The 62,595-nt window shown below is 32.1% G+C and overlaps 5 protein-coding genes across 7 annotated transcripts in view; 2 read left to right on the forward strand and 3 right to left on the reverse strand.

The window, feature by feature from the left end:
• LOC134252435 (cytochrome P450 3A9-like) overlaps window positions 1–200 on the reverse strand; it is a 16,915-nt gene extending 16,715 nt beyond the window's left edge. The window contains exon 1 of the mRNA XM_062734919.1: window positions 74–200. Within this exon, the coding sequence (XP_062590903.1) occupies window positions 74–190 (117 nt within the window). The 5' untranslated portion in view covers window positions 191–200. The remainder of the gene's footprint in view (window positions 1–73) is intronic.
• A 3,767-nt stretch (window positions 201–3,967) lies between these two features.
• On the forward strand, window positions 3,968–13,594 carry LOC134252399 (transmembrane protease serine 11G-like). The gene is made up of 11 exons (XM_062734870.1): window positions 3,968–4,108; window positions 4,727–4,848; window positions 5,115–5,203; window positions 5,813–6,108; window positions 6,570–6,718; window positions 7,166–7,223; window positions 7,343–7,475; window positions 11,880–12,142; window positions 12,296–12,444; window positions 12,659–12,713; window positions 13,220–13,594. The coding sequence occupies exons 1-11, from the start codon at window positions 4,024–4,026 to the stop codon at window positions 13,318–13,320; spliced, it is 1,500 nt and encodes a 499-aa protein (XP_062590854.1). The 5' UTR covers window positions 3,968–4,023; the 3' UTR covers window positions 13,321–13,594.
• A 1,793-nt stretch (window positions 13,595–15,387) lies between these two features.
• On the reverse strand, window positions 15,388–28,806 carry LOC134252432 (uncharacterized). Of its 2 annotated transcripts, XM_062734917.1 has the most exons (18): window positions 28,569–28,806; window positions 27,959–28,001; window positions 26,428–26,528; window positions 24,397–24,521; window positions 24,086–24,166; window positions 20,930–21,035; window positions 20,682–20,729; window positions 20,549–20,588; window positions 20,206–20,371; window positions 17,767–17,868; window positions 17,594–17,670; window positions 17,178–17,292; window positions 17,010–17,051; window positions 16,730–16,796; window positions 16,428–16,535; window positions 16,119–16,183; window positions 15,821–15,910; window positions 15,388–15,677 (listed from the first exon to the last, which is right to left on the reverse strand). In XM_062734917.1, exons 3-18 carry the CDS (start codon window positions 26,493–26,495, stop codon window positions 15,406–15,408), a joined length of 1,572 nt encoding a protein of 523 aa, XP_062590901.1. In that variant the 5' UTR covers window positions 26,496–26,528; window positions 27,959–28,001; window positions 28,569–28,806; the 3' UTR covers window positions 15,388–15,405. The 2 variants fall into 2 exon arrangements, with proteins under 2 accessions (XP_062590901.1, XP_062590900.1); XM_062734916.1 differs by lacking the exon at window positions 27,959–28,001 and having other exon boundaries at window positions 28,569–28,805.
• A 5,733-nt stretch (window positions 28,807–34,539) lies between these two features.
• Window positions 34,540–38,250, reverse strand: LOC134252429 (cleavage and polyadenylation specificity factor subunit 4-like). The gene is made up of 7 exons (XM_062734910.1): window positions 38,048–38,250; window positions 37,100–37,303; window positions 36,754–36,849; window positions 36,385–36,478; window positions 35,933–36,068; window positions 34,971–35,108; window positions 34,540–34,805 (listed from the first exon to the last, which is right to left on the reverse strand). Exons 1-7 carry the CDS (start codon window positions 38,148–38,150, stop codon window positions 34,728–34,730), a joined length of 849 nt encoding a protein of 282 aa, XP_062590894.1. The 5' UTR covers window positions 38,151–38,250; the 3' UTR covers window positions 34,540–34,727.
• A 108-nt stretch (window positions 38,251–38,358) lies between these two features.
• On the forward strand, window positions 38,359–53,621 carry LOC134252428 (arrestin domain-containing protein A-like). 2 transcript variants are annotated; one of them, XM_062734908.1, is made up of 12 exons: window positions 38,359–38,527; window positions 43,478–43,551; window positions 43,684–43,785; window positions 43,939–44,007; window positions 44,548–44,645; window positions 44,912–45,045; window positions 46,177–46,273; window positions 46,594–46,769; window positions 47,144–47,225; window positions 50,013–50,111; window positions 51,667–51,754; window positions 53,123–53,621. In XM_062734908.1, the coding sequence occupies exons 1-12, from the start codon at window positions 38,466–38,468 to the stop codon at window positions 53,179–53,181; spliced, it is 1,140 nt and encodes a 379-aa protein (XP_062590892.1). In that variant the 5' UTR covers window positions 38,359–38,465; the 3' UTR covers window positions 53,182–53,621. The 2 variants fall into 2 exon arrangements, with proteins under 2 accessions (XP_062590892.1, XP_062590893.1); XM_062734909.1 differs by lacking the exon at window positions 47,144–47,225 and adding an exon at window positions 47,285–47,366.
• The last annotated feature ends 8,974 nt before the right edge of the window (window positions 53,622–62,595 follow it).

Here is a 62,595-nt window from a genome sequence, read left to right on the forward strand (position 1 = left end):
CATCATGCACAAAACAATTGCAAAATAAAGTATAGAAATTAAATGATAAATTAAAAATATAACATTTGCAAACCTTTCTTAGTGGAGAAAACAATGGAGCTAAGAACAGTTTGTACATGTACCACAAAACCAAAAACAGCACACCGACCAACAGTGTTTCTCTCAGAAGTGACCACATTGTGTGATACATCGAGGACACCATCTATAACAGTCCAAAGGAAAAAGAATTCAGCAATTTATCATAATATTTTTATTAATTTTAATCATACTTTAATTTCACAAACACATCAATACATTTTGGCGAATATACATCCATTTATCAGTTTATCTTACCTTCTTTTGTCTATTTTACGAGTAACAAAAAAGTAAATAGTTTTTTTTTAATATGCACGATGCACTTTACCTATTTACATTATGTTCAGTGTTCACACACATTACTTCAAAAGGTCACATTTATATGGAACATGGTATTCATACTACAATATCATACTTTATAAACATTATATACATAAAATGTACATAAAAATCTTACTTTTTATTAATTGCTCTAAATTCACAATTATTACAACCTGTTCATCAAAACATTTGATTTACTACTCTGTGACACAACTTCTGCTCGCCTCTCGCCTCTTTCTTGTTTACATCTGTAAAGGTCAAGGCCGACTTAAAAAGATTGCACTTGCCGCGAAAATACAAACCATGAAATCGTAAAAATAATGTAAGTGTAATTTTTTGGTGGTATTACTATAAATTAAATAATGTGTACATATGCATTATATACATAATTAGGTTATTAATATAATTATTTGGGAAACAGCATGAATAAACCAATATGAATATTCATAAGGGTAAATCAAACTTTCAAAGGTGGAGTAGATTCTCTCTCTCTCTCTCTCTCTCTCTCTCTCTCTCTCTCTCTCTCTCTCTCTCTCTCTCTCTCTCTCTCTCTCTATAACAACGGCTCGAGTGAACTTATGCAAACATGTATCCTCTATATTCGATAAATATAAAATAGACTGGAACTGGAGTGATGATAAAATGTTGAATCAACACTAGTACTGTGACTTCGAAAAGTTATTCCCCTGACCGCAATTTCGGTGGAAAAATCACGGGACTCCGCTGGCGAACTCCTGTGGAAAAATTAAGGCCTTAATTTGCAATGCATGTACTTTTTTAAAATCATAATTGATCAAGTGAAGCTGTAAACTGTTTCTTTGTATAAAGCACATGACATGTCGAAGTTTGCAAATTTGAACTTTTCCATTTATATTGTTAAATTTTCCATTTGTATTCTATAATTTCATTTGAAGTCTTTAATTTTCCGTTTTTGTCGTAATTAATGTTTCATTTGTAGATTTATAAATTTATAAGGTTTGCACCAGTTTCCATTTGCATTCGATCTCTATTTTGCTTTAATTTTTGCATTCTATAAATATAACGATTTACATTCTATAACCATTTGTATTGTTCATGTCAATTTTCAATGCTTCGTATAAATTTCAATTTGTTATGTATTTTTTTTATTCAAATTGTATTCTGTATTTTTTTTTCTTGGATAGCTGACTCGGTCTGTTTATTTTATTGCGCAAAAGTTGCATTCGTTTTAAAAGTAGACATTCCGTGCATATTAATATATATTATATTTACAAAAAAAAAAAAAAAAAAAAATGTATGAAATATACTAAAATTATTTTTCCTGAATTTCCTCTTTACAAGTGTACCCTACCTTTAAATTAAAAAAGCAAAGTTACACGATTGATCAGGCGCTGTTGTTAAGGACAGACGAGACGTTCCTAAATAACAGATAAAATTTTCCAAGAGTTTGTCATTGAAGTATTGCTACTTAAACATGTTTACTCACAAAAAATTGATGTACCTTACCAGGCATTTCTGCAAGATACCAGGGGCAGTTTTTCTTATATAATCCTTTTAGGAAGAAAAATAATTTTCTAATTTGATATGTTTAAGTGTCTGGATTTATAAAAGACATTTAGAAACTGGTTTAGAAAGCAGAATGTGATTAAAATTTCGAATATTTTTCATATATTACAAAGATATACAAAACAGATATTGAGGAACGTCTCGTCTGACCTTAACTTCAGTTTTTTCAACCATTCATACATGTACAAAAATCCAAATCATGTTCATCATTCAGTTTTAAGCTGAAGAAACACCTTAATTCCACTTTTTTAGCCTATTCATTGAATTAACCTTATATATGCCATTGTACATATACATACGTAATATAATGTGATATGATTGTGCAAAACATTACCAAAACAATTAAACAAACAAAAACATTACATTTTCAGCTAGACTCTGGACTGCCTATCGAACAAAGCAGAGAAAGGGACTTTGCTTTTTGACAATTAATTTTCAGCTCACTGTAATGGCAAAAGATTGAATATGGCAAATATTTATAAGCTTCTATTAAATACACATTTGTGCATTCTTTACAATTGAAAACAAACGTGCATTTCTTTTCTTTCTTTCTTTTTTGTCGTTGAGTTGGGGACATACGAGGGTTGTCCCAAAAAATCGTAGACAGGTAAAACAGTTTTGTTTCTCTTTGCTTTATTAAATTTCTTCCCTCGTCATTGCAAAGAGTAACATTTTATGATTATGCACTTCAAGTTTCATGATGATATCACATCTTATAAGAAAATTATGAAAAAATAAAGAAAGAATATAAGTGTACACCGGCGCACGAAAGCAAGCGTAAATTACGCCTCTTATAACGTCATGAACTCGATTGCTGCTTCACTAGTGGGTAATAACATTTAAAAATTTTTTAAGTGATTAGACCACGCTTGATTAACGGGCATATTTAAATCCACCGCTGTCCGTTTGTGTTTTTACTTGTTTTTTAACCAGATTCAAAACTCAGTCGAAATTTAGTCGAAGATCGCCTTACATTGTAGGCAGCAGAGAAAACAAATTGTTTGACGTCGTTCGCTGTCCAGATTGTCCCCAATTGTCTGCGTTTAACAAACAGCACTCTACTTTTTACATGCTGTAATAAACTATTTTCGATACAGAAGAAAAACTCTTATTGAATATCGTGCAATTTAAAAATAACTTTTTTATTAAAATCTGGTGTGTAATGTCACTTCTGTACTCTTTTTTCCCGTCTCCGATGTATATTAACCATATCCAACACAATTTATTACATCTCCGTGCGCCGACTACGCGTTCGACGACGTCATTTTCATCAAACTCAATTTCAACGATACTATGAAAATCATGACACCAATCGTCTGTTTTTAATGATATATATATGAAATTTTGACATAATATTAAAATTTTTATTCTGGTTTCAGTGGTTTAAATTTGAGTTCAAAGTATGATATAGTATGAAAGAAATGAAAGCAATTGTAATAGTTATATGCGTAAATTATTCCGAATTTTGTCCGTGCGCCGACAGGCCTTATCGGCCTTCATATAAATCGTCCTAATATTATTAATATGAAAGATATGAATATAAAAATTCACAATTTTAAAGAACATTGAATATATTATGTCTTTGCAAAATTTGGTAAGTATTAGTTGCATGATTAAAAAATTATAAAGATTGTCTACGACTTTTTGGGACAACCCTCGTATAGCATTTAGTTTTAATACCCTCCCAATTTTATGTCAAAACGAAGGCCTATTAATACATGATGTACTTTAATAGTCTTTCTACTTTTCGTGGTTATTATTTCTCAAGGTGAAATTCCGTCCAAGAGAGAGTATCTTCTTGTCAAGGTCAATTTAGCGTATAGGTTTTGATTCTCTAACAAATGTTTATAATTTTCAGTTAATAACACATACAAAACTATCATATAAAGACAATCATATTTTTGTTCTAACATTTAAAAAATTATCAATGTTTTATCTGAATACAAATGTAATAATAAAACAATATCTAGATAAGTTTTATATAAATATTTACAACGCAAATTCCTACAAGTATATGTAGAGTATATATAGAGTTCTAATAAAAGGCCACCTTGTTCTTATCTATGCTTTCGTGACCCATTCATGGGGAAAGGGAACCGGAAATCACGAAAGGCAATGATTTTCCTCATGCGTTGGTTGTTGTGTTGTTTTGTGCTTCTTCATCAAGGTATGATCCAAATCAAAAACATTTTTTTTTCTGAAATACTGTGCAAGTTTTACTAGTTCAATTATTTTTAAATCATTAATTTAAACGCACCCCCTCTTTCAATTGCATAACGAAAGCATTTGCAAATTTATATAAAGTATTTGGTTTGGTCTTTTAAGTTTTTTTTTCAAACTATTTAGCAAAATGGAGATCTCGATCAATAAATATCAATATTTCGAATTTTAATCACCGGTGTTATCATTTTCAGTTATTCATTCTGCTCCAGTTTAGCTTTTAATATTTCAACATGTAAATTTTGTATCTTTTGTTTTTGTTGTATGAGTGCAGATATCATCTTGGAGTAAGTGTAAAAATAGGTATATGCAGATCAAAACATGCAGGTCTGATACAAAAATATAACGTGCTTCAAAATTGGAACATAAAGTATTTAAAGTTCTTCCACTGTTTTCGACTTGATCTGGCCCTCTTTCATAAAAGAGGGATATATATTTTTTTAAAAAAATAAATCAAGTTTATTCATGTTATTGACGTTGTGCATTTCACAGGCTTGCATGTATTATTCAGAAAAACATTAATGTTACATATTAAATTTTATGAAACTTATCCAATGTTTTACAGCGGATCCAACATACTGCGTCCCCTGTGGCCGCCCTTATAGACCTCCCAAACAGCACCATAACAACCACATCAACCGAGTGATTGGGGGAGAGGAGGCTCTGATAGGAACATTACCATGGATGGTCAGTAACTAAAATAAATTAATGTTAAAAACTCTATATATTGCTTAAATAACTCTAGAATCTTTGTAATTTTGCAAAATAAAAGACATATATGTATAAATCGATTTCAGACAATAAACATGGCATTAAACAAAGATTTTTTGTTCATATACATGCATCGATTTCACACAATAAAAATGATATTTTAAAACAGAATATTTTTGATAATTGAAATTTGACCTTGAAATAAAACATTTAACATCTATTAAGACTGTGTAATTTTTAAGGTGATGCTGACAGAGAATGGTGCTCAAGTGTGTGGAGGATCGATCATTTCAGACAAACTTGTTCTTACGGCAGCCCATTGCTTCGAAGAGTATGATTTTATTAAAGTTTTTGAAGTGAAATATTGAGATTTCGAAAACAGTAAACAAGCTCATATATATAGGTCCATTGAAACAATACAAATCAGGAGCAGAGCCAACATTGACCTCCAAAAATATAAGAGGTGGGATCAGGGGCCACGGAGGAGTAAGCTTCCTTAGTGCATTGGTCAATCCGCTAGTGCACATTGCCATGATCGGGCAAACGTAAAAATCTGTTGACAATTCGGTGTGTAAATAAAGGCCTAAAAGTTGGTATGATAACGGCAGTCAGTATTCATCCAATGGCGTATTATATTTGCTGACAGGTCATTGCATCGACATAAAAAATTGCGAAATGGTGACTTTAAGTTTAATCGAGGCTGTTGATTTACCTGTTTCATCACCTTGTTTCTCAATAGCTTACCTCGTTTCAGAAATTGTTCGTTCGTAAATAAGTGAAATTTCTTGAGGGAATGCAACTGTGTATTCTTAAAAGCTTAGCAAACAGAAATGAAAATTCTAGAAAAAATAAAAATAAAATACACATCTTAAAAAAATTCTTCATTCTAGACATTTAACTACAATTCTTTTTTTATTCAATTTTTGTGTTCCTTCTTAAGTCATGGGAGTTTGGATCCTAAGAGATGGCGTGCAATTGTTGGAAAGCACCATCTTTTATACACAGACTTAACTCAGCAAACTCACACTATTAATCGAATCATTATGCATGAAGGATACGACAATCACACGGTGAGGAATGACATTGCCATACTCGTATTAGACAATCACGTGATGTTCAATAGTTACGTCATGCCAGTATGTCTGCCAGGAGCTCCCTTGAGTAGCTTCCCCTCGCATCACTCTCATTCACATACTAGTATTGTTGGTATTGTTGCGGGCTGGGGAGAAACGCACGGTAACTGATTTGAGCATCTTTTGCTTAACTTTGTAAACATTAGATATTTAGAGTTAAGCATATTATTATATATTTGATTGAATATATTTGACTTTCTTGATCGTCTTTCATCTTTGAAAAAAAATGATTTAAATTTTTCACATCTATGAGAAGTGTTCTCTTTAACTGTGTATATTATTTATGAAGTGATAGGATTTTCTTTTGTACACTGCCACTTATGCAGTAAAAAAAACTAATTTATGATAATAAATATAAAGTACTTGTACATATGATCAGATTTGTTAAAGATTTTAATGTCACGAAACATGAACCCGTTAGGTTAAAATTTAATTATCTAACCATGTAAATTTGCTAGTCATAATTATGTACATGTCCAACAATCATGTATTCTGAATCCGGTTGTTCTTCAAGTATATGTATTTAAAAGCTATCAAAAATGAAATGTACTCACTGAAATGTAGAGCCTAATCCAAAGTATGTGCTGAACCAAGTATCCATACCCATTCTGAGTGATCGTGTCTGTGGTGCACACACGTGGTATGGGAGTGCCTTCCTACCCCAAACTACTTTCTGTGCTGGGTATGAACAAGGAGGCAAGGATGCATGTATTGTAAGTTTGTAAACGTTATTGTTAAACCAATTGTTATAGAGACATGTATATTTGACACATTCATGAACGAGACAAATGAAATAGAAATGAGGATTTTTGCATAGCTTATAATCATTTTGTCACATTCATTAAAGTATAAGGTTTCAAAAATTGCAGTTTCAGAGACAAAAATATAACTTCATGTATGCTTTTTTTAAAAAAATTTTTTATTTTAAAGACAGGTTTAAAAATCAAAGTTATAATACCATTACTTCAAATTCCTCTCTAATTGTACGCGTGGGCAAAAATATGAAACAGATTATTAGTGTAATGAAGACGGAAGATTTTGACAATTTTTTTTTCAAAATATTTTTCTCCTCCAATGAATTATATTTTTACATGTCAAGGTAATACTTAATTTTCTGCATGTAACTTTGAGTGAGCACTTCCTACATGTATATTTTCTAGGGCGACAGTGGGGGTCCGTTTATTATACAGGATCATAATGGATATTGGGTACAAGTTGGTAAGAATTTTCAAACGTACTTAATGGTATAAATTATGTAAAAAGAAAAATATGGTGTATCAAAAATATCAAAACATTTTAAAAGATAAGTAATTATTTTTCTCTGTTTTAAATTCTAGGTATCACAAGCTGGGGTTATGGATGTGGACATCCCCGCTCTCCTGGAATATACACTGACGTCACCATATATCTCACATGGATCAAAGAGAAGGCAGAAATGTACAAGACATATTTTCCGTATTTTGGAACTTAGTATCACATCTTTATATCACTATTCACTGCTAATTCAAACAGAATATCTGAATCTGTCTCTCTTGGATTTTTTTCCCTTTTTGAAATTGATATTCAGTATTATCTGTTCTAGGTCTTTTTAAAGGCAAAATAACACAGTATACTTAAGATAGATATTATTTTCACTGAATTTGAAGATACTGAGGGATTTTGACAGGGTGAGAATTTAAATACATGTAATAAAATCTATATTTATGTTTTTCATATTGAAAGTATTGTAAGCAATTGTGCTCTTTCTACTTTTGTTGAACATTCTGTTGATAATTAAAAAAGTTATTTTTATAAAAAGTTTGTTATTCATGTCATTAATTTCAAAGACAAGAAGGGGAATCGGTTTTATTTTGTGTAATATATAGACTAACACTCAATATTCATTCAATGCTAACGAATAAAAAGTTCAAAAGAACCATAACTTGAGTATATGTATCAGATGCATGTTAAACCTCGCATTAGGCGATTGAGGGGAAAAATGAAAACCAAGTATCCCTCTGTGTTCATTAATTCAGAAGAAAAATAATAAGATAGAATACACTCACTATGTACTGTTCTCTGCTAACAGAACAGGTTACAACATTGTCTTTGTTTATTTAAATTATATTTTAGAGGAACTGGGATTTAATTCTACTTGTGGTAATCCAACTTATACCCATAGCTGCCTTTCTAAGAAGGAAATTCTTCAAAATCACTTGTCAGTTTTGAATATTATTAATATTCCTATAACAACCAGAATGAATTTGAATTACCACATCTATACTGGATTCCAAAACTTCATACAAATCTTTTTTTTTAAAAAAAAAGATACATAACGGGTTCCAGTAAATGTTCTACCAAACCACTTTCTTTACTCCTCATTGAAATATTAACAGTAGTCAAGGAGAAATTTCAGGAGTACTGTGCAACAATATATTCTAAGTCAGATGTGGATACATAAAAACTTACGACTTTTCAATTCTTATACAACCTTTACCCACGATAAATAAAAGTCCAGGGCTTCTGACATTATTGACAGGTATTTTTTTCAAAATGGGACTCGTAAATTTACTTACCTTCTCATTGGTTATTTGCAAAATTATTTTGTTAAAAAAATCTTATTGTACATACAAATATTCTGAAGTTGATATTGAAAAAGATGCTTGAGTTTCTGATAGACAATATCTGTGTGGTCCTTGGAGTTGGAGACCAAGTCTGCCAACAATATATTGGAATTCCCTTCGGTACCAATTGCGCCCCGTTATTTGCAGACCTTATTTGTGTACATATGAAGAGGAATTTGTCCGAAGACTTGTACGTGAAAAGAAGAAAACATTTGCTGTAGCCTCCAACTCAGCAATTAGATATATCGACGACGTATTGTCAATTAACAATGGTTATTTCCTTCTTATGTCGATACGATATATCCCAGTGAACTTGAAATTAAAGATACCACAGAGTATGACACATTTGTTTCATATTTAGATATTTTACTTGAAAAAGAAGTGAATGGTAATCTAACAAGCAAGATTTATGGCAAATGAGATGACTTTAATATTTCAGTCGTTAACTTACCTTATTTATGCAGCAATAAACCTTCATCATCTGCATACGAAGTATATATAACTCAGTTGATTCGATACACAAGAACATGCTCTAAAAACAAGTTGCCGAAACAAGAATATCAGCAGTCTGTTTTAAAGTCATCAATCCGTAAGTACTTTGGTCGATACAATGGCCTTGTCGACAAATACAATTATTTATTAAATGAAATGCTTATTGACTAGTACTTTTTTCATACTGATAATTTCTTTAATTTTTTTTTTTCAGAGCTCCGTCTACTATAAGTATATAGAACACATTCTTACTTTAGTATTTGAGCAGCATTCGATTAAATTTAATAGATAATATTTCTCTAGAATCTCTAGAACATATTCAAGAATATATGTCACAAAAGAAAGCTGAATGTAAAAAAAAATCACAATTATCAAAAACACACATACACATACACACGCACACCCTAACCTCTGGAAATTCTTGAGATAACTTTATGCTGTATCAAGTAATTTTAAATTTTTCAACATAAGAATTGCTTTGTAAACTCCTGCCCCAGCAAAACAAACATACTATTCACAAATATAAGTCAAACAAAAATGGGTTTTTTTTTTTAAATGAACGTTATTTTATTTAAGGTTTCTCGTGTACAAAAATAGAGCAAGAATACGTAAATAAATTCGCTTTGGATGTTTCATATGAATTATAACCAGTTAAAATAACTTGCGTCTCTAATGGTACTGAACCAAATAAATAGAAGAAGAATTATGAAATTTTCAGCACAAAATTTGTTGAAATCCCTAAATCATCATCTAATACGTGAATAGCCTTCTTCGGTTTAAAAAATTGCTCCTACTTAGCAAATAAGCTGAGAAATAAACACCATATGGTAAGAATACTAAGTATATTTAACTTAAAAATATGGAAACTGTTGCTTGATTTCAAAACTTTAAATTATCTAATTATTATTTTCTTACGATCAATTTCAAGTGGAGAACTTCAATCTGGTTTTGTTCTATTTTAAGGTTTCAAACAAAAAAGGTCATTCCAAGTTGCTCAGCGAATGCTTATTCTTTCGTTTTAATCCCTTCTTTTTCTAATCAATCTATTGTTAAAATCAATATGGTAAATAGTGACAACTTAAACATTGACACAATTTCAATTATGGATCAATGACGTATCACTGGTTGATGACGATAACCGAGGTAATACTTTGTAAATAGTTTGACCTTGTACATGTATATTTATTATCAAAATGCATAGCTTATTTCATTAAACACGAGGGACACGATTTAGCATAAATACTATATTCTACCTTGACCGCCTTAAAATTACATATATCATGAAAATTCCTTAACAGTATATATATTAACTACAATTCAGATTTGTTTAAGACATAGATCTCGAAAAGAAAGGTAAAGCAAAACAGTAAAATCTAAGATTTGCATTCTTGAATGGGTCTCGCATGCATTGGTCTAAGGAAAGGCATTTAAGATCCCTTGTACTTAGCCATAGTATATCTGTATTCTTAAATTGAATAATCATACCACGAATCTGGAATGACTCCGACAATATTTAATCCGACAAAACTTGCTGTGACCATGTCTGGGAATCAGTCCTCCTCAACATGTTGAAGGTAGCAGTAGTTCTCACTATCGTCTGCTTAGTCACTGGTAAGGCATAAAATTACGACAGTCTGAAACTCTTAAAAGGACATTTCCTGAAAATGAAATTAAAAAAAATATGTTTAATCAGCATAAGATATAGTAAATTATATATAGCTTAATATATTTAATTGTTTGTGCCATCTTGAATGTTTATTGTTGACCTTGTCGAAAAAAGTTACATTCTCCGTTTTCAAACCAATGGTCATCAGAACTGTTAATTTTGGCATTGAAAATCAAATTGTAATTCAGAGTAAAACTTCTTTAATTGAGAATAAAATTATTTTTTCTGAATTTTGCTAAACCAGTATTTTCCTGAAAAACATCGCAAATTGAATGAATAAAAAGGCGTGTAGTGTTTTTTTAAAAAAATTTTTTTTGACCGAATACAATACCGTTTTTTAACAGCAATTCTCATCTTCAAAAAGTTGTATAATTATAAGTAAGGTTAGTTAAACTTTATGCTACATAAGAATTATGTGCCGTTTTGTAGCTAAGCCACACAGAAAGCCTCACAACGGGCAACATTCACATACCGAGGTTAGCCAGACAGACCTGACAGCGGTTTTACAATCCATTAATCAGGCAGGATGTGGAAGTACTCGTGTCAGTCCTGCTGTCTCATACATTGTTGGTGGAACTGAAGCTCGTGCTAACAGCTGGCCATGGATGGTAATAAAAAATACTTCTGATTAACAAATTCAACCTAGGAAGAAGATTAAACCATGTTTAAATCCATTGATAAAATACTATTAGTTTATCTAGTATATAACTTGGCTTTGATTTAATTGGTTCTCACTTCAAAATGGCGCTAGTGCTTAGTAAAGGAAAACATTTCCTATATATTTTGGTAGGCATCCTTGGAGTGAAAAATGGAATGCACGTTTGTAACATACAATCAAATGTATGTCGTTGATAAAAATGATTAAGTTCGATGTAAAAGTAGATTGTCTAGAATATAATCTTGCATTGAATTGATCGTTGTATGCAGGAAATATATTAATCACATCCTTGGAGTAAAAATACGTTTGTTCACTTACCACTAATGCTTGAGTTACGCATGTAACGGAAAAATACTGTAATTGGCAAATACATGTAAAAATGTTTAATTTTCTTTTGACAATACAAGCTAAAAATCCTTAAGCGGGTGCAATTGAGACTTACTTTATTCTTGTAGTGCTATGGCAACAGCTTCCAGATGGCGGGTTCGACTAGGTAAACATGACAGAACTAGAACAGAGACTACAGAACAGAATCTGAACGTTAGGGCCATCATAAGCCACCGCAGTTACAGTAGCTCCAAAATCAGCAACGATATCGCATTGATGGAGCTGAGCTCAGCAGCACAGATCAACGACTACGTCAGTCCTGTTTGTGTGAGTCAACTCGATGTGGCCGCTGGAACAAATTGTATAACAACTGGCTGGGGAGATACTCAAGGTTCATATGAACCTTTAAATGAAATTTTAAAATTAAACTCGCATCAATTTATCCTTTTAAATCCAAATATGATTAATGATGAAACTTACCTCCATTTGTAAATATATACAGTTGAATACAGAATTGAATTCAAATGTGGTGATATATTTCTAGGTACTGGTTCTAGTTCAGTTCTTAGACAGGTAACGGTACCTATTATAAGTCAGTCAACATGTGCCAGTCGTGACTACTACGGCAGAAACATGGACACAACAACCATGATTTGTGCTGGATATGAACAAGGTGGAAAAGACTCTTGTCAGGTAGCAATTTTACAACAATAGTACATGCATAATTAAGCACTTATACTGTACATCCAAAAATGCCTCCACAACTTAGTACTTACTTTTCAAAAGTTGCAGAATAGTATTGGATATGCATTTTGCACTCTTTTGTGCTCAAGTTATGCATGTGAACTTTATTCTACATTTTATTTCAATTTTTATTCATATATTTCTGTAATATTTTCATTTGTAGGGAGATAGTGGTGGGCCATTGGTTTGTAGTTCTGGAGGAGTATGGCAACTCACAGGTATTTTCAAACAATCAATTTCTAAAACTTCTATAATGAGAACATATGCTTTGATGTCCGGTTTGATATTGCTTTTCTTCGCAATTCCTCATCTGATTTTTTAAAACTCTTTTTCGAATAATATAAAAATTACTGGCATTAAATTATTATTATTATCTTACTATCCCTTAACCGGATTGAAAATAATGTTTAAAATTATATCATCAATAATTGCTCATTTGGCAATTCAAGCGATTTCCAAAATTTTTATGAAGGAAACAAATTTTGGTATCTCGTACAAACACCTGGAAATGTACCACAATTTTTTTGTGAGGAAAGGTGATTAAGTAGCAATACTTCAATATAAATTTCTAGAGAAAAATATCGTGTTGCGTACCTTCTTACCCCTAGGGAAAAATAAAATTACATAGATTAACATTTCAGTACATTTAATCTTCTCAATTGTTTAATTATTTTATGTGATCATGTAAACTTTTATATATTTCTGTGTATTTAATTATGAACAGGAATCACTAGCTGGGGATTCGGCTGTGCTGAAGCCTTCAAACCAGGAGTATACACCAGAGTAGTTAACTATGTCAGCTGGCTTGGTCAAAACATGAACTAATCTGTAAGATTGTTATGTAACACCCGGTGAAATTCATGTGAATTGTTTTTGATAAAATAGTTTAAATATAGTTTCTTGGTCATTGGTTCTTTTATTTCCATAACCACAAGAGACCCAGGAACCACATTGACCACTTGAATAACTATGGTCTTGCTCTTCATATGCAGATTTTCCCGCTTGATATTCATTCCTTTGCAAGCAAAACTTTTATCTTTAACAGGTAATTTAATACCACATTACTCCAGCAGTCATGAACAAATTAAAATATAAACTACCTGAGGATGCTGCCATATAAATCTGATAAATAATGGCTTTCTGAAAAATATAAAAATCCATTGTACATGTTCCTCGCGAAAAATTTCCAATGCCTTATAGTGCTTTTGCTATTCTGCTGTTCTTTAGATGATTTTTTTTATCTGAATGTATTCATATATTAAACTTTGTTCCTCTGTTGTGGCTAAATGGTAGGGATTGCACTATATGAGGATGTTTCTTATTTAATATATCTAGTCATGGCTTTGTTAATTTTGAAAAAAGAATTACCTATTTAAAATTTGAATTAAACATTAGAAGTGGGATCAAGTACCATGGATCTGACTCCATGCCAATTATAAATGTGCTCCTTTTAATGCTTAGGAAATAACGGACAAGTCTGTTGACAATTTTGTATGTAAAGAATTTTGAATTAAAACTGTCTGTCCGCATCTGACTTAATGATAAATTGTATTTGCTGACAAGTTCATTGTATCGACCATAGAACTTAAGAAAAAATTACTTAAAACAATACATAGTACACGTTCGTTGTATTCTCTTGTTTCATCAACTTGATAGTTATCAACTATTCTAGTTTTAGAAATTGTTCTCGGGTATAAAATCAACTGAAAGATCCATAAACCCCGTATGCAGGTGATGACGGTATATAGCTGTATAAGTAAAAGAAGTTGACGATAGAAAAGCTAGTCATAACATTTACCATAAGGACTGATTGTTAGATTATCATTAAGGCCTTTTTCTAGTAAAAATATCCAAATATGAAACAGATGGTCAGACTGGTATCTTTAAATTCAAGATTTCAAAAGTTCTTTTGAATTTTTCATTATTTTTACATCTGATTTACATGTACACCCTTTTCGAAAATACTTTTGAACTGTACTCCTGAAGTTTCTTCATCACTGCTGTTGATATTTTAGTGAGAAGTAATGAAAAAGGCTTGGTTAAAGTAAAACAGTTACTGGAACCCACTTTGTATTTTTGTTTGTAAAGGTTTTAATGAAGTTTCGGAATGCAATATAGATACGGAAATTCAATTTCATTTTGGTTGTTGGGAGTATTAGAGATATTCAAAACTGACATATGATTATGAAGAAGTTCCACTTGCTTCCCCCGTTTTAGCCGTACTTTAGCCCTGGGGTACATGTTATGAAAAAAAAAATCCACTGTGCATGCAATATGATGGTTTTGCATGTTTTACATGTAGCTTTTTCCTGGCCCATTGGTTCTTGAGAAGATACTTAAATTTTTAATAATTCTTGGATATCTCTTTTCAAAAGATGACAATGACAAATATGAAAACACTTTATCCAAGGATGCAATTTGCAAAGTGTGGTTGAATTCCTATGGCCCCATGCTTTTGCAGAAAATTTCTAAATAGTTGTAGGCGGATGGATGCTGGAAAAAATGTTAAACAAAGCTTATTTAAGCTTTAATATCATGTGAGCTAAGAAGAAGTCAAGAATTTTATCGTTATTGAATGCTAATATAGCAGTTGTATATATTTACTGGCACTAAAAATAAAAATCTGTATTGCAGAAAAAAAATAATTAGGGACATTATTTTTATTTCATAATGATGAAACAACTATCACTGAGGTATTACAATTGTAAGTGAAATTCTAAATAATAATTTAACGTCTCAGCAAAAATATAAACAACAATATAACAAAACAATGGGATATAAATACATCTGGGGTCGACATAAGGAACGGGCAATGACAGTTTTTTTGTGACAAATACCTTTTGAAAAATATATATCAATTTTCTTGACAATTCTCATTTATATTTCTCTCACTGTCTGGTAATACAGAAATCATTTGGCTTGCTGAATTCGCGTGACGAATATACCACTAAGTAGAAAGTAAACAGTAGTGACAACAAAAAGTATTATGTACCCAAGGCCTATCTTACAGTTGACACTCTCAAAGTAGTCTAGAATTAGTCCTCCTACGGGCGTGGCAAGCGCATTTGGCAGGATCAGGGCAAGATGCCAAACTGCAATGTCTTTAGCTTTGTCCTTCTCTTCTGGAAGGACATCCATGACAAGGGCAAAATCTACTGATTGGAATGAACCAAATCCGATTCCTGCATTGTCAAAATATCCAGGAAAATACGTTGAAAACAAATGTTGATAATTAAAGTCTTAAATTAAGAGATTTTATCAGATATATTTCAAATTTTTGTTTTCATTTTAAAGTCAAAAAATGTAGGAAAAATTTGACACTTACCAAAGAAGAAAGCCATAACAACAGCCACATAGTATGCGGAAGACCCACTTATGTATGTTAGTGTTGATATACTTATGCACATAATCAAAGCTGAAATGATTGAGGTGGGGTGTTAGAAAGTTTTATCTTCATGGTTTTTATTTGGGACGAAAATTAACTAATGAATCATACATTCCGTAGTTTCTTTAATTTTTTTTTTACTTATAAAGTTTTCCTCTCACTGTCATGTGGTAAATTTTGAATTTACAGCTGCCACCCGGTATATTCAAAATTTACAATATGACATCACTGTACCTACCAGCTGCAATTACTATGGGTTTTCTTCTTTGTAAACGATCGGACACAATGCCAAATATTATGGAGCTACAAGGAAATGATTACACAAGATATGAAAGTTAAATAATGCTGAGCTAAAATATAGCTTCTTCTGTTCAATTTCAAGTAGCATATTTGAATATTTGTTATATTATATAATGATAATATTCATGATGGATCACATTCAAATTAATGAAGTAAAAGGTCTTAAAGTTTATATAAAAACAAAATATTAAACATTTGCCAATTAACAAGTTCCATTCATTCCGAAAAAAAGTATACTCTTAAAAACCTTATAGCTGCTGCAAATAACATTGGTAAAAGCATTATGGCTACGCCCCTTCCGGCATTCCAGCAGTCTGGAAGCTGTATCATATCAGACAACCAATACTCTAAAAATCTGGAAAAAAAGAACTTGGCACCTGTTGACAGATACTATAGAACTTCTATCAATTTCTTATATCTTCATATACTAATGTAAATTTCATTCATTTGATGTAATATTTTTAGATATATAATGATGTAATATCAGTTGCTTTCCAGCCTCATGTGTAAAAATATTGATTTATGTATGAAATGAGATGAAATACATACCCCGTTACTGTAGAAACTCCTTGCTGCATTAAAAATCTGGTAATGAACACCCATCTGAAATCATGCTCTATAAAATAAAGGTATTTTTGGAGTCTATGTGTCAGGTTATGTACTGCATCTTTTTTGCAATGAACAGATCTTTTTGGAATAATGCGTTGTTAAATTAATGGTTTTCCTTTCTAAGCAAACAAACTATTTTGCATTTAAAATAATGAATAAGTTTATTTAATCTTCAAAATAATAAGAAGCAAAGGTTTGTATGTAAAAAAAAAACCCTCACCTTTCAATGGTTCCCAAAATCCGCAGAAAATTTGTAGACATCCTACAAAAGTGATCATTTTACGGTGAAAAAAACTTAATTTTTGACTTATTTTCTTTTTGATACTTTGATTTTGGTGTGCTCTTACTTCATCATTTTTGTCTACATTTTAAGGAATGACATTTTTACCTATAGGTTCGTTTATTTGTTTCCCAGGCTTTTCTGTGGTCGTAAAGACTGTTATACATACACTAACCATTACCACTGCAATGGCTGTTCCATACGCTCCAAGAACACCCATTTCCTGGAGTATTTAAAAATACTTAAATCTGATTTTATTTATTAGTTCAGGACTATTATGAACTTTTGCTGATCTCTTTAAACATATGCTACATTGATAAATTTATTTTACATATAATCGTGAAGATCTAATTTATCAAATCAGCATATTTATGACTGTTTTACTAATAACATGTCCTTTATAACTAAATTTACATATAGGTGCATCCGTTAAATATGATTTATTAACTCATGATCTTCTTGCTAATTTATTCAATTAATACTTCATTAGTATATTTGCATTTAGTAAAATAAATCCCATTTACCGACAACCCTATTCCTACAGCTGCTCCACTCACGTTGCCCATAAGGATCATACATCCCATTACCCCGGAATTAAAACCTAAAAAAAATCAGTAAAACGACACGATTAATGGGGGATCTATTAGCTGAAGAGGAGTTAGCAGACCGACATACGTATATGATCATAAATTCCTACCCCTTTGTGAGTGGTGAGACTTGTCTGCAATCAGAGCATTGTACGGGACAGTGATCATCGCAAACGACAATGTGACGATCAGGTAGAAAAATATATACAAACCTGAAAAAAAAATCATTGTTATTCTTGTATCATATTTTTTTCCTATAGTGAGGATTGATTATTGTCCACGACATGAGATGCTAGCATGATTAATCTCTTTAGAAAATCCTATAGAAAACCTAATACGATTGTAAATGGTTACTATTCTATCAACTGTCACGAAATAATGGAAGAATAAATCAAGATACGTGTACATGTATCACCAGAGGCAAATGAAGCATTCTATTGGAATTCATTTCCTTCTCCTTCCTCCTGCGTTCCTAGTCAATTATTTTACAATTTTCATAATACTCTTTGATCTTTATTGTACGTGTAATATTTCAAACTGTGATATGATGGTTTAGATATATGCTGATAAGCTGCTATGCAGACAAGACTGATTTGAAATATACATGTATTTCTATCCTTCAAATGCATGTATGTATTATTCTCTTTTTTTGCTGTTTTAAACAAAGGTGAATTGCTTTCCTTCTTGCTTTCTTTTACATGTTTATAAATGCAATTCCTTTTCTTAGCTAAACATTCGTCTTTTATTGACCTATATTGCGTTTACTTATTTGTGATATATACTTGCCCTCTCGTTGATTAAAGTAGACATTTAGGCAAATGTTATATCATATAAAAAGCCTTCCTATTTAGCCTTTTGTAAAATAAGACCTCCTACATATTTTAAAAGGAATATATTTGTTTGTCTCTGAAACATATGGAGATAACGAACAGCGTTCAAGATCAAAAATCCATAAAACAATACAATATAGAAGCAGAACAAATATGGACATCCAAAACATTGGAAGAGGGATCAGGTGCCATGGAGGAGTGAGCATCCCCTGCCGACCGGTCACACCCGCCGTTTGCTCCTTGTCGGGAAATAACAGAAAAATCCGTCGTCTATTCGGTGTATAAATAACGGAATAGCAATTAGTATGAAAAACGTCAGTCAGCATTTGACTCAATGATGAATTGTATTTGCTGACAAGGTCATTGATCACCACAGAACTTACAAAATGATGCCTTTAAACGAGACTGCAGATATTCTTGTTTCTTCCATTTGTTTATCAATAATTTACCTCGTTTTATAAATTCATCATACGTAGAGCATATTCTTGCGTATCGAATTAACTAAAATATATAAACTCCATATGCTAACCATGAAGGTATATTGCTACATAAGTAAGGGAAGTTGACGATAGAAAAGTTTTTTTGTTATTTAACGTCCCTCTCGAGCAATTTTCACTCATATAGAGACGCCAGCATTTGCCGGTGGAGAGCCTTAAATTTTGTTCTATACTCGGCACTCTGGGTCATTGAGAATTTAGGGATTTTGTTCGTGCCAGCACCTACTGTGATACGGGATCTCGTTTTTTACGGTCTCATCCGAAGGACCGGTCTTCACATCCCACTGTGGAATTCGAACCCACGACGTAAGGATTAACTCCTTACTTCGCGACAGTGGAATTCGAACCCACAACGTAAGGATTAAAAAACAGACGCTCTAACCAATGCACCAATCGAGTAAATAAATATAACGAACAGTGATTGTAGAAAAGACACGAACAAATCTGTGAAGAGGGCTTAAGACACGGACCCCAGGTGTTTTAGATGAGGGGTCGGTGTCCAGGGGGAGTAAACATCATCTATTTACCTGTCATACCCGACGTGAGCTCTATGTATGAAACAGGTAGACAGAGCATACTACATGTATAGTCAAATTTAGTATAAAAGCAATGACATAACATGTAAAATACACGTAAGACCCAGCACTAGCGCAGAATTAGCTTCAAACGGCTATAAAGCAGTTTGTTGAAATCCTTATAACATTAAATTCTTTGCCAGTAATTTGCCTTTTTGATAAAATAGTAAAATATAAAACTGGCGTTGCACACTCTGCAGTGTCTTCGATTTCCAGTTCAATGAGATATTCCAAGTCGACAAATGAATGAAAGTAACCATTGTTTATTGATAAAACTTGATGTACATGTATATCTCAATATTGAGTTGATGACCTCAGCAAGAGTTTTCTCTTTTTCACGATCAGTTTTTTTTTATTCTGCTTAATATAAATATATAAAAACAAGCCAGTGACAAAGGAACAGTGTCCTCATTAGAATATCTAATTGATGTGTATAGACAAACATAAAGGTGCAGATTTTACTCTTGTATGATATATATAACATCAAATGAGTAATACGACATTTTCGTGTAAAAGAGATTTCTAAAATGCATCTGAACAAATAAATTCAGTTTGGAGGCGAATTCATGGCATCAAGAATTCTTTAGATTTAAACACATTGAAATCTATGAAGCATTAATATTGGCAATCAATGTGTATATATTTACCAAGACTTCCAGATTTGGTGTCCTTTTCCACAATGATTTCACCTTTTTTCTCTGGAACCAAAATGGGCGCCGGCTGAGACCCTTTCAAAATGGTGCTCTCGTGCAAGTTCTTTATTGTTTTATTTATGTATGGAAGGCACCTTTGTACTGCTAAATCACTGTGACACTAAAAACAATTATTCAAAAAAATAGAAGATATCTAAATATAAACAAACAATGGGAAGAATCAGATATTGAGAAATAAAATGAATTCAGCAGGATTGAATATTCAACAATTAAATATATGATTAAAGAAATGGGTGATTAATTAGTGCTACATGTACATTAACCCAAAATTTTATACCGATTCTTCTGTGCCGTTTTTGTAACCAGTGTCTCTTCGTCTGAAACAAACAACGAGGTCCATTAAAGCTACATGATATCATAAATATTTAACTATCATCAGGCCCATATCGACGTCTATTGAATTGACTTACGGGAGATATAATTTTGAAGAGCTCAGAGCCATCCCAATCAAACCAATACTGTAAAGAAACAGAGTCAACCATGTTCAGAAGAAAAAAAATACCGTGGGTATCACAGGATGCACAGGAGTGTCATAAAAACACTGAATTTTATGCCTCATATAAGAACCTTATGTTTTAATGGCCATTAACAAGAATATCACTATTCCACATAGGATGTCTTCCTTTACAAGACAATGGAAGCACAATCCAGTACTTACCACAGGATGACAGTTCCAGTCATCATGACAGGTCGTCTTTTACCAACCTTTAACGTTACACGGTCGCTTCCCATCCCAATCAAAGGGCTGGCAAAGAAGGTCAGGGCTGAAATACATAAATCTCAGCTATAGAAACGTGTATGTGTGTGTAATTTGTTTAATGAAATATGTAAAGATAACAAAATGTAATCAAGCCTAAAGGTCTATTAAACACTTCAAATTAGGAGCAGAGCAGACATGGACCTCCAAAACACCAGAGGTGGGACCAGGTGTCATGGAGGAGTAAGCATCGCTTGCCGACCGACCAAACCCACAGTGCGCTCCCTGCCACGATCGGAAAATAACGGAAATATCCATCGACAACAAAGTGTGCAAATAATGGCCTAACAATTAGTATAAAAAACGTCAATCAGCATTTGACTCAATGGCAGATTGTATTTGCTGACAAAGTCATTGTATATACCATAGATCTTACGAAATGATGATTTTAAACGAGACTGCTTATATTCTTTTTTCATAAAATTGTTTGTCAATAACCTCGTTTTAAAAATTATTCATCTACGTAAAGAATGTTCTTCCACAACAAATCAACTGAGTGATATAAACAGCGTATGCAGGTGACAAGGGCGCATTTCTGCATAAGTAAGGGGAATTGACAGTGGAAAAGTTAAAATATTCACGTCAGTTTTGTTATTAGATTACCATTAACATCTTTTTCTAGTAAAAGATCGGTATCCAAATGTGAAACAGATGTATCAGACTCTATGGCATTTTTATTTATTTTTAACTCGTCGATATAGTATCAAAATGTCGAGTTGAAGGCCACAGCAAGTGGTTTTTTTCTTTTACGTAAAAGATTTTGGACCGTTTCTGCTTCAGATGAATACAATTATAGGTCTACTAAAAACGAAGCGCAATTGGTACTCATAAGAGTTACTTAAGATTGTTGGAAGACTTCCAAAAAACACATAGATATTGTCAATCAGAAACTCAATCATCTTCATAAAATTAACATTAAAGTACTTGTGTGTACAATCAGAATCTTTTTACGAAGTAATTTTGCAAATGACCGATGACAAGGTGGTTAATGTTCCATTTTTATTGAAAAAAGAAGCTGTCAATGATGTCAGAAAGCCCTGTCTTTAATTTATCGTAGGGAATACTTGTATAAAAGTTGTCTGTTTAGTTTGTATGATGTTTAAAGTCCCTCGAGAATTTTTCACACATATACTGACGCCACCACATGCCGGTGGAGAGTTCTTTTTCATACCAGCACCTACTGCAACACGAAACCTTGGTTTATACGGTCTCATCCGAAAGGACCGGTCTCCATGTCCCACAGTGTGATTGGAACCCGCGACGTATATAATGATCAACTCCTCACTTCGCGACCAGACGAGACGCTCTACATGTAACCACTGTGCCACGCGGGTGACTTGTATAACAGTAAATTTTGAAAAGTCAAAATGTTGTAAATTTTGTATTTACTGCCACCCGGTAAATTCAAAATTTACAACATGACATAAAGTTAAAAAGTTGTAAGCTCTATGTTGTTGATCAAGGTAAACTTTTGTGATTACAAATGTTCCAAAAGTTCCTTGGATTTTTTTAGTATCTACATCTGCACATTTACACCACTTGTCTAGTACATTGTTGCACAGTACTCTTGAAGTATCCTGTAGTGATATTTATGTTTAAGTACCCTATAGTTCGAATGTTTGGCGGTTTGATTACTAGTACTTTTGCTTATCTACGTGGTTTTATTATTTCTGTACCTCACTAAAACCTTACTCACTTCTGATTGCATGACAGATCAGTTAGGTTTGTTATTAGATATATACAAGTATATCTTTCTTTTGACCCTTCCATTTTAAAAAAAATATTGTTATTTTATTCTGTATTCAATCAATTACAGATGTTATTTATAATTTGACAAAGATGTTTTTGGTGTTATTTTAAATATCTGAGGTACCAGAAGCACATTTCTGATAATCTGAAAAAATCATTCTACAAGTTTGCAACCTCGTGGAACTAGAGTTCGTACTAGCCAAATAAAGTTCCACCGAAATTACAATGTATTTGCAAACATTTGACCAAGCAAATCGCCAAATTTCCTCATGCCACCAGCTTTAGAAACCGGATATAAGTTTCATGTAAGTCAGGATAAGCTATATTGTGCTTTTATTTTTTATGTTTAAAAAAGCTTTTAAATACAAAACAAATCGATAATAAATCATCTTTATATATATATATAATAATAAAGTCTTTATTTACATTAAACTAGTTTTAAACAAACTGATTTTAAAACACAGTTTAAAAGAAATAGAAAACATATGAATTAAAAAAAAAAGAAGAAGAAATTGAAAATCAAAATTAAGACAGTTGTTTTTATAAAACACTTGTCGCACTTTTATATTTTCATAGTGTGAAGATTGCTGTAAATAAAAAGTGCAGTTTTTGCCCTTGGTCTTTGAACATTAATTTTGTACATTAAACTAAACAAACTGATTTTAGTAAATGACGTTTGAAAATCAATCAGTTGTTTTTATAGACTTGTTCATAGTAGAGTGTAAATAAAATGTGTAGCGTCTTTTTATTAGCTGTCAAACTGATAACAGGGTTTTCATGTTGAAGTGATTTGAAAAAAAAAAGCTTACGAAAAGATGTACGTAACATCTGGAAATGTGACCATGATGATATTATTACTCTGACTCGAAATATAAAATGTGGATATTGATTAAAACGTCACCAGCTATCGTTTATAAAGGCGACTTTATTTACGCAGATTCGTCAATTATTAATGGTGCAAGCTATACATCATTCTCTTTTATCTTAATAAATCTCGCCATGAATGCAATTTTCTGCATTTTCATATATTGATGTGACATTGCTTTAAAACAAAATAACCCCACGCTTTTTAATCACTTATTTTCAGTTAATTAACAATGCACGAGGTTTCCCTGAATTATTTTTTAGTCAATGTGTTCATAAAGTGTAACAGACTTTATCACACTTTCTTTTCTTTCGATTTCTAACCTATAGCTAGAATCAATGAATCCATTAAGATTCAATCACTTAACTTCAACTGTCACTACGTTATCAGATACTTATTTTTATTCATTCAGATACCTAAAGTTTAAGTAAAGTTTTACATACCTGCTCCAACTGCCACCATCCCACCCAGCCATCTTCCTTTCTCTGTCTCTCCAACCAAGGAGCGGATTTGAGCTGGTACAACTAAAGAAATTCACAGCAAAGTGAATATATTTCATAAATATGTGCTATAAATAAGGCAATTAATTCTTGATTAATAAAGTGTAACCCCCTTTCTTCCTGTAAAAACAAGGTTTACTGACAAATTATATAATGATTTTTGGTTATTTTTCTTGAAAATCGAGTTTCATAGAAAATGTTTTGTTTTATTACTTTAACAGTTATACATATAATACAGGTTTTACGTTGCTTACCCTCTACCGACAGCAGCAGGAACATAAGACTGAGACCAAACCAGGAAAGGTTCAGAAGGAACACTCGAGGCTTGCTAAGTCGTTCGCTCTCCTCCTTTAAAATATCCTCATGGTCTGCTGTGGAACTATATTTTAAATGAAAACATTAATTAAATTATTAAAAAAAGAACTATCAACTGAGTTTAAGGTATGGTTCATTTCAATTGTAAAATCACATATTTTCGTGGGGTCAGATTTTCGTGGTTTGAAGAAAATCTCTTGGTTCGTGGGGATTTGATTTTGTGAATCAAGAATTAATGAGTACTTATGTATACTATATGTAACATTTACCATTTCGTGGTGGACATGAATTCGTGGGTCTCGTCATACCTCGAAAACAACGAAAATTAAACCCACACGAAAATTTTTTATTTCACAGTGTAAGAAAATTTCGATACGAGGAATAAACAAGAATACAGAAAACATTTAGTGTACCCTTAAGTTAAATGGTGGTTTATATAAGTTATACAATGCCAACTTGTGTAATGTTCACATGTAGTGTGTGTGTGTATATATATATATATATATATATATATATATATATATATATATATATATATATATATATATATATAATTAATGTACAGAAGTATTTAAACGCAGTTTTTAAAGTGAATTTTGAGCTTTGAGCGTATGATCAAAGTGTATATAGTCAGTATAAAATAAATGATTCTGATTTGGTTGATCAGGTTACTGACTTTTGTGTATCTATAGAATGACAATACAGTCGTCTACTTTTAATGCAGTTGAAGATGCATACAAGATAGCAACATAATGTACACTGATAAACACAGCATATGTGACCGACTTTCTGAAGTCATTACGTTACATGTAGTGTAAATGAATCACTACTCACTACTCCGCACTACTCAGCTGAAGTAAAAATAAATGTCGACTTAGGAAAACGTTACATAATTATTTAAAGTACCAGTTTATATCAATTACATGTGTTTTTTTCAACCTGTATTTGAACAAGTCATGCACATGAGATAATGTTCTTTACATATCTCTATCATCAGTCATGTGAATTTATTTATTAATTTCAGAAAAAATTTATGAAAAGGCACTTGCAACGGATAAATTCTTATCATATGATAAATTTATCCGGCCTGATCCGCCCCTTCTTTGAACGTTTCCCCCCCCCCCCCTGTTTTGATGTATGATGAGTTCTACCTGGTATACTCACATTTCTTGATCCGCCTATACTCAGAGTACTGTGAGATTTTTTTTTATATGATATATGGTAAATTCTAGTTGTTATACCCACTGTTCTGGGTCTGCCTCTTCAGTTTACAGTTTCCCTGTCTTGTTCTATGGTGAGTTAAACCCGGTATAATTCTCACTGTTTTTGATCCGCCTCTACAGTTTAAAGTTTCCCTTTCTTGTTATGGCTTATACCCGGTATACTTACTGTTTTTGATCCGCCTCTTCTGTACACAATTTTCCTGTCCTGTTATATGGTGAGTTATACCCGGTATACAGCTTTCTGTTCTTGATCTGCCTCTCATGTTTACAGTTTCCCTGGTAAGAGATATAAACTGTATAATACTCACTGTTCTTGATCCGCCTCTTCTGTACATAGTTTCTCTGTCTTGTTCTATGGCGAGTTATACCCGATATAATATTTACTGTTCTTGATCCACCTCTTCTATATACAGCTTCTTTGTCTTGTTATATGGTGAGCTATATACCCGGTATACTCACTGTTCTTGATCCGCCTCCTCTGGTGTACAGTTTCCCTGCCTTGTTATATGGTGAGCGATTTTCCTAATATTTAGTTTATGAAGAAAAAAAAGAATATATACATACCCGGAAATATATCACTTTTTTAATCCGCCTCTTCTGTATTGTACAGTTTCCCTGTCTTGTTATATAGTGAGCATATATACCTTTAATTAATACTCAACTGTTCAATTGAAAGGATCAAACACCTCTTCTGTGTACCGTTTCCCTGTCTTGTTATCTGGTGCGTTATATACCCGGTATACTCACTGTTCTGGATCCGCCTCTTCTGTGTACAGTTTTCCTGTCTTGCTTGTCTCCAGACTGTCCAATTCCATCTTGGATGATGTCTCTTTGACGTCCTCGAAGGACTGTTAAAACAAACATTAATTTTTTCCTAACTTGTAACAAGATATTCTTCCTCTAGAGTACTCTTCACTGAGTATGTACATAATGACTAGCATTCTTTCATTGCTTTAATTCTGAAGAGATATTTTTTTTTATTATAATAAGAACATGTATCATTGTCGTATGGTGTATGGCAACCAAATAATTAATTGTATAGGAACAGGGTTTAACAAAGGCAACTTAATAGAAGTCATTGTTCTGATTAGTTGTATATTTCCTTTTATAGATCCTGGATTTGCAGTATTAATATACAGAGTTCATGATTTGTATCTTTAGGAAGCTAGAAAGGATACATCCATCAGAGGAGGCTCAATTAATACAGGGCATTGCTCTGATAGCTTTACTTTATGGTACTACATGTAGTATATATATTTCGTGCGTAATTCCTGGGTATATTCGAAGTCTCAAATAATGATCTACATGTATTTCTTAAAGAGTTGACATTTGTCAAAAGTAAAATTTTATATCAATATTCTTTTAGTCTAAAATATCTGACGTTTTCCAGGCTTTTTTTGACGATTTTGATATTTTACGCGCCAGGAAAACATAAAATATCAAAATTGTTACATTTTAAACAATGGAAAACTTTTTTCAAATATTTCGTAAAATGTTTTAAAAACATTTAAAAAACTACAAAGTACTTTCAACATGATGAATAACGTGTTCAAGTTTTCTGCTAGTATTAATACCAGAAAATTTCTAAATTTCCTTTAAATGTTTCTAAATATTCTACTTACTAAATATTGCTGTTACTTTCAGATTAAACAAAACAAAGACAGTTGGTGCTGCTTCATGGACTCACAATTTTAACGATTATTTGTTTGATGTCATAGAGATACGACATGCTTCATGTATCTATTGTCTTCATTCTTTACAACAAAGAAATCATGAAACCCAGGTTACCCTTCAAACTGTACTCTAAGACTCAGCAGGGATATACACGTATATATAAAATTATAAATGAATATAATCAGCTGTCTCCTGATTGAGGTCAATGTTCATTGCCTTGTGATGAGTTTCCGGGTTCATTTTTGCTTTGTGTAAATCACAATCAGTGATGAGATGATCGCATTTATCAATTGTAAAACCAATTATACCTCCCGTCATTTAGTGAGCTCAGTGCTCACAATACTTCTAGTTTAATCGTCGTTCTCGTGGTAAAAAATTATACAATAAAAGAGATAGGGAAATATTTTCCTTGCCTTTATACCGGTATATATATTATAAAAATGAATACGAATTCTCCGTTTACGAGACTTTAAAAGAAAATACAAATGACATACAAAAGAAAAGGAAGCAATATTTTCAGAGTTGCGGAAATCGTGGTGAGACACCATGATAATCTTAGTAAGAGCTAGTATTAATTGCTTATAATTACTAAAGGAAATATTACCCAATCAGTCTTCTACAAGTCACATTTATGTCCTCAAATTGGCCTATATCCACGAGGAAAAGTTTGAAAAATTGATATGTCAATATGTTACTGTGTTGTGTCACATTTGAAATACTTCAACGAAAGTGTGATCAATATGTAAACTGATTGAAGATAACTCACGTTAAACTTTTTCCTCTCTCTTTAGGCATGTGTTCATTCATGTTAAACAACGAAAAGTTGTGTTTCAAAAACTAAAAGAGTAATCGAGTAGTTTCATTCGTTGGTGTGGTGTTGGAGACTTTATAGAAAATATTGAAAAAATACTTTTTAAAAATGATCGCAAATATATGAGTAATTTAAGAAAAATCAACACAAAACATTTACTAGGCTTTCTGTCATTAAAATATAAAATAATATTTCATCATGTTCATTTTATAAATTTTAATCAGAGCATAATAACTATATTGCTGCTATTGCTTCCTTGTGCACGCTCTTTGCTGAAATCTTTCCTGTTATAAATTTGCCACATACATGTAACCATTATATTTTTCCTATTCACTGTCACAAATTACAAAAAATCAGACAAAATTGAGGCCTTTTACACCAGTATGCAATAAAAAAAACTTACCGTCAATGATTTCAATTAAATATTCTTCAATGTAGAAATCAAGCCATAAAGACAGAAAAATCAAACACAACTAATGGAATATGAATACATCCAGTCGATCGATCTTGCTGAAGAAGGCTGCGTGATTTCTAAACTACATCGATCCGCGCAAAAGCAACAGGGCATCCATTGTTATCTTGGACGCTGCAGTATTATAAGTGTTACTTTCAATGGCTGCAACTTTAGCTCTCTTTCCATCCGCCTTTTAAGTGGTTTGTCATTTCTTTGACTAAGGAAATGTTTGTAGTTTTCCGACTGTTTCGTTTTTTGAAATACGCAAATACTTCAATTTAACCTTTAAAGGACATATTTCAATACGAACACAATTAAGGAGCAAAATTAGAGACAGTAATTTACTGACACCATTTTAGCACTAGTTACACAATATTGTGAGGATAAAAAGCTAAAATTGCTTAAAATGAAAGATAACCGACAGAGAATTGTTTATGAAATAAAAGAACAGATACGTAGTTGCATATTTAATACATGTTAACACAGTGACCCATGCAAAAGTAATTGCGCTTTTAAACAAGATGTGTTTGTGAAACACTGATATCCCCGTATGGCAGCTTATTGCGAAGTTTGAAAATTCTCAAATGCAATTCAAACTCAAAGGTCAAAATTGTTGGTATCAAGGGAAGGTCTTGTCACAATACACCTGTGAAATATGATTTTCAAGCCCAAGTACTAACTGTTCAAAAGTTATGGTCAAGGTTGAGGGTCAAACTCTAAGGTCAAGGTCAAAAATATTTATACCATGAATACACATGTGAAAGTATGAAAACCCTTACGCCAACTGTTAAAAAGTTAAGGCTAAGATTTTCGTTTTGTATATTTCTGAAAAGCGGGTCAAACTCTAAGGACAAGAGGTCAAATTTGGTGGTACCCAGAGAAAGGTCTTTCACAAGGAATACGCCCATAGCCCCACCCAGTCAAAAGTTACTAGCAAGGTTAAAGTTTTTTTTTACTAAAAAAGTTTACAAGCAAAAAAAATACAGACGGAAAAAAAAAAAATATAAAAGTTGCCCAAATCGAAAATCCTATATTAAGGGGGTATAAAAACCTGGGGGGGGGGGGGGAAAAAGAGGTGCAGGTAAACTTTTTCTCAGTGTCAACTACTTTTAGTACCAATTCTTGTACTACATGTTCGGTACATTTCTAAAAGTGGGGGGGCCAACCAAGCTTTCAATTAACATGTCCGATAGTGTAATGTAGGTTGGGAAAAAAAGTGGGGGGGCCGAAAACCCCCATATTTTAATCTCTCTCCCCGTTGCTTGAAGCAATATAAATAATTTAACGCCCCTGACGTCCATAGCCCCATCCAGTCAAAAATTACCGGCAAGGTTAAAGTTTTGTGGGCAAACAGATAGCTATACAGACGGACAGGGCAAAAATATATACCCCCCAAATCTTCGATTTATTAAGGGGGTATAAAAATCTGTGAACATAAGATTCGACAAAAAAGTGGTGCAGTGATTGTTAGGATTCCATATCAATCATTCGGCTTTGAACCAAATTAATTAACACAGGAAAAAGATTTTTAAGAACCAGTGCTGTACTATGGCTCACTTTTATCTTATTCTATTTCTCAATATATTTTGAATACATTTCCCCTTAAAAATCCGCCATATTTTAATCTCTCTCTGAGACAAGCGTTGCTTTGAAGCAATATTAATAATTTAACATGCTGGAGAAGTCAGTACATTATCAGTACATGGATATACAATGGTTTGACAAAGCAGAGACTAATCCAGGGATATTAAGGGTCGACATTTTTTGTAAAGTGTCAATATGATAGAATCGATGAAGCCTTTTCATACTGCCAGTAAATGCGCGCGCAGATCGTTAATAACGTTAATTCTGTGTAAACTTATTGAATTGTCGTCGCATCAGCTGACTACATCTTGGCGACTTAATTAGATAAAACTCTTGACAATAACAAGACTAGTGTTATAAAGAACAGTTGTTGGTAAAATAAGGTTTCCAGTCAGTTTTACAAAAGCTTCTGATGAATTCGCTGAATTGCTGGGTAAAATAGGGCTCTTTATAAAGCACGACTTGACCATTTTGATTTAATGCGGAATACTGCAACATATCGACTTTCAAGTTGAAAAAAATTCTGTTTTACGTCATAAAACAAATCTGTTGCAGCTGCTGAATAACAAGACCAACAGTAAAAAAAAAAAAAAAAAAAGTATGATATGCTGGTTAGGTATGAAACAGATTTTCCATCCATAAAATCTGTTAAATACGTGCGAACACATTCATTATATATATATATTTTTTGACAAGTAAACATTCCTTTAGTTATACAATTGTTACGTGTAATTGTGTATTTCTGGCAGACTCATAATCATCCTGAAATGATCTAGCCTTGTTAATTTTATGGGGGGATGTTTTCCCCTTAAGTTTATCAACTCCTCAGCTAGGAAGGATAATTTTTTATGCCCCCGGATCGAAAGAGCCCGGGGGTATATTGTTTTTGTACTGTCTGTCTGTTATTCTGTTGTCAACTTTAACCTAGCCCATAACTTTTGCGCTGCCAAGGGTAAGTGTATACCACTTCAGTCTACGTCCAAGTCCAGAACTGTGTTACCATCGGGGGCATAGTATTTCATAAACATATCTTGTAAATTCGTTATTTAATTCAAAAAGTCTCAAAATGAAGCTCGAAATTGAAATCTTTTCATACAACAATTTTTCTCTTCAAGGTTCTGTGATGTCTTAGACATGGCATGGCAAATTCACAAAAATGAGCTAAACATAGTTTCACAGTCGATAAACTAGGTTTATCGGTTGTAAACTATAGTTTACGGACTGTAAACTAAAGTTAACAACGTTAATCTATATTTTACATAATCCATAATTAAGGCGATATAAATCTATATGTTTCAGAACCGTAAACTATACTTAACATTGAAAACAATCATTTGCGATTGCAAAACATTGATTATCTGATAAGTAATTTCACGATTTGTAAACTATGGTTTACAACTCTTAGCTATAGTTAACGATGTGGTAAATATATTTTCACGATTTGTCAAACTATGATTAACAACAGTAGTTAACTATGGCACGCAAATTCACAAAAATGGGCTAAACATAGTTTCACAGTTGATAAACTAGGTTTATCGACTGCAAACTAGAGTTTACAAACCGTGAACTATAGTTAACAATTCGTTAACTATAGTTTTCATCTGTTAAGGTATACCTTTACTAAGATGACTAAAAATTCCACTGATAAGAACGAAAAACTACCTATTGCACATTAATTGTACACCTATAATTCTTGTGTTAAATTTCAGTTTCAAATAACTAGGTCAATGACCTACTTTTCATGCTAGTGATCCCAGATTTTTTCTCGGGAAATACGTGTACCTCAATTTTTCACTCTATCACCAATTTTTTCTTCACTCACAAAATATTTCAAGCAACAAAACTCTATAAATAATGAAATGTTATAGTAATGGAACAGTGTTGCTTCATAAAAAGAATTGATTAGAGTTTTGGCCATAAACTTGATAATTATTACTACAGTTCGAATTTCTTCTATCATATTTATATTTTTTCCCATTTATAATCGAATATTTAAAAAATCTGAATGATAAGAACTCTGAATTATTTATAGCCTCATATTACCTTTGTTGCCGTAATTCTCATGGTATTAACATTATATGGGGTCAATGCTCAATTTATTGAGATATGTTGCCTGGAATGGTTTTTAAGGTCATAATTTATGACCTTTAAGACTTATAAAATTTGCAAAATGATGTCTAAAAATACATGTAACCTTTACATTGTGACATATATTGCAAGGAATAAAATATTTTGACAAAAATGAAAAATAAAAAATTTAGTCCGAATTTCCTCTGCATTACCATGCACTGACTTTTGTTCCCGTATATTTTCTTCAAATAATAAAATATGAAATTTTTAAATTGATATTGAGTTAAAACTTCGTAATTTTATCCAATTAGAACAATTGTTAATTTAACATATTATACTTTATAAAATTTCCTTTCTGTTTTCTGAAATCTGAGTAAATGTCATCCTTAAGCTATATTTAACGGTTGTTAATTATAGTTAATTTTCTATATACCGTATACACTCACTTATAAGTCAGTTTCTGGGAGTTGATTTTCGGATCAAACCTCATCGTCCAACTTAGTCCGAAAAATCTGACGTTTCTCTGGCTTTTTTACGATTTTGATATTTTATATGCCAAGAAAACGTCAGAACCGGCGCCATTACGAAAACTGGAAATTTCGCCGTCTCCTATCGGAGTTCATTTTTGAATACTTGCAAACCGAATTGAATGCTGAAATCAGAATTTAACAACAATGCCTTTAGTACTCACCAATATCGATGAAATAAAAATATCTCTCCACATTTCGTTACAGAACTTGCAAGATTTTAAAATGCACAAAATGATGACAAATCTAGACAGTGTGATAAAATCTTTTCAACGGATTGCATATTTTATAAATGAAAAATAAAAACGATATTGATAAGTACTTTTATTATTGTACTATTGAAAGCTTGTGACTTTGAAATTTAAATCGAATCGCAAGTATCAAAAATCAACTCGAGAATGCCGCCTCTGGTTCCCAAAACGTAATCGGCAATAAATACAGTTTCACTTTGTCCGCTCCATTCAAACGGCAACTGTTGTTAACGCTGTGATATATATAGTTTCATGATTAGTGAAATTATGAATAATAACACTTAACTATAGTTCACGATTGTAAATAATAGTTTACAGACGTAAATCTGTTTATCACAAAATTCATTTTAACATATTTCGCAGATAAACTTGCATAACGTTCTTCGAAAATGTTTCTAACAACCATTAAATATAGTTTTACAGATGAAAACAGGTTAATGAATTACATCCTCATGTTAACAGGCTTTGAAAGCTATAGTTTACAAAAAACTGTTTATGTGTAAAAATAAATCCGATTTTTTTGACATTTGAAAGAAATTCTTAAAAAAGCTGACATTTGTACCCAACATTTCTTTCAAAAGCCTGAATACCTATAGTTCTTTAACCCTATAATATGTCTGCTGGTTAATTTTCAATTAGAAATACATATTTGGTTTTTATTCGTACTTGGAAAGTTATCTGTGATAGTGATACTGTACACACTCACCTATAAGTCAGTTTTTGGGAGTTGAATTTTGGACCAAAACTCATCGTCCGACTTACAGGCGAGTTATATAATGACTGGAATTTAGAGGGTCAATCCCTCTTATACAAGCTCAATAAATACAATCAACTGATATGCGGACTGACTTATAGGCGAGTATATACAATAAAAATGTCATAACTTTAATGATGAAGTTTAAAGATTTCCTGTGGGTGAATACACTTTACTTTGAGAATTCAGAGTAATTTTTGTAGGCATTATCAATTAATAAGGCTAGATTTTTGGAATCAGGATTGGACTACGTACCCTGAAATATTTTTACAACTTAATAAATATCACTTTCAAATGTGTTTTTACTGGAATGTAAAGAATCGATGCACGTGAAGTTGAGGCAGCAATTTGAAGTTAGCAGTCCTTTGCAAATTATGTATCTATAAATAATTATTACTGAATCATTAAACATTTACACATCATTCTAACAAGTTCATTTCAAATACTAGTATACTTAAATATACTCAAGCTCCAGAAAGCTCAGTATATGTATTACATTATGCTTCAACTCCATATCATTATTTGTAGGGAAAGTAGTCCCAGAGAAATGACAAGGTATTGAGTTTGAAATATGTACTTAATGCTAATAGATGAATTAAAAATATAACTAAAAGAAACTCAGAATTAAATTGGTATGAACTTCTACTTCAACAATACAACAACTTCTTATTTTTAAAAAAATCATGGAAATAAGAAAAACATTTGTATTTTTTTTTTCTAAAATATATTCTTCATATTTCAATGAATTTTACATATTTACAATATACAATCAGACAATTCCTTCACTTCTCAATGTTTTACATTTATACTTTTCAGTACGAAAATCAGTCACAATGAAAAGCTTTGGACAAAAGCTGTCAAGTCTTTTGCAATCAGTTTTATACAGTACAAATTGATATTCCAAGAAGGAGTTCTTGCAAGGTCAACTTCCTGAAGATGAGGCTAAAAATGCTAAATGACCCTTTGGACACTTATTGGCATAATGTCCTTTCTCTCCACACTGAAAAAAAAGAAACAAGTATTTTTTTTAATAATCAATTTGAGAAAATGTCACCATAACAAACCAAAATAATAATTTAATATCAATTACATCCATAAAATATGTACAATTGGTCATTTAGTAAAGCATATAGGTATTTTTAAAAATTAATTTCAGATGCAGTACCTTGAAGCAAGTAACTTGGTCAAGCGGTCGTCTTGGATCTACATAGTTATCGTGACTGGTGAGTGGTTTGTAGGGGAGATACACATTGTGACCAGTCCCAGGCTGTGAAGTACTGTCCATTGTGGTCTGGATAACATTCTATAAATAGAATAAGAATATTATATAACTGACCATCTTCATTTTCTTATCAATATTTTACTTGACTAGCAATCCTTTATGGTTTTGAACTACAGTAAGGATATGTTTTTAAAATAATTACTGTAAAACCAGAAAAAAATAAGTATATATTTGGCGCAAATAAATTTTAGCGCTTGCACTTGTCATTAGAATATATAAATGTGATATTATTTTATCCATGCCCGTACTTGACTCTTTGGTTAGTCAAGCACAGAAAATGCACAAAAGCACCCCCGTACATAGGTAATCAATTGTCAACTTTACCATCATGTTGCAATCACATAGACGTGGCACATTGTTTAATTTTATTCTTATTTTATTTCAAATAAAAGAATCAAATAAAATGGAGTATTTACACATTTTATTCATATTAAAACAATGCATGCATCGAAAGAAAGTTACTTCGATAAACGGTAATCATATCAGGTATTGTCTGAAAGCTCAATCGCCATGCTTGATTGCATTGTTTACCTCGAGGCGATAGATGACTGACAAGCCAAGAAGCCAAACTTTAAAGGTGCTAATTATAAGTATCGGGTAACAACTTACAATAGTTTAATTAAATTATAATTTGGCAGAACTTTCTCAAAAGATACTACCATGTACAGTGCTAATGTGTATATAAAATCCAATGACCTTTCGACATAACGTAATCGCGTGTTCCGGTTTACATGTACTTAAGTGAAAGCTTTGAACACACAAAAAATATTTAGAAATCCTTTAGTGCACAATAAATTTTAGCGATCAGGGCTCTTTTAAATCTATAATATAAAATTTGTTTTGTATATGAAAATTTTATAATCTGTTTTCATCTTTGGACAGCTCAGTGCTTTGTGACCGGGTTCAGAGCAGAAATGACAAACTATGTTAACTTTCTTGCTGGTTGTCTGCTGTTCAAAGACAGGAATATCAAAACTGGGACTGTAAAATGAAAAAAAAATATTAGATAAAAACCAGAGGAAATATAAAACTATTCATTTTCATGATTTTTGTTTCTGGTTCATTTTGGGACCTTTTAAATTAAATATAAAAGTTGTTTTGTACAAAATTCAAAAGTTACTGTTCCTGGTTGAGAATCAGATATCCTTAATAAATATCAAAATAAAACTTATTTATTTTTCAGAATAATATTTAGTGAATCCTCAGCAAAGTAAGTTTATTTCTTTAATACAGTATCATCAGATAAAACAAACAGAAATGTGTGAAGATATTTAAGGTTATCTTGTCTGATACTCACTGCATATATTTACACTTAGGTCCTTCCAAGCAGAAACCATTGAGATAGCACTGACACAAAACTCTTCTGACATGACGATTTTTACAGTTCGGTCCTGAAATAAACATGTATTTTACATATAGGTGACACAGTTGAACCTAAATATCTAGAACACAGTGTTTTAACACTACTGATATGTTAAAGTGAGTTTTGAGTAGTTATGACTGTTGGTATATCACTTTAGGGTCTTCAACACCTTGGCAGTAAATGAAAAAAAAAAATTATAATTAGGAAAGAACTTGATTGTTCAACTAAATATTTATGTTAATTAGTCATTTAATAATACTATGATATATATACAATTCATTTCCATAATCATGTATTAGATACCATGTCTGCAGAATCCTCTGTCATACCAGGGACAGTCTTTTATTTTGGCCGAGGGGTCAATGTGAAGGAAAGGGCACTCTTTGTTGTTACACTCACCTGTAGTAAAGAGTTTTTATTGATTACACTAGAGATTTTAGGAAATAATTACATGAAAGCATATTGGGCGTGGGCTACCTTAAAGTAATGTTTAATATATTGATAATTAAACATTCACATTTATTTTGTAGCTCACTAGCTGTAATCTACCTCGTAATCAAGGATTGATGTACATGTAAAATTGTGAACTGACATGCATTAATTAGCACCTGATAATAACTTTTAAATTATAAGAAGAACACTTATTTACCAAACTTGGAGAAGAAGTAGCACTCAGGCATTTTACTCATGTCAAACTCGTGGAGAAATTCGCAGTCATCTCCCTTTTTACAGAGTCCTCTGAGCCAATGTTTACATACCACTGTCCTATCTCCTTTAACATGTCTATAGGGGCAGGCTGTCCCCTTACTACACACATTACTGAGATAAAATGTACATATTGCTGCTCCAGATTCTGTAAAAAGAAAATTACAAATTAATAAATTCTTTTACAATGTTCTCTTCTATCAACTTCATCCTCATCAGTTAGAATAATATAACTGTGTCTCGGTACAAGCCCTCACCACATATATTATGCAAGTATTTAAAGAATGATAAAATGAGAATAACTACCAAAATAATCAAAACAAACCTTTTTGAGATTGCTTATGCCTTTTATCCCAAAAAATAATCCATATAAATACGAAAATCCAATTAAAACGTTTTTCTCTGATTCAAATTACCTCCATGCGGAACTCTCAATTGTTGCTAAATGCACTATGCGAGTTATCGCCCGTGTTTCTTTGTACATTAAATATCTGATTTTAGTCGTTAAACCATTGACAATATCAAAATTAATTTTACACCCTCATCAGTTAAATCTTTGGTTCATATATTATAAGTATTTAAAGTGAAAAAGAGCATTATGCCTTAGTTCCTAAGCAAACTGTTGTGAACAAACATGCATTTTGCTAATAAGTCATGTGGTATTAAATATCTGAGTTTCATCCATTGTGATTGTAATACAAAATTAATTTTTCTTCAATTTTTGGCAAGTGGACAAGGAGATAAAGAGGATAGAGTATCTAATCAGCTAATGAAACCTATTTTCTATCATTAAAATCTGTAAGATTTCCCAAATCACTATGTGTGGCACTGGTTTGTAATTTGGAAGAGACTACAGGTGCGGAAAAGAAAGAGTTTTAAAAAATACACTCACTGTCCATCCCAGGGAATGGAAGTGGCTGTGACCCCAATTGCTGTTCAAGGGCTACTTCCAAATCAAATTTGATGTGGGTAACGGGTGCCACTAAGTCCTGCATATTTATCAAACAATGTCTATATTCCCCTCGTGTAAAATTTACCGTTTTACAAACTAAACATGAAAGTTGCTCAAAGTTATTTCACCTCTTTTACCTCTTATGTCTCATATATATATTTTAAACACTTCTTTGACTAAGATTTTCGTTCGGAATTATTAGCTGGTCCCTATGATTAAGTCCTCTAGATTTTACCCTATCTAAATAGCTAAGGATGAAGACTAGTTTACCGGAAGTTTTTGTTATGGCTGTGACTCGATTCTTGTGGTGCTAGCATGTTGATGTTTGCTTCTGTAGCAGGTTTTACTGCAGTGTGCCATGAACGAAATCATTTTGAGGACAAATAAGGGTGAATACAATCCAGGAGAAAATGTCTATGGGTAATTTTTTGAATCATACTTCATGTTTTTTTTTTTGCAGTTCCATTACCTGATTACAATGACAATCTGATTACACTTATAGATTTAGTATTCTGAGTAGCTTAATAAAGGATTGCTTAATCAAGGTATTTTAAAATAAAAATAATAATTTTTTATTTAAAAAAAAAAACTGAAAAAGTCGCAGGTATGTGACTGTTTAAAGGGGTGCGTCGATTTACCCAAATGGACCCAAATGGAAACAAATGGACCCAAATGGAAACTCAAATGGAAATCAGATGGACTGAAATGGGATATAGAATATATATATTATCGTATTTTCAAGTTGTTACTTATTCAAAATATTGAAAATAATGAACTTAACAAAAAGAGGATATTTTAATATTATTATTTTCTTAAATTGTATTTTGTGTAACGGGAGAGGAGAAAATGCAGCGGACCAAACTGGGATTCGAACCCGGGCCACCTGAAACTCTGGTCAGGTGCTCTACCAACTAAGCTATCTGGCCACCAGCGATCGAACCTGGCTGACTGCCACATTCCTCCCTTCTTGAAGGTCTTTGGCCCTCCAAAGACCCCAACCCAGGCTCATCCCTGGCAGGTCTTTCACCTGTCAATTCCAGGGCATGGCACGGCACCAAATGTAATGGGTGAGGAGAAAAATGATGCGGACCAGACCAGCATTCCAACCCTGGCCCCCTGAATCTCTGTTCAGGTGCTCTACCAACTAAGCTATCTGGCCACCGGCGATCAAACCTGTCTGACCGCCACATTTGAAAAATACGATATTTTTTTTTTATTTGTAATAACTTTTGCACATAATTGAATACAAAACTGAAGTATATAGTTTACATGGCTGTAAGAACGGAGTAATGGGGGGGGGGAGGCCATGCCTTCCCAAACAATTTTGCCGATATATAGAATAATATAAAAAAATAATTCAATTTCATGTCTCAAAATACAATGTTAGAAATTAATAATAAATTTAAAACTCCATTTGTAACTGTAAGTTCTTTTATTTTATCATTTTAAATAAGTAATAAAATACGTTAAAACATATTTAATATTCCGTTTGATTTCCATTTAGGTCAATTTGATTTCCATTTGGGTCCATTTGTGTTTCCATTTGGGTTCTATTTGGGTCCATTTGGGTAAATCAACATGCCGGTTTCAAGGCTTAATATCGCACTTCATCAGCCATGTTTATTTAACAAAACATCACGCACAAAGCTACAAGTTTTTCAAACTATAAATTTATTGCCAGTAAAAAGCTTGTTTTCTGATTAATGTCATTTTTTCCTTTTATATGTATTGGAATGTATTTTTAATAATTTTTTAAGCATATAATATGTTGAAGGTACGACCATTAGAGGAAGCACAGATACTTTTTCAGTCTTAATTTAGATCAGACTTGTCAAACTGCATATGACATTTGGTGCCTCTACACTCTGAGTCTCTGATGTCACATGATGTAGTATTTTTAGCTGTATATTACCAAACTGAAGTCTGAAAATATTAAATGAAGAACCTTTTATTTGCTATTTATCTGCAAGAAAAATCCATTTAATAAAGTCTGTTTTATGTTTGTTGAACTTTATGTTGTTATTCTCGCGAGAACGCAGCTTAAAGAAGCAATGCATTGTGAGTCCCAAGTTACTGAAGAAATAAAGTTCTATGGAATGAAGTGTAGTAGTCTGAATTTTCTCTTTGCACAGACATTGTTGTTAAGGCTCGCAGTGACCAGTATCGCTTCGCAACACTGCGCTAGTATTATAATCATGATAATATGATTTATAAATATAAAGAAAACAAACACTGAAATTGGCAATTTCTCAGATATATGGCTGAGCAGGAATTTGTAATTTTTAGCTCTACTGGTCAGAGACCAGAAGAGCTTATGCGATAGTAATGCATCCGTCGTCCGTCCCTCTGTCTGTCCGTCTGTCTGTCTGTCCGTCTGTCTGTCTGTAAACATTTTTTCAAACTGCTACTCCTCCTTCAGTTTTGGTCTGATTTCAGTATAACTTGGCATACAAGTAGACAACACTAAGATACATAATTCTGTGTATCGGTTTTTGATTTTAATGAACGGTGTTGCCGTGGTTACTAAAAATAGAAATTTCTGTGAAATTCTTTCAAAATGCTACTCCTCCTACAGTTTTGGTCTGATTTCAATATAACTTGACACACAAGTAGACTTTACTAAGATACATAATTCTGTGTATCGGTTTTTGATTTCGATGAACGGTGTTGCCGTTGTTACTAAAAATAGAAATTTCTTTGAAATTCTTTCAAAATGCTACTCCTCCTACAGTTTTGGTCTGATTTCAATATAACTTGACACACAAGTAGACTTTACTAAGATACATAATTCTGTGTATCGGTTTTTGATTTCGATGAACGGTGTTTCCGTTGTTACTAAAAATAGAAATTTCTTTGAAATTCTTTCAAAATGCTACTCCTCCTACAGTTTTGGTCTGATTTCAATATAACTTGGCATACAAGTAGACTACACTAAGATACATAATTCTGTATATCGGTTTTTGATTTCGATGAACGGTGTCAAGATATCGATATATTGTGCCGTGGTTACTAAAAATAGAAATTTCTGTGAAATTCTTTCAAAATGCAACTCCTCCTACAGTTTTGGTCTGGTTTCAATATAACGTGGCACACAAGTAGATATACTAAGATACACAATTTTGTTTATCAGTTTTTGACTTTGATGAACATTTTTGCTTTGGTTACTAAAAATAGAAATTTCTGTTAAATACTCTCAAAATGCTACTCCAAATACAGTTTAAGTCTGATTATAATATAATGTGGCATGCAAGTAGACTACACTAAGAACATAAAGAGCCTTAATCAAGGATGATTATTTTTTTATTGCTGTTGTAATGTTTCAATTCCCAACTGCTTAAGAACTTTTCTCTACCTTTGCTATAAGTACAAACCAGTAGAGCAAAAAAAAGACTTCTGGTTATACTTTTGCATTATATGATTTTTCTTAATCAATAACAGAGTGGATCTGCTTCAATTACTGTTTTACTGAGATGTTGATGCTTTAAATTGGTCAAAAGGCTCATTTTTAGCTCTACTGGTCAGAGACCAGAAGAGCTTATGCGATAGTAAGGTGTCCGTCGTCCGTCCGTCTGTCTGTAAACAATTTTTCAAAACGCTACTCCTCCTACAGTTTTGGTCTGATTTTAATATAACTTGGCACACAAGTAGACTACAATAAGATACATGAAAGAGTGCATCGGATTTTGATTTCGATGAACGATGTTGTCATGGTTACTAAAAATAGAATTTTCTGTGAAATTCCTTTATAACACTACTCCTTCTACAGTTTTGGTCTGATTTCAATATAACTTGGCACACAAGTAGACTACACTAAGATACATAAAATAGTGCATCGGATTTTGATTTCGATGAACGGTGTTGCCATGGTTACTAAAAATAGAATTTTCTGTGAAATTCTTTTAAAACGCTACTACTTCTACAGTTTTGGTCTGATTTCATTATAACTTGGCACACAAGTAGACTACACTAAGATACATAAAATAGTGCATCAGATTTTGATTTCGATGAACGATGTTGCCATGGTTACTAAAAATAGAATTTTCTGTGAAATTCCTTTAAAACGCTACTACTTCTACAGTTTTGGTCTGGTTTCAATATAACTTGGCACACAAGTACACTACACTAAGATACATAAAATAGTGCATTGGATTTTGATTTCGATGAACAGTGTTGCCATGGTTACTAAAAATAGAATTTTCTGTGAAATTCCTTTAAAACGTTACTCCTTCTACAGTTTTGGTCTGGTTTCATTATAACTTGGCACACAAGTAGACTACACTAAGATACATAAAATAGTGCATCGGATTTTGATTTCGATGAAGGGTGTTGCCATGGTTACTAAAAATAGAATTTTCTGTGAAATTCCTTTAAAACGCTACTCCTTCTACAGTTTTGGTCTGAATTCAATATAACTTGGCACACAAGTAGACTACACTTATATACATAAAATAGTGCATCGGATTTTGATTACGATGAACAGTGTTGCCATGGTTACAAAAAATAGAAATGTCTGTGAATTCCTTTAAAACGCTACTCCTTCTACAGTTTTGGTCTGATTTCAGTATAACTTGGCACACAAGTAGACTACACTAAGATACATTAAATAGAGCATCGGATTGTGATTTCAATGGATGGTGTTGCCTTGGTTACTAAAAATAGAAATGTCTTTGAAATTCCTTTAAAACGCTACTCCTTCTGCAGTTTTGTTCTGATTTCAATATAACTTGGCACACAAGTAGACTACACTAAGATACATGAAATAGTGCATTGGTTTTTGATTTCGATGAACAGTGTTGCCATGGTTACTAAAAATAGAATTTCTGTGAAATCCTTTAAAACGCTACTCCTTCTATAGTTTTGGTCTGATTTCAATATTACTTGGCACACAAGTAGACTACACTAAGATACATGAAATAATGCATCAGTTTTTGATTTCGATGAACAGTGTTGCCATGGTTACTAAAAATAGAAATGTCTGTGAAATTCCTTTAAAACTCTGCCCCTTCAACAGTTTTGGTCTGATGGCAATGGCTATTTTTCTCATCCTTTGTTATAAGTACAAACCAGTAGAGCTACAGTCTTGACAGAGACTTCTGGTTAGGCCTAGGTTTCAAAAAAAAAAAAAAAACTGAAGATATAAGGCTAATTTGGAAGATAGAGAAAATCTTTGTTTACCATTTTATAGAATTTATAGAATTTTCTACATATTATGGTACTACATATCAGAACACACAAAATTCCTGGTATATTCTGTGAAATTGTAATGAGATCAAGGTTCTTGATTAAGATCTTTAATTGGGGCCATTCAATGTCTCCAATGAAAAAAAAGTTACACTTTTTCTATATGACTTAATTTTCTCTTCATTTTAGTGTTGTGTACTTGAATATATGTAATCCTACTGCAGGACGAGGAATTCGTCTTAAGTTTGAAGGATTAGAAAGCAGTAAGTACAGGGAACACTGTTTGAAGATTTTTTTTAATGATTACATGTAATAATTAAGATTTTCACATAAAGTATAACTTAATGACTTTTAATGTTTATTTTAAATTTGAATTGTTTTTTTGTACATTTCAGTTTTTTATGAGTGCTTAGGAAATGAAAAGCATGAAGGTCAATGTTTGAATGATAGCAAATGTTATATTGATGCAAAAGATGTCACATTGTACACATGTGAAGGTGAGATTCTATTCCCTCAGTCTTGATGTGAAACTTGATACATGTATGTAACAAAGTTGATTTAAAAGTGTTAACCTTTCCACAGTTACATAAGAAAGTATATTTTAATGTGTAACATTTTATCATAAAGTTAAAACTGTGATCTTTTTCCAGATACAGATGTTATGGGCATTGGTTCCTACTGTTTTCCTTTCAAAGTGTCCTTACTTACAGAAATACCAGGTTGGAAGCTTTTTTTAATAATGTTTACAGCTTTCATAATCTTTTTTTTTAAAACATCCTTCAACAGCTCTTCACCATTTCCTGGTTTGTTTTGTAATTCTTATACTGGTGTGAATATATTGCAAGTATTTAATGTATTTTTTAAAAATAGAAGAGGATCGACACTTGAGAACCAGGAAACCAGTAATTGAAATAATTAACTTGTATTTGACCTGTTGTTAACAGCTGTTCAGTTGCACAACAGTTGAATCAACTCCCAGTTAATGCTGTAACTAGCCATTTAATTTTGAACAACGTGTTACTTAACTGTCAGTTTAAAAATTGTTCTTCGAAAGTCAGAAAATTTTGTAATTTATTTTCAAATAATAAATTAACCAACTCACATTTTATTGATGTCTTATAGTTAACTCTCTGTTAGAATTGTTCAACATGTCCACTTTGCTAACCTACATTTGAATATTACTGACATCATAATTAAAAGGACATCAATATGTAATATGTAAATGTTAATTGTTAAATATTGACGTTTTTAAATTTTAGGGTCCTTCTCATCAGAAAATGTGGCAGATAATGGAAAATGGAGAGCATCCGTCCAGTATTGGCTGAAAGCTGAGCTTATTGGAGCTGAAAGCATATCGGTAAAACTCTTTAATTTTCTTGATAAATATTAAAAAGAAGATTTTAAATTTGGTTTTCTTTTCAATGCAAGTAAATATCAATGAAAAGTACTTTGAAAAAAGTTACAAAGGCAATCTTTGTACATTTTAAATTCTTTGATTTATGCACATTTTTTTTGTATGTTTTGAATGACTGTATTTATGATCAGGAATAAAATAGAAATACACATATACATGAATTTAAAAGTAAAATATTTTCACTCTTATTTTAATCTTTTTACAACTAGACTGATCAATTTCTGGTGGTAAATCACCCGTTGCCTAGCTTCCTGCTCCCCAATGACCCTCCCATGGCTGTGGACTGTAAAATCGAGGTCTCTCATTTCCTGTTCCTCAAGAAGAGCTTGCATGTCACTGCTAAGTATGTCACTTTTGCACTTTAAATGAATCAGTAGCCTTACTGATGACACACTGAATGCACTATAAAAGAATCAGTAGTCTAACTGATGTGACACTGAATGCACTATAAAAAAATCAGTAGTCTAACTGATGTCACACTGAACTGTATTTCAGTTTGCAATTCACATATTCTGTGTACCAGGGTACAAAAGTAATACTGTAGACTGATTACATTCACATTTTGGAATTAGCATGATAGAAACTTGGAGAGTTTGGTAAAATGTATGTAAAGGAAACATTTTCTTGTGTGTATGCATGCCGACAGGTACATCAGAATAGATGTGCCTTTTTTGAAATAACTGAATAAGTTAAAATACATATAAATATATAAAAAAATGTTTTTTGGATTTATGATTTTTGGAAGAAAGAAATTGAATATATGACTTTGTAAATATTCAAGGTACTCTCCTCATGAATATGGTTATTTTTTGTTATAAGGAAGGAAAAAAATGTGTTATGTAAAGTGTCAGTAACATTTACTGGGTTATCAAATTAATTATTTTGTCTCTGCACATGCATGTTCACTGTTTAGGAAAAAAAACACACAAACAAACAACAAAAACCATACATGCTTTGTACATGATCTGTGATATTAATTTTATTTTAGGAAATCAAAGATATGAAGAAATACAACCAAATTTGTGTTTATTTCATCAGAATGCAGGCGCATAAGCATTGCTTTGATAAATGATAATCTTAACTGAGTCACACTTTCTCACTAATTGTATTATGTTGTAATATCACATGGTACTGGGAAAAAATACAGTAGAAAAGTGTGTTATGTCAAGCAAATCAAGGTATTTTTCTGCAATGGACTTCAAAAGCGTATTTTGAGTGTCTTGATTGTTTGCATCTAAGGGATCAGAAATTTATTCACTGCATTTCCTTCAAATTCACCACAAATCTTCTTAAAAATATTGCAAGTAATTTTTGTAAAAGTCAAGGTTTCTTGAAAACTTAGTTTTATGAAGTAAAACAAAAATGTAAAAATCTGCACAGTTCTTATCAAATAGTTTATTACACAGTCAGTTATAAATTGTGATATTTTATTCAGTCTATATTGACATCTAATACCTATGTCTACTTATTTTAGATTGACTAAACAAGTGTGGCAGTCAGGAGATGTGGCTAAATTGAGAATCATCATTACTAACAACACGGATGTCAAGGTTTCCTGTATTTCTATCAAGGTAAAATTCCTATGTTGTTGATTTAAAAAAAAACTAATTAAATTTTATATAATAAAAATCACAGATTTTGGAAACATTTTATAAATAAAATTACTCAAACTCTAAAATTCTATCATGATGTTAAAAAAAATAACTAATGCATGTATAAAACTGGTTAAACTATATGCATGTATACTTGTAGCTTATAAAAGAAGCAACAAAATAATATGCAAATGATAAATTTAGCATGAAGTATGATGGTAAATGAAATAATGTAATTTTTAATAATCACAGATTGGCTTTTCCTTTGTTTCCTTTGAAGAAAAGTCTTGCATTTTCAGCTATGCAGAGAACTAATTTTGGTTAAACGAGGTATTGTGGTTCCCTGCTATGACCCAAAGGTCACTGTAGATGTAGGAAATGAGAGAACTTACATCAGACCTGAAGGAGTGGATCCAAAAGTGGTGTGGGAGAATTCTATAGCAGCTTCTGGCTGTAGTCAAGAGGTTCTGAACAAGTAAGATCTTATACCTGGCATTCACTTTTAGTTCACATATAAGATTTGAATTTGGTACCATAATGATATTGTAAGCCCATTATGATTTTTTGTTTTTCAAGAACACTATTTATAACAGGACTAGATTTGGTTCCAAAAAGGAATTAAAGCTCCATTATTCTAGTTGTCAGATACTAATAAGCAATTTTGTATACACTTTATGTTTTATATGTTTTTGTGAATTAATTTTTCCAAAAGTATAAGCACACTGTAATGGTTATTCATATATTTTAAGTATTTATTTGATGCAATTTGCACTTGATACAAGAACCAAAGGTTGCTATTGAACACTACAAAGAGTACATTTCTCCACCTTGTCCATATTTTACCTCTAGGGGGCTGGATAATATCCGTATTCCTCTCAGAAATGAACAACAAATACCCATTGAATCATCTGTCACAGGCTCACACACTCAGGTATTTAAAAATTTATAAAAATCTATATTTATTTTAATTTAAACTTTAATTTGTTAAAGGGGCCTTCAAGAAATCTGGATCCCTCTAAAACATAAGGACAATAGCCCAGCATTGACCTCTCTCAATGGACACCACACACAGGTATTTTGGACCTGTTGAAGATTGTTCTATGTTACTCTGGAGCTTAAATACCACTCTAATTGTCAATTTTTTCATAAATTAACAAGCTAATATCTTTTAATCACATGCCTCGATCAATTCAACTCACAACTGCAGTTTTTGTGGAATAAGTCAAACATTTTCTCATTCACCTTTTGTTATCAATCCTTAAATAAAAGGTACATTTTTAAAATGAGATTCCATTTTTTCAGTGGATGAATATGGTAAAATTACAGTATTCTATATATACACTGTACTTTGTTATTTGACAAAAGATTGTATCAAAAGATGAAAGAGGCATATAAATGTTTGAAAAAAGAGAAAAAAATAATCTGGGTATAACAATATTTTATAAATGTATCTAGATAGTTGAGATTAAATCAAAATAAATGAATATTATTATATTAAATCAACATGAAAAAAATTCAACTTTTTTAACAGCATCACAGTTCTAATCTTGCTTATTTCATATGCGTATTCATTGACCCAGTCATATGTTGTTTCTATACAAATTACTTTAATTGCCTTGGTTGTTAAGTTGCATGAAATATGAGAATGTTTTGGAGTTAAAAGGAAATTTTGATTTGAATGGATTTTAAGCATAAATATTTAAAATCTTTGAATATCTGTTCTTATATTAATAACTAAGATTTCACAAAAGGAAAAAATAACCATTTGAAACTTTAAAAAAAAAATTATAATTTTTAAAAAGTTGTGCAAGTTATCTTTCTTGTTATTGATGTAAGGAGTTGTTATTTTTTTTAAAAATTTATATTATTTATGTAATGTAGTTTTTTAATTATAAAAAATAAAAATTATGTTGCTGTTATGTTTAATATGATTTTGTTAACTTACCATTTTCTGCAAAACACAAGGATATATATGGTTAAACATTGTTTTTCCCCCATACATTTGTACTCTTTTCTAAAAAATATCTTAGTACATTGTACTAAAGGGTTTTTAGGTGCAAATTTCATATGACATGTATGAAACCATATTCATATGCAACTACAAACTTTTAATTTACTTCAAATTGAAGAGCAAAATATTCATGTAAAACAGCAGTGCAGTTTTACTTGCTTATTGATGATAAGTATTTCTCCATTGATCATTTGCTATGTTGACTAACATTTTCAAGAACTCTCAATGCTAGTTTATTAGTGGCAACAATATCTTCTGAATAGCCTAGTGTGTATTCAAAATTTTATTGCAGTCACGTTGTACTCATTAAAGTTTTTATGCACAATTGTGATATCATTAGTTGCTTTTCACTGATGTACCCATAAGCAGACATTTATCATAATTATTCTTACATTATACAGCTTACATATAAGAAAAAGCTTTTATAAACGAAAAGATTTTACATACACTGTATGTATTTATACAACATGTAAGTAAGGTGCATTTATTTTATAAATCTGTGATTTTAGATTACAAGAAGCCAAGTGAATAGCCATTGAATTACCTGTCTGTATATTCAAATTTTACTGCAGTCACCTTGTATTCATTAAAGTTTTATGCACACTTATGATATCACCTTGGATGTTGTATTTAGGGCTGTGCAATATTACCGGTATATCGGTATATTGCGGTATTACCCGCCACGACAATATATCGCGATATGAAAGCCAGATACCGGTATTTCACGATATTTATAAAAATATATAAAAACCTCCTTTATTGTAGAAACTGCTGAAAAATACTTGTAACTTCCCCAGGCCTTTTAATATGAAAAAAAAAAGCTTTTAGAGAGAAAAGAGAGAGATAGAGAGAGAGAGAGAGAGAGGAAGTTGTCATTCACACTTACTTTAAAATAAATTAATAATTAATAAAAAGACAGAAAATATATAAAACATTTGTAAGGGTGTATACCATGTTTACTGTGGCATCAAAATCTTTATAAATCACGATGATGAATGTGATTAGTTCAAGAAACATATTACAAGTAAATGGCCATGTCCCATGTTTTCACTGATACAGTGGACATTGAATTACCCATTTTTTACACCCGTTATATAACATGTTTATTAAAACTAGAAATCCAATTTTCATGCTCGGGTACACTCACCAAGATGTAATTTCTTTTGCTTTAATTTTATTCTGACCACATAAAATTTCCATTTAGTATGTATTGTTTTAATCATTAAGTTACATTTCATGCTATTTCAATGTGAAAAAGATTGCATGTACCTGGTATAGTATAAACATTTTTTTTTTAAGGAAAAACCTCATTTTATTTTATTATCTTACCTGTATTTGATTAAAAGTAAAGTGTTATTATAATTATGTGTTCAATTAATGTCTTATTCCCCCCGCCCCCTTTGAAATTCATAGATAAATTCAAAAGTCTTTAAAGAATTTTAAAGGCACACATTTATTAATTATAATTAATCAATATATTGCAATATATTGCAATATTCAACGTAAAATATTGCAATATATGGGATGTTAAATCTAGTATCAATATCCCTGAATTAAATGAAAAGTTCCTGATTATCTGTAACCTGCAGTGTATTGTGCATGACTTGAGGGTCCTGACCAACATATACTGTATTTAACTTTCTTTTCAGTATCTTTGCACAAGATCCTACATACTTTACTAAAAGCATAACAATGCATTATTTGTAGTGTTACTACTACATTGATGTCAAAGTTACACTCCAGAACCACCAGGAAGGAAATCTTACTGTACCTATATATTGTCTGATGCACCCAAAGAATGTAGAGGTAGGGATTATATATGAATTAAATTAATTAAGAGTTAACTCTTAACAGCTATTTAAAAAGGAGTACATATATGGTAGAGAGAATTTTAATTTCATGTTTTAATATGAAAACAAAACACATTATAAAACTACTAAACAGAGAGCTAGCCTACAGATCCAAGCGTTGTAAAAACCTTCAATTTATGCAGCTGATATTTTGTCGCTCACTTCATGTATATGTAGTGTATTTTATGCTCTCCATCGCTTTTTAAATTAGAATGATATCAGATAATTACTCTTATATATTACTTCTATTATTAATACAGGGTGTTTCAACAAACATGTCCAGACTTTTGGTGTCTATATTTTTGCTCAAGAATAGAATATTTTAAAATTATAACTTTACTTTAAAGCCCATGTACTTTATTTACCTTTCAATGGTCCCAAAGAATCCTTTATGATTTTGGAATTTCAGTTTTAAAAAATCCCATTTTGACATCCCTTACCAAAGACAGCCTTTTGGAACTGTTGAAAGGTAAATAAAAGATGAGGAAAAGGAGATAAATTTATGGTTAATGATCAAATACCATACTTAAAGCAGAGGAAACCAAAAATTACTGGAGTAGTCAAAAAAATAGCATAAATCAAAGGTTTTTACTGCTGAACTTTACTTTAATTTTCTCACATAAAAATGCTATTGTATATGTATGTTATTACATGTGAGATTTTTACATATGCATGTATATGTATGTTATTACATTGAGATTATGTTCAACAATTAGACAGTTACCATTCTTGAACCTTTTTGCTTGCTTATAAATACCACCTTAATATTTATCTTGGAAATGAGGTGTTGCAAAAAATAAATCTTAAAAACATAAAACTTCAAATACATGTAAAAAAAAAAATCATTACACTGTTTATTGTGTAACAGACTGATTTAATGATGATAAAGAAAGCTTAAGTCTTTTATTCACTTTATTGGAAAAGCTTGGAATCCAGAAACTGTGCACTGAAATCATACATAGATATCTTTTATCTGTAAGGAACTGGTAGCATTCCTTAATTACTCAGCAATGCTCTTTGTAGTGCATATAATTATACAATTATGCCAGATATCACCTTTTATTCAATTTTACTCTTCCAAGGCTATTTAGTTCACAAGGAGGTTTACTGGTACAAAATGTCTAGACAGCTCACCACCCAAAGAAAGTTGTAACAATTTAAGTTCTGATTAATCAATTCTATAGCAATATGCACATTATATATGTGTTTATACAAAAAAATTAAGGAACAATAGTCTCAATAAAAGAAAGCATTAAAGTGTGTTTAATGAAATAAGATCCGATAGTTATTCACATGCTGTGATCTTTGGAGATTGGAAACATATATGTGCTGATCTAAATATGATTTTGAAAATTCTGGTAACAAACAGCTGTCAGATTTTTATTTAAGAAATTTTATGACTTTGTTAAATGGAAGAAAGATAAAATGAATAATATCAGTTTGATTATTGCTTTATAGGATTATTTCCTGTAGGTAACAGGTCTATATTTTATTATAATATCTCTTTTCAGTTCTCAGCATGGAAGCCACCCAGCTGGGTTTATGAAACAGAAGTTATTATGGGAAAATCAATATTTTCAGTTCCAAAGACTGTTTTAAGTAAGTTAAATTTTTCCATAAATTCTTAAAATTTCTTTTGTAGCAGATAAGTTATAAGTGTTGTAGAATTCAAAACAAATTGTTTTGAAAATTATGTCACACAACATTCTGTCTAAATTTAAATGGGTCCTCAAACGTCAGACTATTTACTGCAGTAGCATTCTAACCAGAGATCACATCAGCATTCAGAGCACCTGTGTCTCAACAATCCATATAACTTTGACATCTAGGTATTTTATATATGTACATGTATGTAGAATGTGATATTCCAGGAAGAAACATTGTCAAAACTCCAAAATAAAATCACCCATAAAGTAGGTCCCATTGACATGCTTTAAGAGTTATAGAATTAATCATTTTCAATACATTTAAAGTCATTATTTTGCATGTTAAAGGTTTGTAATCATCAGACCATGTAAATTCATGCATCATGGTACTTTTGGAACATATTTATGAAACAGCAAATCATGTGACTAACCCGAACATATACTTTCTGAATTTTTAAAGTTTTCATTGTGAAATTGTTTTAGATGCATATTTTGGACACTGTGAAGACATTTTAATCAAAACTTGTCAGTTGATGCAATCTTAGGCCTCTTAATATAACAGCAGAAATTAAGGTCACAGTGACCTCCTTTGAAATTTCATGACTTTATTTGAATAAATCAGATAATAAATGGCTTAGAATAAGCAAACTTGGTCAGTTAATGCATCTTGAGTTAATTATGATAGTGTTTCAAGCAAAAAAAGTATATGACAACACTTACTTCTGGAATTTCACACTTTATCTAAATTTTGAAGATGCTAAGAGGCTTATTTAAATCATCAAAATTTGTCATTTGATGCATATTGCATTGGCTCGTTGGATTGTGTCAACCAAAAAGTAGGTCATCACAGTCACCTACTTTGGGAATTTCATAGTTGCATCTCTATTCATGTAGTTCAGATACTAAAGAGGCAACATTTCGTTGACTGAGAGATATATAATTATATGATGGGAGCTAATCAATGATATCATAATTTTTCAACCGTCATGTTCTGCTTGAATTTGGCATCATTCTCCCAAGATCTGCATTTAGCTTGTATAAAAGTATTCTCTTTAGAGAAGTGGACAGGCTTTTGCATACATCCACTTCTTCAAGGAAAATAGTATGAAAGAAATATCATCATACATTGATAAATGTGGGTGATAGAGTATCAAATCTTGATGACACAATCCATGATAACATAATCATACTTCACATTGTGACAAACTCTAGTGGTGTTTGTGCTTGAGTCATGAGTGAAAGTCCTGTTGTTGAGGAATTTGTTCTACAAACACCTGTCTCTCCATATCCTGAGTAATCCATTACTCTCTCTCTGTTACAGGAAGCGAGGCATTTTCAGATATTCCCCGGTTCCAGGCATTGAGTCAGATAGATGATTGATACAGGGATGTTATTAATCAATGTTTTTGTCCACGTAACTGTCTTGAGAAATTTTACTTTCTGGAAGCCTTACTTTTAACCTTATATTTGTGTTCATGTATGATGCCAGTATTGCCTTATTTAACAAGGATGTAAGAGAAAACAGTAATAACTAATAAGTAACAATAAGTAACACACCATTTAGAAATCAATCTATATCTGATCAGTGTTTTTTTCTCAAATTCATTGTTTTAGTATTCTTTCCATCAACTTTAGTGATATTACTTCAATATTTTTTCTTTAATGTAAATCTTAAAAATGAATGTTAATTTGATTTATTTAAAAAAATGGTTAGAACAAATAAGTTGTGCAATATTTCATCCCAACACTTGTGAATGAGGGATAATAAAAAGGTCTGCTTTTGTATAACTATAGGGAGTAAACCCAAACCTTATTCTCAACCTTAACTTCAAATTATTTATGGGCCAAAATTTTAGTGATGTGAAATAAAAAAACGCGCTTTGAATAATTGGTAAACAAATGAAGAACAGTACATTGATTAAAATTGCGAAGATTTTTCTCAATATCACAGCATAATGTGTTAGATTGAATTTTCTTCAGAAAAAAAATGACTTAAAAAAAACAAAACAAACTAAGGTATGTTTTTTTCTATTTGTGTTTGCTGAGATTATTCAGTAAAACCTATTGTTGCTTAGTCACCATATTACAGTGTATATTTACGAAGTATGTAAGAACAAGTTTTACAGATATTAAACATACTATTGAATATATGTTACTTTTAATTTTTAGCAAATAATTTACAGAATATTTTGTGATATTTTAAATTGGATGTATACATGTATGTATGCAGTTTTATATTGACTGTTATGAGTGATGTAAATGTGACTTGACTTGTCTTTAAGTTGCTTTTGTTTGTTTTACTTTTAGCCCCCCCCCCCCCCCCAATCAATATATAAATGTAGTTTCTTAGGCACTGCCGATTTAGGCCAAATACTGCAGCATTGATCAAATAATTGAAAGAGGAATAACTCAATTTTGAATTTTTGAAGGCGGAAAAAGAAATTTGAATTATTTTCGTTTGCATCCAAACGAAAAGACCCAATTTTGTATTTAGATTTACGCAATATTTTTAAGGTCTTCCGTTTCCAACGGAAGACCTTCTACTGAATCTGTTGTTTCTTTTCCACTATTATTATTTTTTTTTTTTTCTTACCGATTTTGTGCAGGCGATTTTCAACAAGATTTTCACGAAACTTTCAGCAATGATGGCAAATCATATGAACTTAAGGCGTTTTTTTTTATTTTGCCGTCGTCACTTGTCGCGAGATATGGCCAATTTTCTTTTTTTAAAGTGTCAAATGTTCTCAAAAACGGTTTGAAACTTTCAGGGATGATATGACAGGCTCTATTGAATTTTGTATAAATGTCACGTCCGTTGTCCACCGGAAGTAGTTTAAAAATATGTAAAATTTTATTTTTTTCTTTTTGTTGAAATAATGTCCACCAGAAGTTATTTTTTAACTCATCGAAATTATCAGGGATGATTCCTTCACACTCAGAGAATAAAATCGGAAGTATATAAGACCGGAAGTTGTCTGAAATTTACAGATTTCACCCTTAAATGTGTTCTCACGTATTTTGAGGGAATTGATATGAACAAATTTTATGGTATCTAAAAACTAAAGAGTTTTCTTATTACATTTCATCAATAAGCTTATAAGGAAGTTTTGTATGACATTATAAAAATAAATTGAATATCAAGTAATATGAATGTAAAAAAGTAAATATTCTGTAAAAAAAAAAATCTTTTTTTGAAAAACAAAAAAAGATAACTCTTGCTTCAACGAAAGAAAATCAGTTTATAAAGAAAACCTGCCCCTTTTTCTTGTAATAATTTCTGGCCTAAGAAACTGAACAATGATTTCTTTTTTCTATTTTTTGGGCTTAACCAATCCATGTAAGTATATCTTAATGGTCTTTAGTTACTGTTATAAAGACCAAAATCAATTTGATAGTACCGCTCATGATATGCAGCTTGAGCGCTGGAGAATATACCTAATTATTTTTTTTCTAAATAAGTGCCTTAAACAGTATTCTTACATATTTATTCATGTACCAAATGATACTTATCTACATAAGCATATAACAATATGAAACATGTTTAAGAGACACAATACATGTAGTATACTCTTAACGTATATATGTAAACCAGAGTAAGCATTCCAGGTTTGGAAGGACGTTGACTGCCAATTTATTTACCTTTATTTTACCTACTTGTGATTTGAAAATGCTTGTGATTTAATGTATGATTGTGTAACATGACATAATTCTATTTATTGAAATCCATTTGTTTGACTTATGATATACTGATATTTATAAATGATCAATAAATTAAGCAGAAAAAGAAACATTTGTACGATTTTTTTTGTTTCGGTAAGAACATTATACTTATCTTCCTGTTCCGACATCTAAAAAAACCTTTCTTTTTCGGGGAAGTATTATACAAGTAATCGATTTGCTGACAGGTATAATTATATGTCTGCAGTAAACCTTACATCAATCGTCAAATGTTTTTTCCTTGAAGATGAGTTAAGCAAATTGGTAATCTTTACTGTATTAATGAGAATTTTTATGAGTAATTAAGGTGAAATATTTTTGTAGAAAAAGGTTACGGTTTGACTTGAATAAGATGAATGAGAAATGATGATGCTCAGAAGTCGATGCCCTGTATTGTAATAAATGATTATACCACGCAGAAAAAACAGCTACAATAAAGTAATGTACATTTCACAGTAGTCAGGGCTCATCCTATTCATTGGCCAGAAAGTTAAACTGTCCTTACGACAATTTGCTACAATATTCCATAAAATACGCTATTTCATATGACATCGGGTAATATACCTTAAGTATCAGCCACATTATCCAGCGATGGGGTATAAGATGAGCGTTTTTGATAAAAATGACGTGGTTGCCGGCCGGACACCTATAGTAATCGGACGGTGACTGAGGCCATTTGGCGAGTTGGTGGGCAACAGGCCATTGGCCCATAGTCGACCGACGTACGAAAAATGTTCACCATTGTATTAGCGATGTAATATACATCGACTGATTACCCTAGAACATCGTTTTATGATTAGCAATGCCTCTCTGGGCCTATGTAAGTCCGGCCATCGCTCACACCACGGATTACCACCGGTGTACGCCCACCGTCCGGGAAATGTGATTAAGGCATAAGTCACATTTCCCGGACGGTGGCCGTAGACTGGCGGTAATCGGTGGTACATGTAATTCGTGGTGTGAGCGATGCCCCAACATCGGTCCACATCGGCGTAGTACATGTAGCTCTCAAAGTATCAGTCACATTATTCAGCGATGGGGTATACGATGGGCAACCAATGCTTTTTTTTGATAAAAATGGCGTGGTTGCCGGCCGGACTTACAAAGGCTCAGCGATGCATTGCTAATCATAAAACGAAGCTCCAGGGTAATCGGCCGATGTATACGGTATTACATCGCGCATACATTGGTAAACATCGTTCGTACGTCGGTCAACTATGGGCCAATGTTTGATCGAATATCGACCGATGATCGGCCGATGTCTGTTGCCCACCAATCAACCACCAGATGACCTCAGATTCAACGGACACTTGATGATGCTCTGCCATACATCGGCCAATCCTTGAAAGATGTGTTAATGATGGGTTGCCGATAATGAGCGATGTGGAGCATCGGTGGAGACTTCGCTGATTTTTAAGTACAACTTATTTTCTACCGATGACCCTCAGGGATTCGTCAAATGGCCTTAGTCACCGTCCGATTACTATAGGTGTCCGACCGGCATCGGTTTCTCATCGTATACCCCATGGCTGGATAATGTGACTGATACTTTAACTTTCATTAAGTCCTTATTTAAGCATCTGAAAGATGATGATGCATCCAACATCAACATAAACTCATAACCTGCATTATTTTGAAGGACCTTCCAATCTCAATGTAATCAGTTTTCGCCAGTGTATACAGACGGACGTATGTTGCATTGCAATCAGTAGCGACAAAAAGATATGTACTTCTTCTACGGCAAGAGTCGTACAGGTCAGGGCAGTATATACACGTAATTGCAATAAAATGTAAACAAAGGCAATGCATGATAACCAGCACGAACTCGTTTTTCCATTCAGAACCAATAGCTATGGCAAAAGGGAAACGAATTCGAACGGTTTAATCCGACTACTATCAAAGATTGATTGATTGTATATTGTTTAACGTCCCATTCGAAAATTTTTCACTCATATACAGCTCAACGCACTTTTTAAGCTTACATGGTTTTTCACACAAATTAGGCCATATAAAATTAATCTTTAGATTCTCATCCCCGCCCGCCCCTCTCAAAGTGTCCCGCCCCGATGTTTTTTATTTTGATTTTTGGGTGTTAATAAAGGTATTTTCATGTATTTTTATTCAGCAAGAATTTGGGTCAAAGTTTAAGAGTTATCTCCCGTCTGTATTAAAAGTCGCGTGTCGCTATTTATAGCAAAGGAGCCATGTGAAGAATGGAGAAAATCGGCAATAAAAGTAGTTTAAATATGTAAGGAAAAGATAATTTGTCAGTATAGAGAAGACAGAGAAGAAAAAATAGCATAAACACATCTAGATACCATCACTGACAGGAGCAAGTATTTAGAGAGATTGTAACTAAGTAAAAATAGACGAGGAAAATGACACCTAGTCAAGTTATATATAACGATCTCCAGCTGTGTGTGATTTTGCTTTGAAAAAAAAAAAACAACAATGTTGTCAACAGACTTTAGAGAAGGCCTAGATTTTTCAGTAGATTAATTATTAGAACATTTATTTATAGATTTTGCAAAATAAGAATTTTAAGTCACGCACACACAGTTTATTGGTATTCCCACCTCATTTTGTTCAGTGTGCCGTATAATGTTGTAATTGATAATTTGTTAATTAACAATAAATATTTAATTTTTAAAGCAAGAATTTTCTTTGAATATTTAAAAGAATATGAAAAGAATTAAATCTAATCATATTTGTATTAACATAATGAAAAAGAATGTGTATGAGGCATCCATGTTTTGTTGATCCTTATAATTTAATAATTGTAAAAAATAAAAAATAAAATCCGCCCACCCGCACCAATTTTTTAGCAAATTAGGATGAGAATCTAAAGATTAATTTTACCTGGCCTTAAGGTCACATTTTTATAACGCAATATTGTGTATAGAGGCAACAAAATACACTTTAAAAGTGAAATTTCATTTCACTTATTAAAAACATAATTCACGCTTTATAACTGGTAGGACTTTTCTGTACTCTTCGTTGATAAATTACAACTATTCTCAAATGCTTTTTTATGGTTTCTGTCCAATTGTAGTCGTCGTATTATCCGTTCTTTTGAAAGCAGTAGCTTTTTGCAGAAAATAAGACAGGCACAATATTGTTCCCCTTACTGGTATTTTTCTGTACAATTTGACTCTATAGCGCACGATGATAAAAGTATTTCTCATCTGTTCGAATGCTTTCTATGTTAAATAGCTGACATTTTTCAGAGTTACTTTCTAAAATCTAAAATCATGAAAGATTTATCCCACTGCAAAATTTTAAAGTTTCAAACCGTAAAAGAATTTTCCTTTCAATAGAAAGAATTTGCATTTTAAAAAGATAAACAATACTCCATTATCCTACTTATTGGCATGGTTTCTTTCTGCAGTGTTGTCCAATTTCGCTGGTACATTTCGACAAAACCAAGACGAGTATGGTAAATGTGCAAAGTAATTAGAAAAAATACTCACCTTCAAGAAGCTAATCTACACATTTCAATTAAATGGGTTTCAAAGAAAGCTCGTTTTATTCAAATTGTTTATACCTATCGTAGATTCATATAGTTCTTATTTACTGATACATTACCTTTTAAGATATGTCGCCCTACTGAAGTTCGATAATGTTAATTTTAGTACAAGAAGACCGTGGCCTTAATTTGTGTGAAAAACCATGTGAGCTTAAAAAATGTGTTGAGCTGTAGAGACGTACTGCTATCGTATATAGTACATATATAATCAAACGTATCTATAGTACATCGTAACATGTATAATCAAATATAGCGTATGCCTATTTACGAGTCATCAGCTTTCGGTAAAGTTATTTCTAATATTGTTCAAATATTACAACATATTTCAAATAATACAAAACCCCTTTTCAAGTTGAGCTAATTAATTATAAAAAAAAAGGCAAAAATGTGGAGTTATAAAAAATCTTGGGATCCAGTCATGACTTTGCTGTTCTTGAATAGAAAATGTTCAAGATGAGCGCGTCATCCAACCTAGGGGTCATGATCTAAACAAACTTGATTCTTGTTCTATCTGCGAATGCTATCATATTAATATGAGTGGACATGCCTTTAATTTGTTATTCGTGAGATTTAAGGATTTTCTTGATGCATTCCTGTTTAAAACTTTGATCCCCAGCCTACCCATGGAGGTCGTGGTTTGAACAAATTTGACCGCAATACCTCATAATGCTGCAATAAAAATACTATTAATCATGACTAATTTGTTAATATTTTTCTCAAAAGTTCATTTGTAAAACTTTGATCCCCCTTGTGGTCCCACATTACCCATTGGGTTTTAAATTGAACAGGATTGAATGACTATCCATAGCCTTAAGGTTCTTGTAAACTGAAGAAGATTTTAAATATATTTTTCCAGATTTATTCCCATGTAAAACTTTGAGCCCCCTTGTAGACCTACAATTTCCCTTGGGGTTTTGATTTTAATATAGAATGCTTCCATATCAAAACAGCTATTCATAGCCTTGTGGTTCTTGAGAAGATTTTTTATTGATCGCCCTTCTGGCCCTACCCTACCCCTGGGAATTTGAAGTTCAATCTACACTACCTGGGGATTCTTCCTTATCTATAATATTCATGGCTTTGATGTTCCTTAGAAGATTTTATAAGGATTTATCCTAGGCTTTCTCATGTAAAACTTTAATCTTCCATTGGTTCCCTACCTCCTGAGGTCATAGGTTGAACAAACATAATCTGTATAACCTGATGCTGCTTCAGTATCAAAATGACTGTTCATTGTTTTGCGGTTCCTGAAAGAATTTTATAAAGATTTTCCTGATATATTACTATGTTAACCTTTAGTTCCCTCCCCTCCCAGTGTCCTCCTACCCCAAGGATCATGATTTGAGCTAATTTGAATCTAAACTATGTAATAAACATACGTGTAATTTTTATAGCAAACTAGGTTCTTCAGATGATTTTGAAAAAATGGCACAAAATTTTACTAAACTCCATTTGAAAAAGGAAGTGGCCTTCTATGATCAGCACTGTATTCCCTCAGGAATTTTTGTGGCAAGTTTGGCTGAAAATAGGTTAGTGGTTCTTGAGAAGAGTTGAAATTGTGAAAAGTTTACAGAGGACAGAAAGGCGGACGCCAGACAAAATGTGACCCGAAAACCTCACGAGCTTTCAATATTAATACTATATACAGAGAAATTTTCGCCCCCGTTTTATTTTAGCCCTAATCACAGGTGAGCGAATTTGAAACGGGGCGAATTCAAAGAGCACAGTATACAATGTAGTTCCTTTAATTGAACTGTGACTGGGCGAATTTAAATCAGGACAAAACTGTTCGTAATTACAAAAGGGCGAAAATAACCCTATATACGGCACCGGTGTGTTTATTCTTGGCAGTAATTTCAGATGTTAAAAATGTATAGTTGATTTTCCTTTTAATTAGGGATTGATGTTATCCCCAATTTAAAGTGTGATCTAATCGGCATGGTGATATCATTAATTATAATAATTAATATTAGATATCATTTATTTTAACTTGTGTACATGTAATTAATTTCAAATGTGTCTTTTTCTGCTTATTCAAAAAGGAAATGTAAATCTTTTTACATTGATATTTTTAAATTTATAAGTTATATCTTCTGTTTGAATCAATTACTAAATATAACTGCAATAAGTGTCAATCGATACCAAATGAATGTATTACGAACATTAAAATACAAAACAGCAAAAAAGCTAACAGTGTTATATTTCATAAAACTAACAGGCAAACAGTGATACATTTCATAAAAGTGCGTCTCCATATGAGTGAACAATTCTCGAGAGGGACGTTCAAGATATACAATTAATCAATCATAAAATAACGAATTGTCGAAGTGACAAAGACAGGAAGCCTTGTAAGCACACGTCTGGCTCAAGTACTGGTATCTAAGCGGATTAAGCATCCCCTATCGACCGATCACACCCGCCACAACCTGATATAGAATATTTAAGCATTTATGACTATAATTACAATGAAATATGAAGGTAAGGAACAAAATTCAAGCTCAAAGTTCCGTTAAAACAATATAATTGAGGAACAGAGCAAACACGGGCCTCTAAAACATCAGTTGCCATGGAGGAGACAGCATCCACTGCCGATCGGTCACACTCAACATGTGCTCCTTGCCACGATAGATAAAAACGGGAAAAAATCGTTGACAAAGCTGTAAATGATAGTTTAACAATTAACATGAAAAGGTCAGTCATCTCCTGACTTAATGATATATCAAAGTTGCTGACAAGATCATTCTATCAGCCTTAGAACTTGCAAAATGATGAATTTTACAGTGACTGTTGACTTTCTTGTTTCATCAACTTATTAGTCAATAGCTTGCCTCGTTTTCGAATTTTTTTTATTTACAGAGCATATTCTTGCCGTATGAATCAACAGAGAGACATAATCATCATTCATGTTATAGAATGTATAACGAATGTTGACGATACAAATGTTGAGGTCATCACGTTTATCATAAATTAAAGGAATATATAAATTAAAAAAATGTATAATACAATGCAAAATACAAAAATGATATGATAAATTAAAAAAAACAATGTCTCAGAAAAGAGTTTTGTAGAGAGGCTCTTCCCGTTCATGCCACTGTTGATATTTGTTGTGTTGTCGTATCCTCCTCGTCTGGGTAACATACCTTTTTAAAGGTAAAAATTGAGGCTTTCAGTAGGTGTGCTGCACATACTGTGACGTCAATTATCGAGTATATGTAAATAACATAAGTTATGTTCAGATTTGGGTCCAAAGTTTTAAAAGTATATTCGTATGATAACATCAGCAAAGCACCATTGACTAGCAAGTCTATTAGTTTGAAAAGAACAAGAAGGCCTAAATGAAAGTTTATATTTGATAAGTTGTTTGTCCGACATGCATTGTACGACAACCCAGCTAAATATAATGCCAAAATGACGAATACGGCGATCATAGCCTGTAAAGTCGGCGAAAAGTCCCCAATGTCATCGGCATTTTCATCACATAAAAGGGAAAATTCCACAAGACAAAAAATAAAACCGAACCCAACACGAGGGACTACTATGTACTTGACGAT

This window comes from Saccostrea cucullata, unplaced genomic scaffold (assembly GCF_032062105.1).
Source record: "Saccostrea cucullata isolate Sc308-1 unplaced genomic scaffold, CSIRO_AGI_Scuc_v1 ctg45, whole genome shotgun sequence".
In the NCBI taxonomy this organism is placed as follows: Eukaryota; Metazoa; Mollusca; class Bivalvia; order Ostreida; family Ostreidae; genus Saccostrea; species Saccostrea cuccullata.

What these genes read in the sequence shown, in the direction of transcription:
- LOC134252429 (XM_062734910.1), bottom strand. Translation starts at nt 38,150, where the DNA reads ATGCAGGACTTAGTGGCACCCGTTACCCACATCAAATTTGATTTGGAA. An exon ending in CAGAGGATTCTGCAGACATG is followed by an intron (nt 36,479 to 36,753) that starts GTATCTAATACA and finishes TGTTTATTTCAG; the next exon opens with GACCGAACTGTAAAAATCGT. An exon ending in CAGATTATAAAATTTTCATA is followed by an intron (nt 35,109 to 35,932) that starts TACAAAACAAAT and finishes TTCTATTTATAG; the next exon opens with AATGTTATCCAGACCACAAT.
- LOC134252432 (XM_062734917.1), bottom strand. Translation starts at nt 26,495, where the DNA reads ATGGAATTGGACAGTCTGGAGACAAGCAAGACAGGAAAACTGTACACA. An exon ending in ACAAATAAACGAACCTATAG is followed by an intron (nt 17,052 to 17,177) that starts GTAAAAATGTCA and finishes TCACTTTTGTAG; the next exon opens with GATGTCTACAAATTTTCTGC. An exon ending in TTATTTGCAGCAGCTATAAG is followed by an intron (nt 16,184 to 16,427) that starts GTTTTTAAGAGT and finishes ATTTCCTTGTAG; the next exon opens with CTCCATAATATTTGGCATTG.
- LOC134252399 (XM_062734870.1), top strand. Translation starts at nt 4,024, where the DNA reads ATGGGGAAAGGGAACCGGAAATCACGAAAGGCAATGATTTTCCTCATG. An exon ending in TGGATATTGGGTACAAGTTG is followed by an intron (nt 7,224 to 7,342) that starts GTAAGAATTTTC and finishes TTTAAATTCTAG; the next exon opens with GTATCACAAGCTGGGGTTAT. An exon ending in GTGGAAAAGACTCTTGTCAG is followed by an intron (nt 12,445 to 12,658) that starts GTAGCAATTTTA and finishes TTTCATTTGTAG; the next exon opens with GGAGATAGTGGTGGGCCATT.
- LOC134252428 (XM_062734908.1), top strand. Translation starts at nt 38,466, where the DNA reads ATGAACGAAATCATTTTGAGGACAAATAAGGGTGAATACAATCCAGGA. An exon ending in GTTTGAAGGATTAGAAAGCA is followed by an intron (nt 43,552 to 43,683) that starts GTAAGTACAGGG and finishes TGTACATTTCAG; the next exon opens with TTTTTTATGAGTGCTTAGGA. An exon ending in TGCACCCAAAGAATGTAGAG is followed by an intron (nt 50,112 to 51,666) that starts GTAGGGATTATA and finishes ATCTCTTTTCAG; the next exon opens with TTCTCAGCATGGAAGCCACC.